General features: G+C 38.8%; 1 long non-coding RNA gene across 1 annotated transcript; it reads left to right on the top strand.

The window, feature by feature from the left end:
* Nucleotides 1-57,142: 57,142 nt before the first annotated feature.
* LOC133534005 (uncharacterized) lies at nt 57,143-61,564 on the top strand. Its single transcript, XR_009801959.1, has 2 exons — nt 57,143-57,396; nt 58,323-61,564. It is a non-coding gene; the product is annotated as an uncharacterized LOC133534005 (long non-coding RNA).
* The last annotated feature ends 10,525 nt before the right edge of the window (nt 61,565-72,089 follow it).

Here is a 72,089-nt window from a genome sequence, read left to right as displayed (position 1 = left end):
TATGCGGTCGCTCATGGTCTGAGGTACAATACCAGTAAGAGCGAGCTGTTAGTTTTTAAAGCAGGTAACAAGGCAATTTACGTTACATTGCCGACTACTAAGGTAAACTGTACCCCTAGTGTAAATAAATTCGATTTCCAAACGTGACGTACGCGTTTGCGTTTAGTCTCATTTTGTATTGGATCTAGAAAGAGCGCGCCAAGCGGGACGTTTTGGAACCTCGAAATCCTATACAAAATGAGACTAAACGCAAACGCGTTCGTCACGTTATGATGTCGATCAAAGTTACACTAGGGGTACAGAATTCAGAAGTTTGATCAGATACCGATATGTAATGAAACTGCATGCAAGTTCTTGCTAGTCTAAACTTCGCATTCGAGGCAAATGCGCAGCAAACGTTGGGAATCTTCATGGAGGCCAAATAAATTTTCTCAGCGGGCGGAAATATAAGAAAATGCGGAGGCCCGGAGGAATAACCGCGTTATAGTACATCCCTAGTTCACAACGAAAAATAATGTAAAATATCTAATTTTCGATGTGTTTATAGCCTGCTGACCCAAAATAAGGTCAAAAGTATCTAAAGCAATACTTACCAGTCTTCATCCAAGGGAAATTTCGCCATAAAATCCCTTTTTTCGTGATTTTCTCGAGTGGCTCGCTTGCCACATATTTCACACTTAGTAAACCGTTTTCTCGCTGGCATTGTAACAAACTCGCTCTTTACTCTGATCACGGTTGACTATTTTCGATTTTTGCACTAAATAATAAAGAAATTACACGAAATACCCGAACAAAACATTGAAGCCTTCAAAACAAACAAAGCAATTAGGCTGACAGTAGACTTGATGTAAACTTGACAGAATAAATAGCACTGACGTTTTCTTTTTCTTCGTTGGCAATGATTTGCGAAACAAATTCCATACAAAACTTTTTTCTTCCTAGTTGCGTCAGCCTGATCGGAATTTGGCAGCTAACTCCATCTTGCGTCCAGTAGAAGAATCAAAATGGCGGAAACTGGCTTAAATCTTTTAAGCGCCCGTAGGGTCCATGGCACTTAAGACTATTGTTAGTTCGCTGTTAAAATGACGCAACTAAGTATTTTTAGAAGCTTACCGCGAGGTCAAAGAAAACATGAGTCCATCTGCACGGTCGAAGAGTATCTAAATGATGAGATATGATAACTGATAACATAACAGGTAAGTCAAGGCAGTAATTTGGAGCCGTTGGGATTTATACTAATGATTAACGATCTTCCTGACGTAGTGATGGATTCTACCTGCCTCTTATTTGCTGACGACTTAAAACTGGTCCGAGTGGTTAGGGATATCTCGGATTGTCGTAAATTGCAGGAGGACATTGACAATGTTGTCCACTGGAGTGTAGACAATAAATTATACTTTAATGAAGACAAGTGCACGGTAATTTCATTTAGTCGTTGCACATAATCGGTGGAAAGCCAATGCAGCGAGTGTCGGAGGTGCGCGATCTCGGGGTCCGCTTAGCTGCCGATTTGTCAATTCGTGATCACGTTATTGGTGTCTGCAAGAAAGCATTTCGTAACCTCGGTTTCTTGATGCGACAAGCAAAGGACTTCACGAACATCACAGCGATCCGAGCAGTGTATGATGCCCTCGTGAGAAGTCACCTTGAATGTAACGCGGTAATTTGGAGTCCACACGAAGCTAAATACAAAGTCATGATGCAACGCATTCAAAATAAATATGTTAGGCTCCTTTACTTAAAGCTATATGGCGTATATCCGGGGTATCCCTAAACTAGATACTCAGATAAAGATTTGCACAAGGCCTTTTGTCGAAGGAAGATATGTTCGCAAGGTTAGTAACATTAGAATTAAAGTTTTAGATTGTTCTAACCTGTTTTACTTTGTATTCCAACTATGTACTGGTCTCCTATACAAATACAGTACCGGAATTTTACGTTATTACCTATGATTGTAACGCTAAGGGCCGATTGCACTAAGCCGCCTATCACATTGAAATTAGCACGACACGCCGATATATTAACGTATGTGCGTATATTTATTTATTTAATCCTTATTGCACAATACATGAAGGTACAAATGGCGGACTTAATGCCTTAAGGCATTCTCTACCAGTCAACCAATGGGTTAAACCAGAAAGATAAAGTAGGTGCAGTGTCTTTTAAAGTAAATGAATTTGTAACTGAGACTGTATATGAATATAAACTATATATTGTGATGTCCATGCTCACACACCAGAGCGATGTGCCAATTCGCATCCTTCACATTGGACCACCTAAGTCTTTTGATAGTTTACTCGTACACCGTTCAAATTCAATAAATAATAAATGTGGTGCTAATGAAAAACATGGGCTTTAACACAAAATAATAGGAAATCCCTAGAAATATGCCAATACAATACAGAGAGAAGTATTCTCAACGTCAAAAAGAAAGACAACATAAGACTAAGCAGCATAAGAAAAAACACAAAATTAATGGATGTATACTATGTAACAAATACGAGTAAACTTAAATGGTAATGGACTGGACACAATGTCATGTTAAGAGAACCAGGACAGAAATGGTCAAAAAGAGCAACCAACAGAGAGGATTGGAAGGTCTTAGGGGAGGCCTGTGTCTGTAGCCAGGTCCACCGATGTCAATAATAATATGAAATTATGTCATTTCAAATTTTTAAACCTGTAAAGAATGTAATATTTTAAAATGACGTCGAAATAAATTGTTATTTTAATTTATTTTATTTAATGCAAAGCAAATGTCGTGGCTTACAGGAACTTGGCCAGCTTATTATAATTACTAATGGCTCACACCAAAATGACAAAAACTCTAAAGTAACCAACAATATATTTGATAAAATTGGTTATGTATCTGAAATAAAGATAGTTTATTTTCCAAGTAGGCATATTACAATGCACTTATAAACGTTAAATAAAGAAACGCCGGCTCTAACCCTACACCTCTGACCCGAGAAGATTTAAATCCCTCCTAAATTCTAAGGAGGGTATCTCAATATGGGACCGGCAGGAAACTCGGCAAATAAATTATAAGTTACCTACCAGTTCATGACAGAGACGCCGTCGGCCTCTCGCTCGGACAAGTAGTTTGGGAGATCATTGCGGATCCTGGGAACAGAAAAAAAAAATAAGCCTATACGGTGTCCCACTGCTGGGCAAAGGCCTCCCTCGATTTCCACTCGTCTCGGTATTGAGCAATCTCCGGCCAGTCGTTGAGATATGCGTCCAGATCGTCCCGCCATCTTGGTCTGGGCCTACCAGATCCTTGCTCGTCTTGCGGCACCCATACCGTGGTTATTTTGGCCCACCTCTGTGTGTGCATGCAGACATGACCGGCCCAGTCCCATATATAAATCAAAGAAAAATACCTCTTGTCTAATAAGATGTGTCAGTTATCAGACAAGGCTATTTACTCAGTACTCCTGAGCTTACCTAGTCCACAGCAGTGGTGGGATCCTCCGAACCGGCGGCAGATGGTATTGGTACACGTCATCCAGCACCCTGTCGTCCAAGGAGATAAGGTCTTCAAGCTCCGTCTCTGAGAGGCCACTGCGGGCGGCTGTGATGTATGCCAGGGCGTGGAAGACTAGGAGACGGCCATGCTGTAGATAAATAGTAGATTATACTATTAGGGCATAAAGCGACCCATTTCATCCGAGGCAATTTACAATCCAATATTTTAAGCATAGTCATATATCTGAGGGCTCCTCTACACGATGGCCCAGCGTAGGCCAGTCTAAGGGACGCAGCTATGCGGTGAAATGAGATAGCAATATCACTTGCTCCCTCTAACGTATAAATGCGTCCCTAGGAGACTGGCCTACGCTGGGCTGACGAGTTCGACCCACGCGCGCGATTGGTCGCAACTGGTTGCGTTAGACTGCACGATTGGTTCGAATTCGTGAGTGACACCACTGAACTAGCACCTTTCTTAGTGCCCGTAAGGCCCGTCCTTAGATATTATGTCAATGATTTTAGATTATTTTACTGAATTTATAGGTAGAATTGTCTGGATGAATATTTGTTGCTAAAGACTCATAAAGACGTTCATAAGCGCGTCTAATAAAGACGTTTATAAGCGCATTGTAAGGCCGAGATCTCGGTCTCGGCTCTCGGCCAAAATGGGCCGAGATTCTTGCCGAGACCGAGACTAGACAATAAGTTATCATTGGTGGATTTGAATTTACCGCGCACGAGCGCCCGCTTCTAAGAGTTCTAGGCCACCCGTTGGTTGCATCGCCCGCGTGGTGTGACGTTTTTTGTGATTTTGATTGGTTTCGTACCCACATTTTAAGCCAATTACTTATCAAATACGGTGTTGGGTTGGGATCGGATAGGCTCGGTTGCCAGTAAAGACTTGTTCTTTAGTTCTTTTCGTTTTGTGGTTGTTGTTATTGCGGAAGAGTTAATAAATGAGTGTATATTGTTATTGAGATGTAACTTAAATTAACTTGATGTGGGTGTAAGATGACATTGAGTATTTTGCTACCTAATATATTTTTATTTCCGGGAAAAAGTAAAGCAGTAGGTATGTACAAAACAATACCTGTGGCGGATTACTGTTGTAGAATATTGGACATAACTATAATTTTGATTATTGTTATTGTACCTCTTTTTGTGCACATCTGTACTAGAAAAACCGGCCAAGTGCGTGTCGGGCAACGCATAATGGAGGGTTCCGTACCTTATTCATACAATACAAAAAGCCAGACAAGCAAAAGAGAGAATGTTTGTGGCACTTGCTTCGTTTTAATAAGAATATATTCAAAATAATTTTCCTGAAAAAGTATTTATCACAGCTTAATTATTTACCTTACTAAGATGCGACTTACATTACATAATAGACCTTCGTTCCATATATCGTTATAAAATATATCGAATAGTTATCGAGTAAAATGGTTGTGACATACGGACAGACGCAGACAGACGGCAATGGCGAAACTATAAGTTGCCATTCTGGCTACGGAACCCTAAAAATACCATTTAATAGCGCTATGAATTGATCATGATAACTTTTTCTGATAAATCGTCGAATTTCGACTATTAAAACATTTTGATTGCAAAAATAGTTTTTTTTCTTTTATTTTATAAATTCTCGGTCTCGGTCTCGGTCTCGGCCGAGAATCCCATTGAATCTCGGTCTCGGTCTCGTTCTCGGCCGAGACAGAAAAAGCATTCTCGGTCGGACCTTAGTAACAGGATGGAAAGGAAGAAGTCTCCTTTTGTTCTTGACAGATATTTCATCGTAGGTATACCTAGAGTTCAATAAAAATTGCAAAAAATGTAAACATACCGATTTACCTTCATTTCTTCGTAATATCACACTTTTGTGGACATCCATGATTTTATCAACAGTTTATATTCTTTTTTTTTACAATTTAAAATAAATCTAATTCTGGTTAAAGAATAATAATGTCTTAACAACTAAAGTTTGACTTATATAATAAATTACAAATAAATAAAAACTAACTTAAAACTAACAAAAAAAGTCCCCCAAATCTGTTCCCTGCGAAAGGGTGCCCATAATGCTGGCTACATTCCCCCGCTGAATCGCAATGCCGATTCTTTGGCCAAGGAATGAGCCAGCCCTAGGGTCTCGAGTGGTGTCGAGGAGCATCTTTTTTATTTCCTTAAATAAACTATATGGGCATCCTGACACCAAGGTCCCAAAGTCTCAACTGCAAACGCCGCAAATATGTGGTTGCTTGATAGAACCGCATATTCTTAAATTTCTATTTTTATCAATTACTAGTTAATATATATATTATGTTAATTTATTAATATTTCAATGAAAACAACCAAAACAAACTCCATAAACAAGAAAATTCAGGTGTAGCATTCAGTGCGCTTCCTCCTTAACTGTGTTGATTAAAGTTTTAATGTAATTTTATAATGCACATTAATTAATATTTCAAAATTAAAACACATATTAAATAAATAATTTCTTATAAATGAGATGTCGACATGGTACTATATTTGCCCCACTTTAATAGTGAAGAGGCTATCATTACTCCACAATCATTGTGTCGAGGGCTCCGCTTTCACAGCGTCGAGGTTATATTTGCCCCACTTTAATAGTGAAGAGGCTATCATTACTCCACAACCATTGTGTCGAGGGCTCCGCTTTCACAGCGTCGAAGCTATATTTGCCCCACTTTAATAGTGATGAGGCTATCATTACTCCACAATCATTGTTTCGAGGGCTCCGCTTTAACAGCGTTGAAGCTATATTTGCCCCACTTTAATAGTGATGAGGCTATCATTACTCCACAATCATTGTGTCGAGGGCTCCGCTTTAACAGCGTCGAAGCTATATTTGCCCCACTTTAATAGTGCAGAGGCTATCATTTCTCCACAATCATTGTGTCGAGGGCTCCGCTTTAACAGCGTTGAAGCTATATTTGCCCCACTTTAATAGTGATGAGGCTATCATTACTCCACAACCATTGTGTCGAGGGCTCCGCTTTAACAGCGTCGAAGCTATATTTGCCCCACTTTAATAGTGCAGAGGCTATCATTTCTCCACAATCATTGTGTCGAGGGCTCCGCTTTAACAGCGTTGAAGCTATATTTGCCCCACTTTAATAGTGATGAGGCTATCATTACTCCACAACCATTGTGTCGAGGGCTCCGCTTTAACAGCGTCGAAGCTATATTTGCCCCACTTTAATAGTGCAGAGGCTATCATTTCTCCACAATCATTGTGTCGAGGGCTCCGCTTTAACAGCGTTGAAGCTATATTTGCCCCACTTTAATAGTGATGAGGCTATCATTACTCCACAACCATTGTGTCGAGGGCTCCGCTTTAACAGCGTCGAAGCTATATTTGCCCCACTTTAATAGTGATGAGGCTATCATTACTCCACAATCACTGTGTCGAGGGCTCCGCTTTAACAGCGTTGAAGATATATTTGCCCCACTTTAATAGTGATGAGGCTATCATTACTCCACAACCATTGTGTCGAGTGCTCCGCTTTCACAGCGTCGAAGCTATATTTGCCCCACTTTAATAGTGAAGAGGCTATCATTACTCCACAGTCATTGTGTCGAGGGCTCCGCTTTCACAGCGTTGAAGCCATATTTGCCCCACTTTAATAGTGAAGAGGCTATCATTACTCCACAATATTGTGTCGAGGGCTCCGCTTTCACAGCGTCGAGGCTATATGTACCCCACTTTAATAGTGAGGAGGCTATCATTACTCCACATTCATTGTGTCGAGGGCTCTGCTGTCGTAGTGTTGAGGCTAAGTTTGCCCCACGTCATAGTGAGGATGCTATCATTACTCCACAATAATTGTGTCAAGGGGTCCGCTGTCGCAGCTGTCGCAATGACGAAGATATATGCCGCACTTTAAGTTATATGTACTATACAATTCCACAATAATCGTATCGAGGCCTCCATTTCCGCAGCGTCGAGGCTATATGTGCTTCATTTTAAGTGTCGAGGTTATAATGCTTCGGTCATTTGGTTCTTCGGTTGCTTTGCTCCTTTTGGTGGCTTCGCTCTTCGGTCGCTTCGCACTTCGGTCGCTACGCTCTTCGGTTACTTCGCTCTTCGGTCTACAGTCGGTCATTATACATATCTCAAAATGATATCGTCAAAGACATATAACGTTGCTCTACTATAACAGTGTTGATGCCAATGTAATGATTGAAGACTTTAATAGTATTGGAAGTAGCTTTACGCATGTAAATATAAGGGACTAAAGAGCAAAAATATTTAAGGTTGAGCTAAAGTTTACAGGACTTGTAAAAATAATGAAATATAAAGGAAAATATTAATATAGGCGACAAAACAGTCTTGTGTCAGATTCAGCAGTTTGCTCTGGAACCTCCGAAAGATGACACCCTTTGGCCCGAAGTCGGCGCACTCGACGAGCCCCTGCAGCGGTTGCAGCGCGCTCACCAAGCTCACCACAAAAGGGTTGAAGTGCACGTAGTGGTATAGTGGCGCGATCGAAGCTGGAACACCCTCAGCGTACCTGGACTCAGAAACGGGGATTAACAGCGTCTCCTTCCATCATGTGTCACCGCACATAGGATGTAACAGTGTCTCGAAGGTTGTCTTGTCACATAGTCGGTTCCCTAACATAAGTATACACTTTTCTATACAACTATTGTGGCCACCAGGTTACTTAAGTTGGGGCACCGACCGTACACATACAGAGTGTAATTTAAAAGGTTGTCTTTTCTCAATTACAGGTCACAAAGACAGGATGTGACGGTATTCGTTAGGTTGTGGCAAAGTATACAAATAGGGTGTAAAAAAAACATTTGTACTATTATCATTATATATACCACAATACACATACAGGACCATATATAGGTATATACATATATTGTTGGCAACATCAAGTCTACCCTACCACGCATAGGGTATAAAAACCGGTGCAAACCGTTGCTCGGAATATTTTGCCATCGGCCGCCTTCGTGTTTGCGTGAGCTACTTTGATATCGTTCCATGCTGTTATTTTATATTTCGTTATGTGATATAAAATGTGCAATTTGTTCCTTTAATTTTTAAGAGATTTATTAGAACTTTGAATAAAATAATTGTGATTTGTTATTCCGCCGTTTTTGTTCTAAAATCCACCCTGAGACCTTAAAATATACTTACGTCCGCGTCCCACTGCACGTGGCAACAGGCAACCTCGTTAGCACAATGAGGATTGTGGACTTTACACACACCAATAATGTATGTTATATAAATATTGAATTCTTATTTGATAACACTCAAAAGGGAATCTTACCAAATAATAAAATCTAGATGGATCGATGTTTCGCACTCGCTAGCCTCTGGTTTGAAAATCAAATCGAATCATAACTTTACAATTTAATACCCACCGGGCTACCGCGAAAATTTGGGCCAAATAATTCTTTTAAAAATGTACCCTAAAATAAATTGATCGACTTGTCGTTTTCATGCGTCCCTATATTGTAAATTTCATCGAAATCGTTAAAGTCGTTTTTGAGAAATTACCAAAAAACTTATGAAAATGAATCTGAAAAAATATGATAGATTATTTGCCGCTAAATACTGTATAAATGTTAATGAACTTTGAAACGTAGGTACAGTCACGTCTGAAAACTTCGACACGATCGAAGTGCCAAAAATATGTGTACACGTCTTTATGGCCCATTTATTAGGGTAGTGTATAAATATTTTTGGCACTTTGTCCGCATCGATATTTTCAGACGTGACCGTACCTCTATATTGTGAGCCGATATTTAGTTTACAAGTTTTTTTTTTTTTTTTATACCTAGCAGTCACTCCTTAAAATACAATACAAATACTCTTTATTACTCACCTCAATACAGAACACAATACAAAAGAATACAGAAAATCAAGAAGAGGTAAACAACAGGCGGTTAAAACTTCTATGCATAGCTAGCAGGACAGGAGTCACATATTTATTTAACACATAGAACCGCTCTAGTACGGAGAATGGTTATGTAACGACACAAGGTTTAAAAAAAAGCGGCCAAGTGCGAGTCGGACTCGCGCATGAAGGGTTCCGTACAATTTAAGACGTATTAAAAAAAATCTTCTTATTAGATCTTGTTCAACATTTTCCCACTTTGGACACACATTTTACCACTTTGGAAGTGTCTCTCGCGCAAACTATTCAGTTTAGAAAAAAATGATATTAGGAACCTAAATATCATTTTTGAAGACCTATTCATAGATACCCCACACGTATATGTTTAATGAAAAAAATTTTTTTTTAAATTTTATGACGTTTTAAAAAAAAACTACTTACTAGATCTCGTTCAAACCAATTTTCGGTGGAAGTTTGCATGGTAATGTATCTTATATATTTTTTTTAGATTTTTCATTCTGTTATTTTAGAAGTTACAGGGGGGGGGACACACTTTTTTTCACTTTGGAAGGTTCTCTCGCGCAAACTATTCAGTTTAGAAAAAAATGATATTAGAAACCTTAATATCATTTTTGAAGACCTATCCATAGATACCCCACACGTATGGGTATGATGAAATATATTTTTTTTTTTTAATTTCATGACGTATTAAAAAAAAACTACTTACTAGATCTCGTTCAAACCAATTTTCGGTGGAAGTTTACATGGCAATGTATATCATATATTTTTTTTAGATTTTTCATTCTGTTATTTTAGAAGTTACAGGGGGGGGGACACACTTTTTTTCACTTTGGAAGGTTCTCTCGCGCAAACTATTTAGTTTAGAAAAAAATGATATTAGAAACCTTAATATCATTTTTGAAGACCTATCCATAGATACCCCACACGTATGGGTATGATGAAAAAAAAAATTTTTTTTTAAATTTCATGACGTATTAAAAAAAAACTACTTACTAGATCTCGTTCAAACCAATTTTCGGTGGAAGTTTACATGGCAATGTATATCATATATTTTTTTTAGATTTTTCATTCTGTTATTTTAGAAGTTACGGGGGGGGGGACACACATTTTACCACTTTGGAAGTGTCTCTCGCGCAAACTATTCATTTTAGAAAAAAATGATATTAGAAACCTCAATATCATTTTTGAAGACCTATCCATAGATACCCCACACGTATGGGTTTGATGAAAAAAGATTTTTTGAGTTTCAGTTCTAAGTATGAGGAACCCCCAAAATTTATTGTTTTTTTTCTATTTTTGTGTGAAAATCTTAATGCGGTTCGTAGAATACATCCACTTACTAAGTTTGAACAGTACAGCTCTTATAGTTTCGGAAAAAAGTGGCTGTGACAGAATCGGACAGACAGACGGACATGACGAATCTATAAGGGTTCCGTTTTTTGCCATTTGGCTACGGAACCCTAAAAAGCGGCCAAGTGCGAGTCGGACTCGCCCATGAAGGGTTCCGTACATTTATGACGTATTAAAAAAAAACTACTTACTAGATCTCGTTCAAACCAATTTTCGGTGGAAGTTTGCATGGTAATGTATATTATATATTTTTTTTAGATTTTTCATTCTGTTATTTTAGAAGTTACAGGGGGGGGGGGGACACACATTTTTTCACTTTGGAAGTGTCTCTCGCGCAAACTATTCAGTAAAGAAAAAAATGATATTAGGGACCTAAATATCATTTTTGAAGACCTATCCATAGATATCCCACACGTATGGGTTTGACGAAAAAAATTTTTTTTTTTTAATTTTATGACGTATTAAAAAAAAACTACTAACTAGATCTCGTTCAAACCAATTTTCGGTGGAAGTTTGCATGGTAATGTATATCATATATTTTACAGTACATATGGGGCTACTTTATAGCACTAGTGCGAGAAGTAGCATATTACGTTACTGTGTCGAACATTTAAAGGGCCATATGTACTGTAAAACGTTGTACGATACATGTGCGAATAGGTAATTCGCAACTCGTGTCGATTTAAAACACTCCCTTCGGTCGTGTTTTAATTTATCGCCACTCGTTTCGAATTTCCTATTTTTCGCACTTGTATCGTAATGTACTATTTTTTAGATTTTTCATTCTGTTATTTTAGAAGTTACAGGTGGGGGGGACACATATTTTTTCACTTTGGAAGCGTCTCTCACGCAAACTATTCAGTTTAGGAAAAAATTATATTAGAAACCTAAATATCATTTTTGAAGACCTATCCATAGATACCCCACACGTATGGCTTTGATGAAAAATTTTTTTTTTTAATTTTATGACGTTTTAAAAAAACTACTTACTTGATCTCGTTCAAACTAATTTTCGGTAGAAGTTTGCATGGCAATGTATATCATATATTTTATTTAGATTTTTCATTCTGTTATTTTAGAAGTTACGGGGGGGGGGGACACATTTTGCCACTTTGGAAGTGTCTCTCGCGCAAACTTATCAGCTTAGAAAAAAATGATATTAGAAACCTCAATATCATTTTTAAAGACCTATCCATAGATACCCCACACGTATGGGTTTGATGAAAAAAGTTTTTTTGAGGCAATTATCCTTATTTTCTATATTGGGAAGTTTGTACTTGTGCAATAAAGTTTAAAATAATAAATAATAAAATAATAAATGTAACGTTATTTTGTATAGTTGTTTGTTATCCCTAAAATAAAATAATAATAATTCAGCCTATATACGTCCCACTGCTGGGCACAGGCCTCCTCTCATGCGCGAGAGGGCTCGGGCTATAGTCCCCACGCTAGCCCAATGCGGATTGGGGACTTGACATACACCTTTGAATATCTTCGCAGATGTATGCAGGTTTCCTCACGATGTTTTCCTTCACCGAAAAGCTAGTGGTAAATATCAAATGATATTTCGTACATAAGTTCCGAAAAACTCATTGGTACGAGCCAGGATTTGAACCCACGACCTCCGGATTGAAAGTCGGACGTCTCGCCCTTATGCCCAGTGAGGACCGAGCCTGCGGGTTACTCGTCGAGCAAGCCCGCCACGTACCCGTCCAGGATGACCTCCCGGTTGGCCGGGTTGTAGTTGGACCCGAAGCGCTGCACGACCAGGATGTTGCCGGTCTGGAACACCTGCTCCAGCCCCGCGCGCAGCAGCGCCGCCTGCGCCGCGTTGTAATTGTAATTACGGCCTAGAAATAATAAATCAAGTATAAGTAAGATCAATAAGTTGGATCAAGGGTCAGATGCAGAAGGCGGTGATCTTGGACACGGCGCGGATAGTCCGGCGGTTCCTCTCTCTGCGGCCCTGACCCGCTGCTGGCGGCACACTAGGTTAGGTTTTTTACAATGTGTTTATATGTGTTTTGTATAGTATTTTTTAATGTATTTTTATATTTTCTGATCTGGAAGAGATCGCTGTTTAGCGATAAGTCCGCCTGTTTATCTCTGGATGACTGCGCGAAACGCCAGGTACGCTAAACTTATTAAAAATAAAAAAGCTTAAAATAATCGTTTTGCCAATTAAACATGTTTCTACAAATTTAATAACAATATATAGTATAGACAAAATTGTTAGCTTAAATTCTATATTCATAACTTTCAAGTACTCAACAAGTATACAATATTTGAAGTGCCTTGTGTCCATAATTACCCAAAGGCGTGGGGGGAAATACGGACATCAAATGGGATAATTATGGACACAAACAATACTATACAATAAAAATCCTCTTTATTGCACAGCCTCAGAATAAATATACACGGAAACACATATAATACATGAAGATAGAGGTAAACAAGCGGCCTTATCGCTAGAGAGCGATTTCTGCCAGACAACCTTTAGGTAGTGGAGGAATGAAGCTCATAAATTAACTAATTAGGAGGTGCAAAAAACTAAATTAAATCTAAATAACAGTGGAAAAAATACCTTTAAAATGAAAGTTTAAGACAGTAAGTACATATACATACATACTACTTACATAATGATATGCCTACATATATACAATACTATATAATTCTTTCCAAATGGAATAACTATAACTCTGTATCTTTAGGTATTTAAATAAAAGTAAACAAACAATTTGTACATTTTCGGGTAGTTTAAATATTTATTGGTTAACCAACTAAATACAGAACCACCTAGATCTGTCACTGAACGACCTGAATTTAAACCTACATTACTTGATCATGAAGCGGTGGTGGCCTAGCGGTAAGAGCGTGCGACTCGCAACCCGGCTCGTACCAATGAGTTTTTCGGAACTTATGTACGAAATATCATTTGATGTTTACCAGTCGCTGTACAGTGAAGGAAAACATCGTGAGGAAACCAGACTAATCCCAACAAGGCCTAGTTTTCCCACTGGATAACACTTACGAGCAAATAAGAAATCTTTAAATCTGTGTCAATGACACCCACAACCATGTCTCAAACGGAACCACGATAATAGTTCACTTGGACCAAACACAAATAGTCCTTACAATGAACAGTTACGGTTGTTTGCGCATTCTGGACATCGTGGTTTTGCTATATGTACAAGGATGGACTTATGTAATGTCGTCTTGTGTCATACAAATCGCGTACAGAAAAAAAAAGCAAGCACAGTGAACCCACATGCAAATAAAATATACGCCAATTGTTTTGTAGTTATGGATATATGTGAGAGGGAGTCGCTTTCTCTTGCTTACAAACGTCGAGGTAGTCAATTTTTTTTAATGTACTTTAAAGGCCAGAGCGCTAAAATTTTGGAGCAGAGCACGCATACATCACGCACAGGGTTCGAAATTATCCAGATAATTATAGTCTTTGATAATTATTCCAGGTGTGGATGGTGCTTTTATTGAACTATATTTATTTATTTATCAACGTTATAATTCACGCGTGATTTGTTTTTAAATATACCGCATTTTATAAATTTTAGGTTGTTATCAAATCTATAATTATCAGGCATAAAACTGTTCTATTATTGTCTTTTTCAGGCGAAACAGAATAACAACAAGAAATGCTTTATACACCAAGATACTCAATCAAGATTTTGGTTTGGGAGGGGTTTGAAACCAATGATAGCAGGTTTAGGCCTGTACCTAAACCTACTCTCATTTTCGAGTTCCTAGGCCCTAACATTTTTCATGAAGGAATTCAAATACTTTGTTTGGGGGTTCGCTATTCTCTAGTCTAGTCATTGAAGATACTTACAGAATAGGTCGACTGACTCTAAAATTGATAAATAAGACCAAGTGCAATTAAATTAATTTTTAACAAGGAAAAGCGTCTGCGAACGATGCTATTAAGCTTAGAATAAATTTAGAAGTGGAAAAAATTACTGTCTTGGGTGAGACTTGAACTCACGGTCACTAGGGTCCCCTAGACCTACCTATACTCTTCCTATCTATTCCTACCTAGGAATGATAAATATTATAATATCGTTAACTTTAATACAAATAATAGTGTTTTTTATTTCATTGTTATTAATAGTTTATAAAGGCTGAGTACTGGGTACACAAAGGCTGCTTACTGGATTTTAGAGGCTGACTACTGGAGAAAAGTGCTATTTTTTGTTTAATCTTAATTATAGGTATTATAAAGAGGATTGTTATTTTTTGACAAACTTTATTTCAAAACTATAATAAACACTTGATCTAACCATGTCATGCGTTTATTTATCCGACTAATCCTGTAGAAACGTCGAGAGTACAAACTTTAAAAATGCGTTTTAAGGCTGACTACTGGTGCCTTTACCCTAAGTACTTACAGTTCGGTAGGAGTGGACAGGTTTCCAATATCATCCATTAAATTGAATACTAAAAAGAGTATTTGCTAACGGAATTACACTTTAAAAAATTACGAAACCTACCTAGCATTAGATTTAAACCAACGGCCTTCTGTCAAACCAGTGATCCGGAAGAATACGATTTACCTAAGCTTGCGGAAGATTAAGCGATTTAAGTAGGTAGTAAGTAAACACTTTATTCTATGAGAAAAAAGAAATATTGTTTACATCAGATAGAACATAATTGTGTAGTACAAAGACGAACTTATTCCAGTTAACCTATACATATAGGAGTAATAAAAAAACTATACAATCTCGAATCTAAGTTAATATAATAGTCCGTTTACTGTTTAGTACAGGCTGTTCATACATATGTTATACCTTTAAAAGAGCAATTCTTGTATATATATTCTCGGAAACGGCTCTAACGATTTCGATGAAATTTGCTATATGGGGGGTTTTCGGGGGCGAAAAATCAATCTAGCTAGGTCTTATCTCTGAGAAAACGCGCATTTTTGAGTTTCAATATGTTTTCCGAACAAAGCTCGATCTCCCAGATATTACTGTTTATATAACAATTGAATTTTCAAGTAATTATGTGTAGTTACCCTATACAATAACAGTAGTCATTATTGGTTCACTATAGAACAGTAGTCACTATTGGTAAACCATATTGGTTACTAACAGGTATTTTCAAAAGGATAATAGTACCTGCCTACGTTAGCTAGGACAACGTATAGTGGTTCAGTAGGTACGGTCGCGTGCATAAATTTGTGACCCACTTAAGGTGCTTGAGGTTTTTAAAAATCGCAGCGCTTTTTTAGATCATCGCTTGCCAAAAAATATGGATAGCACCAGTAACTTATCGATATGAAACCCGATGAAACAACTTTCGCTCTATAGAAAAACATCACGAACAATGAACATTAGCGCACCATTAAAAAATTGTAACAATTTTTGCACACAGGCTATTAAGTTTAAGTTAAGATTACCGCCGCCCGTGGACACCTGCAATACTAGAGAGATTGAAAGTGCGTTGCCGGCATTTAAAATGGGAACTGAAGGTAACAATTTAATAATAATGATATCCGCGATCCTTGGCACGTACTTCCGTCCGCTCATTGCTCAGCGAACTGCTTTTGGGGAAAGACCTGAACTCACTACGCCTTAAATTATTCATCTTTTACATGTATTGTTACATACATATACATATAGCTTTGTTCAACGAAGTGAAACTATTGAGCTGGTTATTTCTATAGTTTAAGCGAAGGTTACGATTACGACATAACTATTTTGTGAAAAATATTCAAGAGAACATAGAAGTGCTATTAACTAGGGCTCCTGATATCCGTGATACACGCCGATCCGTAGCTACGGGTTCTTAAGCCCGGCGGTACTAAGATCACGAATTTCACGAACACGGCAAGGTACGTACCTCGTACCTGCGTTCGCGCGCGGCCGCCGGCTCCGCGCCCCGTCCGCGGCGCTCCTCGAGCGCCCCGAGTAAAATGCAGGCCCTCGCCCGCCTCGCTGCCTGTCGCCGCTAGCCCTGCTTTCGTGGTGCCGCTTACTTCCGCATGTTTTTCAGCGGCCTCCAGAGCCAATGCCAATTCCACCGCCTCTTTATACTTGATATCTTTCTCCGCGAAGATTCTCGATCGCATCACATCGCTGGCTAGACCGGAAACGAACTGATCGCGAAGATTCTCTTCGAGGGTTGCACTTCCGAAATTGCATGTCGCCGCCAAATGCTTTAAATCCTGTAGGTAGTCCGTGAGCGACTCGCCCGCGCGCTGCCTACGTTGCCGAAATATATGTCGCTCGGCGATATCCGACCTTTGCGGCTCCAGATGATCCGTTAACAGTTTCACCAGTTGTTCGTATGTTTTTTCCTCCGGGAAATTGGGCGAGCACAAATCACACATGAGCGAATAAGTCGCTTCTCCAACAACCGTTATTAACATCGGCACTTTAAGGTCGTCGGAAATTTCGTTTAACAAAATATACTGATTTACGCGACGTATATACGCGGGCCACTGTTTAGATGCTAAATTAAAAGGTTCAATCTTGCCGATAGGCATTTTACCACTTTTTGCACTATAACACACGCGAATATAGAAAAATAAACCGTTATCCCGTCCTCAGCGCCAGTGAGACGTCAATGAAAGGCGTGGGCTAGCAACCGACTGATTTATTATAAAAAAGGTATCTACCCGCCACCATACACATAATGACAAGATCGTCACACTTTGTAACCTCTGTCTTTAAAAATCGGCCAAGTGCTAGGTGGACTCGCTAACCAGCGGCGTCGCTAACGAAATACTACTTAAGTTCATAATCTATTAAAGTACCGAAAAATAGAGCTAACTTAACACTTCTCAATAAAAAAAAACGTGTCGCGCACACGTATTTGAGCCCATCATGCAATCTAATGCCACAACGCGATTGGTTGATGAGTTCGCATCACGCGCGATTGGTCGCATCTAGTTGGGTTAGACTGCACGATTGGCTCGAATTCGTGAGTAACACCTCTGAACTAGTATAGTAAGAAGGCCCGTTAACTACATTAAGAATGCACTTGAAAAAAACACTAATTACGAGCGTACAGGCGCGACTGAGCGGTCTGGACTTCCCCTTTCTAACTACATTTTAGACACAATAGAACTTGCGAACTGGCTCAAAGCAGGAAGTTCTCTAAGAAATACTTACCACTTAATATGACTGCCAACTATCCTATAGCAAATTACGCCAGGATGCAAGTGATAAGCGTAAAACTTTCTTATTCGTATTAAGCTTGATAGTTAAGAGGCCTAAATAATTTTAACTAATCGAATTAAGGACAAATTTATTTTATTCTCCTTCTGTAGCATAATGTGTTGTGTGCTTACCTAATATTATTCAATGTCTTTTATTCTTCGTAGTTTCTTTCTCTTTTAGTTTTATTTAACTTTATATCATTGTTATTAATCTATATTGTAATTGTAACCTGTTATTTATGATTCTACGATGCCTTTGTTTTTGCATTTCTTATTGCTGCCTGGCGATTTTCTTGACATGTACTAAATAACTGACGTTTTGAAATTCGTGATTTAATTATAGCTATACCGCACATTTAAGTTTATCTTGAATTATGAATATTGTATTTTTATTTGACGTATAAAAAAATATGTATTTTTTTCCAATAAAAAATCTGAATCTGAATCGTTGCAGGTTTTTCTATTCAGAATTAAATAATTGCTGACAACAAATGAATGCCGCTAAAATTCTTAATGAATAAATATATATATATATATATATACGTACGTATATATGGTCTGTTCTCCTGTAGGAGGCTGCGACAAGGAACTTGAAGGCTTTTTCCGAATACATAAACATCCCGGACCGACAGAATAACAAACATCAGATCAGAGTACAGAAGTTAACGGACAAAAAGTATGAATTATCTTAAAACCATCGAGAAACAAACTTAAATACCTCGGTCATATCATGCGGAGTCCCAAGAATTAAATCTTACGACTGATAATTCAAGGAAAATTTTGCAATGACATGAGTTGTTGAAAAATTTTTGAGTTGAGTTTTAGTACTCAGTGTTCCGTAGCGCAGTTAGGAATAGATATAAGTATTATCATAATATTGTCATCTCTTCGATAGGTAAAATAAGAACTAAAAAAAATAGGTACAGAATATCTGATTTATATTTACTGTATTTTCTAGACGAGAAAAGTTTAGAGATCATAATTATGGAAATCAATAATTTATCTAAGGGTCCCAATGCATTTAAGTACCCCTGCATACTTGAATACTTTTTATTACACTCTTGGTTAGCATCGGTTAGCTTCACTGCAAAAATCGACATTACTACTCGTAAAATGTCCCTTTTCGTAGGCCTTTCATTCCCGTTGATTATATTTTCAGATAACTTTTTCAGCGAGACATCGAACCTGAGCGTATCTTCATTGGGATCCCACAACAATCCAAGTGTTCGCTCGCCCTCATACTGTTGTCCAACTTTGAACCTTACTGCGCTGTTACCGAGAGTCTCTTTTGGAATGCTATTAATGACGGTTTGACTGTTGCTATTCCAATTGCGTATATGAAAATCGCCTCGCGCATGTATATAGGTGACGTCACGGACTAGCTTTATTGCAGTTTCTTCATCAGGTAAGCTGTCGATGTAGTCGTCGACGTAGTGTTGCGTGTATATGTTACTGTAAAAGCCCGAAGTACGGTAAAACCTAGGATATACCGGTAAGACCTAGGTTTTACCGATGCCGATCGGTAAAAGCCCGAAATGTGAAATAATTATTGTTCACTTCGGGCTTTTACCGACATGGATATGGTAAATCCTAGGTCTTACCACGTCGACCGGTAAAGGTTGAATCATCCACTAGTTCTTGTCATTATTTGATGAAAATCTTGTATCAGTGTAAGGGGCGTTACATGTAGCGCCATTTAGAGTGATGCTTCGTATTGTTTCGGCTATTTTACTAGTCATATAGATCTAGGTCTTTCGGTTTTGCTGAAGGTGAGAGTGAACTCTATTCACTGCAGATTCGAACGCCGTGAGCAGGTATGTAGAAGTCCTGAGAGCAGAGTAATGTACAGTGTGTCACATACCCTCTGTAAGCAATATGCCCAGTTGGTGGGAATTTTCGGGCTGTAGCTGTAGCTAGCCGCTGTAATGGGTAACAGAAACGCGTTCCGTATGTGCTTCGCTTTCCAGATGACTAGGGTGCACTGCATAATGCAGAGATTATCATATCGCGAGCGATTGGCATCTTAACTAGGTACCAAGATTTAGGTATAGTTTACAGTAAAAACAAATTAGGTATCTATTAATAGTTCTCGCTTGTTGAAGCGATCAAATGTCACCCAGACGCTTTCAATTAAATCAATCTATTTTGAGGATGCTGTTGCGGCTGCGGAAGCACTGCAGCGCATCCGGCATGTTCGCTGAGACGCGAGTAGATGACTTTTTTCCTCTTGCGAAATATGATGCCAAGTTTTTAAATGTACTTCCCTCGCCAAAATACCTAAAACAAAACCATGGTTTAATTACAGGTGCTGAATGTAAAGAAAAATGGCGAAATATTCGCAATGTTTATGTACGAAATATGAAATCCGGTAAAAGCGGAGCTGGAGCAAAAAAGAAGAAACCATATTACTTAAATGAGGTGATGCAGTTCACGTTGCCATTTATTAAATTATCAACAGAGTCGGTTTCTGGGAACCTAGTCAGCCCACCAATCAACGAAACGAATCAACCTGACGTTTATGATGATATCACCGATGATAAAGATGGATCGCAATCAATACTGGCCAATTTTAACAATTCACATACATCTATTAATCAGATAATAGCCTAAGAAAATTAGCATCGAAATCTTTGATCAGACCAAATAATTCGTGTAGTTTTGAAAGTTGGTACAATTATTCCTAAAGATGTCCAGATGAATATACTAAAAATCCCCGATGGTGGGACCGGAGCCGCAGGGGGGAGGGGGGGAGAAAGGTCTCTTTTTCACCTTATTTTATTATAACTCCAAAACTATTTAAAATATCTCTTTAGTGACTTCTACATTAATTATCTATATTAAATTTCCTATAACTTATGTTTACACCATATTACTCTACGGTCAATACTTTAGGAGATACAGAGTGTTGAAAGTGATAAAAATCGTTAAAATTTGACAAAGACGATTAGTCGCGCCACAGAGACCGTCATAATTCGTTGTTTGCCTCGCGGCCGCATAGCAACTGGCAGGCCCGACGCTTGTGCGCTAAGCCCCTCCCGCGTCTCGTACCGCACACCGCCTGCGCACCCCCCGAATCTCACGCGGCCTCGCTCGACACTCGCCAGTACGCTCACAACGCTTACGGAATGCGCACCCTGCTTTTGTTCGCAAATGTGTCGCGTTAATAGTTAATATTTCGTTGGTTTATTTGTTAAAAAATGCAACCATCATGACTGATAAGTGTACAATCTGTGAACGTTCTTGAAGTTCGTATCAAAATGAGATAAAAACCTTATCAAATATTAAAATCTGAATCAGGCTCCGTATTTGGAATTCATTAAAAGCGACGGAATGAGAATTCGTTTCGAGAATGTAAAAATTGAGGATTTATTAAGATGACATAGAATTAAGTTGTCAGGAGTCTTTCAGATATAGGGTATGGGGCTGAGGTTTTAATATATTACCTATTTAAGATCCTGAGGTTTTTGTGGGATTTAAGCTTATGTTTGATATGGAAAATATCGTCTATCAGATAAGACCGTTTACAAGCTCTTTTGCCGCTTCTAACTCTTGTGTTTACAGACGGCCAGTAGAGTAGAACGAGCATAGCTCTTTCTTTGTGACTGTGTCTGAGCGTATTACGTAGAATACGACTATTTTTTACCCCATGACGCTCTTTCCAACCAAAAATTGTATATGCCCGTCTGTGCCATACTGACCTTATATAATTTATTTACTTACTGATCCAAGGCACCATATGTTTACGCAGGTACTTCGTACATACCTGAAAATGAAAACAAATTTTCCTTTTGTATTAATTATTATCTTATTATTAGATAAGAATTTATCAAAATAAAAACAACAAAATAATGAGATGTATTGTTACCTGCCTACTTCTAATATTTGTATCGATGTGTAATATTATATATTTGTTTACACATACAGACGTATACTGATTTTAATTATAGGTTATGAATATTCTAAATTATTTACTAATATAATGAAATATTAACACACAATTGAAGAAAAACTTATAATGAACTGTATAAATTGGCTTTTTACACTTTTTATGCTGTTAAAATATCGTTACGAAAATTTCGCTGGGAATATCATAATTACCTGTGAAATGAGTATTTTCCTGGGGTATTTGGCCCTGAAACACTATAATCCGGTACACAACATGACCCCATCTTCACTAAATTACTTAATTAATAGTTTTCTTTCTGATCTGCCTCCAGGTTTGTAAGGGTTTTTTATTCTCAACAATAATTATTGTGTCGAACATAATTACTTAATAATTTAAATTATGTGTATGTATTTAATATAGGTCCAATACCTATTCAAAATTAAAATAAACAGGTTATGAATTAGATCTGGAGTGGATATGATCTTACTTATAACTTGTTATCAAAATCTGAATACGTCTGACAGGCAATATTGATTTTGATGTCAATACCTACATTATTTTGATACGATCGAGTTGATCTTGATTGAAAGTGGTGAATGCCCTTACCAGGATTTGAACCCAGGACCATCAGCTTCGTAGGCAGGGTCACTACCCACTAGGCCAAACACACTATTCACAGTATTAACAGTTGTGTGACGTACCGTTGTTCAGAATTCAGAATACTCAGATCAGTGAGTGAGGTGATAAATATTGAACATGTATTTATTGAAGTGAAAAATTCTTTAGGCGCGTTGAGCATTTTTTGAGATGAGAAAAAATCATTAAACTCCCGACACTGTTACCGTCACCGTAACCGACACTTCTGTATATAAGTATTTACATATATTGTGTATGTACGTACATAAATACACATGGTAGTACGCCTAAATGGTCGCGTACTGTGCGGTTTAAGAGGAATTTCCGATATCATCCATCACGGGATGACGTATTGACTGGTGTCACTTTGGGATTATCTGCATCAAATGTAATTTAAGCTATGTTTGGCGTGTATAACACGGGTACATTTTTAACGTACAAATATGATTAGTATGAAAAGTTATATCAATCGGTAGCCACTCGTACGTACCCATATTGACGAGTCAAGTTGCCTTTCCGAAATAGCACAAGTTTAGCGCCAATAATATGCTTCTCGTTATTATTGTGTATGGATAGAGTTTATCATGGGTAGGTTTTATTTAAAAATGTTTTCTGTCTCCACAATATCTGTCAGCTTCAATAACATCGTGACCACAAACAAAGTGACCTTATGGTTGTCATGTCCCTTGTCTCCTGTAACGGGCTGTTAGTCAAAAGGAGAAGCTATATGTATCCGGACGTCATTACGGCTCCACTTGTTAGCGAAGAGGCGCCTCCTCCTTGTTACATAAAGTTATCCTTACTTTGTAACAATGACGCGATAATTATTACAAAAACTACTGTTTAGCGTTCACGTGTTCTATTGTAGGATCAAACGCTTTTGGAGTTCCGTGCCTTAAAAGCCCTCGTAGGATCACTTATGTGAATTGCTGTTGTTAATGCCTCAAAAAAACTCTTTAATAAGGTATAAGTGAAACTACTTAAGGATTGGATTTCGACGGAGGCGATTTGATAAATTATTCGTAATGGTCGTGTAGGTATATAATTAACAGATAAATGGACAGTACAAAAGTGATAACAAACATTAACGAAGCCACATATGACAATTGGACCGACTTCCTCGACTTAAGTATAAACGGGAGGAACAACCTCATTCTACTACATGTAAACATACGATCCATTATCAAAAACTTTTCGCAACTCGAACAAATAGTACTTAGCAGCCAACATATTACACACGTAATAGCAATCACAGAAGCCAACATCTCAGAAAATTGTAAACAGATGTTCGAACTGCAAGACTACGACATGTACACTCAGCTCCGCACTAACAAGAAAGGGGGAGGCATCATCTTATACGTGCACAATAGCGTACATTTCCACAGAAACCCAACGAAAACCGCAAGTTTCGAATGCATTACAGGAGAACTGGAAACTAATCATGGTATGAAATTGAACCTAGTCATCACGTATAGACCACCTCAGCTTCATAAAATTACATTCACTCAAGAATTATCACAGCTACTGTTACAATATCAACCTCGAAGTACTTGCGTATTATTAGGTGATATGAATATCGACCTAAAGTCCAGTTCTCCCGCAACCACAGAATACCTCAATAAATTGTACGAAGCAGGACTGGAAAGCGGAATCAACCAATATACCAGGATAGAACAACGAGGCGAGTTAGTAACGAAATCATGTATCGACCATGTGTTCGTGCGCAGCGTAAACTGCAGCGAAGTGTACACCGCGGTTATCAACAACGCTCTCGCCGACTACCTGATAACCGGTTGCGTAATCACCTGCGACGCCGACACCGACCACAAAAAGGACCCGCCACAGTTAGTAAAAAAATTAGACAATAAAAAAGTGCACTATGAACTTAAAAAAATTGACTGGAGTGTCGCCCTTGCATTCAACAACCCCGACGACATTATGAACTTTATTTCAGACAAATTTACGCAAACATACGATAAATGTAGTTATGTAACAAAAATTAAGTTAAGTAAACGAGCAACCTGCAAATGGATAAATAATAAAATAATTTATATGTGTAATAAAAGGCAGGAACTTTATAACATATGGCGTAAAGATGTAAACGATAAACAAAAACGGCTATTATATAATAAGTATAGAAACAAAACTAATAAATATATAGAGAATACTAGAAATAATTATATAAAAAATGAAATATGTGTTAATTTCAAAAACCCACGGAAAGTTTGGGATATTATTAACAGATTGAGCGGTAGGATAAGTCAAAGCATCGATAGAATAATTATGAAACACTTCAAAAAAAAATGTTAGAATTCTATCCACCAATTTTGCAAATGAATTTAAAAAAAATGTTAAGAATATATGCGATCTGTGTGATTCACCCCTTTTGAACCCTAAATCATATATCAACATTCCTAAGGTAACAATGAGATTGAAACAAGCAAATGACCACACCGTATTTAATATAATTAAAAAACTTAATAATAACAAAAGCCCTGGCATCGATAAAATTCGTGTTTCAGATTTAAAATACATCATAACCGAAATCACACCCCTAATTACCCACCTAATAAACACCTGTATCAAAACGTCATCCTTGCCCAACAGGTTAAAGGTCGGAATCATACGTCCTATCCACAAAAAAGGTCCGTACACCGACTACAATAATTATAGGCCTATAACGATCCTTCCATGTATAGACAAAGTAATTGAGAGATACATTGGGAATGAATTGAACAAATTTTTAAATAGTAATAACATAATTAATAACAAACAATATGGTTTCCAACAAAACCGGAGTACCTCTCAATTACTAACTAAATTTACAAATGAAGTCAATGGCTATTTAAATGAGCATAAACATGTAATTACCACCTTTATTGACTTCAGCAAAGCATTTGATACTTTGAATTACAACATCTTATTTTCCAAACTGCAGCAAAATGGTATACAAGGACCCTTACTGCACTGGTTCCAAAATTACCACAGCAACCGTTATACACGGGTGAAGATCGCCGACGCACTCAGCGACCCGCTACTCACGGAGGAAGGCACGGCGCAGGGGTCCATAGTCAGTCCTACCGAATACTTGATCTACGTTAACGACATGTGCAACATATTTAGTGAGGGTTCGGTATACCAATTTGCGGACGACACATGCCTGCTTACTGCTAGTCATGATTTACTCGAAGCTCAAAAAGCCATGCAACACAACTTCGACTTACTATGCAAATGGGCTCATGACGTAGGTCTTACAATAAACGCTAAAAAAACTAAAATTATCCACATTCGATCACCGTACAATAAAGAAATACGGACCCCTAACATCATAGCACACGAACACCATTGCTTACATAACCCTAGCAATAATTGTAAATGCGAAACGCTTGAACTCGTCAAACAGCACACTTACTTAGGCCTAATTATAGATAATAACTTTAATTGGAGACCACACATAGATCACATATGCTCAAAACTTAGATCTGTCATGGCTAACTTAACATTGCTTAAATATAAACTCCCATTCAATACACTACGGATGCTTTACCTATCACTCGCCGACTCGATTATATGTTATGGTATCACAAGCTACGGGCGGACATACAAAACCTACTTAGAACAAATCTATAACCTACAATTAGCACTTATAAAAACAATCGTACCGAATAAAATCAGAGAAAAGTATAAAAATGATAAAAAGGGTCTATTTAAACACTGCAATGTTATTAACGTCTTCAATAGGTTTTGCCTGTCCTTAGTATTAGAGGAGTGTGAAATTTTACCCTCATTAGATAAAAAAACTCGCTCCAGTAAGTTACGTACTTTAAGTTATTTACCTTCATATCCAATACCAAAAAGTAACAATGTATATGGTAAAAGAGCAACCGACTTTCTACTCCCACATATACTAAACACCTTACCTAAGAACTTACTGTATAATCTCATTAACACTGAAGGAAACCATGTCAAATGTATGTCATTACTAAAAAAATACTACCTAAGCCCAGAGTAATGTATATTAGATATAAGTACAGAGATAATGTTTAAAGATAAATTAACTTTACTGATCACCTGTAAGAGCTGTCGTTGTAAATTGATTCTACTGTCTCGTACATAAGGCCGATATTTAAACGATAGATACAATAACAGCTTCGACAGGAAAATATAACTAAGTATGTAATAATGGTATTAAGCATACGCGGATCGGTCCGCGCGATCTCGCCAACTATTACATAAACCCTAGAGGTTTTCAATAGTGGCTTTTGAATTAAAAAAAAAAAAAATTAAAAAAAAAAAAATAAAAAAAAAAAAAAAAAAAAAGGTGAAATGATGCATCGCTCCCGTGGACCGTCCGTGCCCATTCACTTCGTATTTGAATTGAATTGCGATTGAATCTTTATAGAAGCACTTAACCCTTAATAAGTGTCAATAAGATGAATGAATATGAAAAAGTATTCGATTAAAAATTGCAGAAAATAATTCCCGCGCCTTGAAGCTTTGTCGACGGATGCTCATTTTTTCTTGTATATCTAATTTCATCTTGTTTTGATATCACCACGAAATGCACTTAGGAATACGGCTATCTATTTATTTGGTGAACCATGCTCTCTCACGTATTGGTATTCTGTTGAAAAACTTAAATTATCAATAATTAACAATAACGTCAAACCAAGTCAGCTAGTGAGAAATTGCTAGTCCAAATATAATTCTTTCAAATTCGTGAAGTCCAATTAGCGCAACGAAGGCCGTGTCAAGCTAAGGTTAGGTTACGTTTTTTCTCGATATCACCACGAAAGGTACTTACGAATACGCACGGCTACGACACGATATTCCATCATGGAATGCCAGTGCCTATCTTCCGGCTTCATCATCAGACCTTGAAACCTAATCGTGGTCAAAGTTCATTACAAGACTTTTCTAACAAATCCAAACACAGCTATGATACGATGTTCCATCATGAAGTTCCAGTTCCAGATCAGTTCGACAGTACCATATTATTGTATTGACATCAGAACTACATACAGCTGCCAATTTTCATGACGCTACGATCGATCCTTGGAAGATGGTTAAATTAGTTACCTTAGATTCCATTACATAGTTACATACAGATCGACCTAATAAAAGCGTGTTAAAAATTTGGTTCATTCATTCCTATTCTTCACGGCGTTCGGCGTTTATTCTGATATTTACTCATTCGAAACAAAAGACAAAAGATATTCATAATTCATAACACAAGCTTTCATGAAACAACTTAGACGATAAAACTGTGTGTCATGAGAGCGACATTCGAACACAAACTTTGGGGCCGTTTTTGAATTTCGAGCGCTCGATTTCGTAAAGCCAAGAAGTTTCTGGAGGAATGCATAGTTGAGGATCACCATGTGTCCATGGGCGACGGTAATTACTTACCATGCCAACGATTCGTCTCCATTATTCATCAAAATCACCTCACTACTCAGTAGGTAGGTACTTACACAGTTTGGCAAAAGTCGGTTGTTAGTGGAGAACAGACAGTGAGAATCATACTGTCTTTTTCTTATTTCTTATTTTCACATAAAAAAGGGTGAATATAAACAGGTTTAAAAAACTAAATTTAGTAGTTTCTAGGATATCTAAGTACATAACTAAAGGCAATATCCGCCGAGATTCGTCCGGGTGGCTTTCCGCAACGCGCCAGGCATACCATACATCGCATGTTCTATGGAATCTGTAGCTCGGATCCAAGGAAGCTCGAATGGACATCGTTTCGATCTCAAAAACCGAATTACGGGGTCTGCTTTTCAGATAAGATTGAGTGAGGAATAATTTGGACATGGATCAGACCGTTCATTTCACTAGAATGTAATTAGAGGACTTATTAGAGTTATTTGTTCATCCCAAAATATTTCGATTCTTCGATGTTTATTTCATGCTGTATCTCGAGGAAGTCTAGGAGTACCTAATAAGATCTTAAGTTCCAATTTTGGGGACAAACGTTGCAAAAGGTCTTCTTCTACATGTCCCATCTCCATCCCGGAGGTCGGCGACCTTATGTCAGTATGTCACTATATCTGATGCCATACGAATTAGTTTTTACGTGCTGCTATCTTCCAGTCACTCTTTTTTCTTGTTCATGACATTATTCTTCTGCTGCGCCATCGTTTACCTTCAATTATACCTAACCTAGAAAACCATCTGTAACGTACTACAAGATGCAATCAAATATCAAAAGTGTGACCAAAATCGGAATGATATCAAATGTCATTGGAAGTATATTGAACTTAGAAATAATAAACATAAATCGTGTCATTCACGAAGACGCGTGGCTTGAATCATAATATCTTGTTATTAAAGGTTAGATTTGACAAATCCGCGCGTCATCGTGGATGACATGAACTATAGGAATGTAACAGTATGATCCGTGTTTCGAGCTTTCCAGTTCGCTAACCTTACGTGTTGGTACGTTCAAGCGTTAGCGGCCGCTATGAGGCTCAAAAGTGGTCACGTCTTTTCATTTGTTCTTTTTCTTTCGTACACATGAAATGTTCATATACGTGATAGCTTCCCTTTTACATAGGTACTTCAGTATCTTTAGTAGTATGTTTCGGATGCGATTCGCACGACGCACCAATATGCAAGCGGGATGTCGCTTTAATACGTGCATAGCGTTGTCTCGCTCAAACATATAAATATAAACATATGTGTCGAAGTCAAGTCAAAGGTCCCATTTTTGTCGCTTACCATAAGGACGAGATTTGCTTGTATCTTTTACAAATAATCTGTCAAAGGGTTCTTATGGCGAGCATTGCGGCGCCAGCGGCCACGTGCAGTGCGTGCGCGCCGCGCGCCCCTCCTCCCCTCCCGCCTGCCCCGCCGCCAGCCGCACCTGCGCGCCACACATCCCGTCCCAGCTCAGTACTCACTATAGCGAGTGAGGCTTGCGGCGCCAGCGGCCACGTGCAGTGCGTGCGCGCCGCGCGCCCCTCCTCCCCTCCCGCCTGCCCCGCCGCCAGCCGCACCTGCGCGCCACACATCCCGTCACAGCCACTTTTTTCCGAAACTATAAGAGCTATACTGTTCAATAGGGATTGCAAACCGGATTGGTTTTCAATCCGGCCGGATCCGGTCCGACACTGTACAGTTTTATTGTAGGTAACGTTAAAAAATGTTACTCCTTAAAATGAATTACAAGTTACAAGTCATGCCAGATATTTTGTTCACAAATATATCATAACTCAACACATAATCTACCTAAGTTCCTTGCCACTTGTTAGCGTAGTAGCCATCATCGTTCAGATACGCATAAGCAGATGAGATTAGCTATTTAGTTATAAATAATATCATATTACTATTTCTTAATCTGTGGTAATAACTAAAATTAGTCCATCTATATTTTCAAAGTGATAAGTTTCAAATACTTAATACCTACAGGATACTCTACTAGTAATTGTCCAGACTTAGTTTTAAAGTACTTACATATAGCCTTGATATTTATGGTAGCTTTACAATGAAGAAAATTCTCCTTTATCTACCTCACTCAAAGGCTATTTAGCGAGGAAAGTATTGATTGCTGTATTCAAAATTAACTTTAAAGTGTCGTAACATAAAATTAGATTATATTTTAGGGTCAGTAACGCGCATGTAATATACCTCTGCAGTAGCGGGCATTCATAGGCTACGGTGATTGTTTACCATCAGGCGGGCCGTATGCTTGTTTGTCTCCGTTGTAATTACATCCAGAGAATGGTTGGTAAATTCTAAATTATACAAAATGGTTTGTTTATATGGTTACAGACAGAAAATGCCCATCTAAAACTTATTTAGAGCCAACTAAAGCTTGAAAACACATTTACACTTAATGGCGTCCTGGCTTGTAAATGACATAAAAATAGTTGTACCTTGTGAATATTTAGATATATAAAACTTTTCAATATACTACAGTGAAATCAAAGAAAGTTTTATACTTTTTTAATATTAACAAAATGAAATACCAAGAGCAATTTCACTCCTTAATGCATGACGCTTATCATTATAATATTTTATTATGCTATACATACATTTTACATTTATACTATGTAGATACATAAATAATTATTTAAATTGGATATAAATTAATAACTTCTAGGTGGTACGTTGTTCTCTTTAGTCAAAATCAATAATATCAGTATGTTCGTAACATACTGATTTGATATCGATATTTTATTTTATTTTCGCATTCAGGATTTTAAATTGGCTAAAAATAACAAACGAAATAATAACGAACTTACAAATCGGAACGCCATTGCTCATTCACAGACATAATTGCCGCCGGACCCACAAACGTAACTAACCTCCGACCGAAATACCTATGCGTAATCAATGAAAATTGACTGAATCGTGGAAATATCATTGGCGGTACGCCAGTCCGGGATGCTCATATTCAAAAAGCTTTGAATACATTGTTAAAAGTAGACAAATCGAATGAGGACCTCCAATATTACATATAATCTATTTACTGAGTGCCACCGAGTCCAACCACTGGCTGTGCCATGTACGTGGTTCATACCGCGACACCAAGTAGATGTGAGGATCATATAACGCAACTCTTCATTTTGATTAGTTATTTTTAGTTATCTTATAACTTTTATAAGGTTATGTTATTGTGCTAAAATAATATTTATCTTCGTTATTTCTTCTTTAATAATAAATTTTCTCTTGACTCAGAGTGTGTTTAAGGGTGGAAAAAGTAGCAACTTATCTGTAATCATAATTTTAAATAATAAAGTGACGTTTCTTGGAGCGAATATGTGATCCATATCGTATCGAAAATGCAATAAATGTTCGTCTCTTTAAGATATAATTGGTTAAATATAATAAACGCAAAGAAAAAAAGAAGGCGTGTAAAGCTTCGGTAACACGCATGTGTCATCTATGAGGCTGCAGGCGACCATAGAGATCGAGATAGACGAGCCGTATGTTTGTCACCAATGCGGTGAACGTGAAAAATGTCCAAACCGATGTTTGATTCAGGTTTAATGTTTTTTACAGTTTTTACCTTATTTTGATTCGACCTTGATGATCGCTCACGCTGGTTGGTGCATGCGAAATGAAGTGAAAGTCATGCCTAAGATGAACGCCAAGCACCCAGACTATCAGCCAAAGTAGTACCGAAACCAGTTCAAACAAAGGTCAACTAAACTATAAACCTTAGAAGCTAAATTTAAAAATAAATAATACTAAACATAAAATAAAATACTAAAAAAATATCCCCCTTCGGCCTGGTGCCGTAGATGCTGGCAGCATGTCCTCGCTGTATTGCAAGACTTTTCTTTGAGCGAGGAAGCTGCCAGCTTTGCGGTGGTCGGTGACCTCTGCTAACCTTTAGGAAAGTTCCTTAATGAGCTTAAGGACACTTGGGCCCCACGGGCCAAGGGTCTCGACGCCAAATGATACGCGTAATGGTATATTTGGTCATTTTTAATTTTTCGGCCTCTTCTGCCGCGCCGACCTTAGCAGATGTGTCGTGGATGAGACAGAGTTAGGTCAACTTATACTGGACATATCGTCTTCTTCGTGTAGATGTTGTTGTGAATCAACTCTTTCACACTGTGCGCTTCGGGGTGTGGCGTCATCGTCATAATGATACATATAGGCGTTTGAAAAATGATTCCCGGTCGTCTTTTTGACATATATTTACAATCGAGGTCATAAATAGCTACACCGGCTCTAACCCCACACCTCTGACCCGAGAAGATTTAAATATAGAACATTGCAGCTTAATCTATGTATTATGTTATGTAAGTAATTTAAACAAAAGCTATAATTCCTTAGGGAACAAAATAGGCCTTCGTCCTTCAGCACACCTGCATGAAATAAGATCTTTTTCGAGCAAGTGTGATGAAAAATATATTATGTTTATACAATGCCTGCTTGGTTACTGAAAATGGCCTGAACTGCTTCGAGAAAAGGATGGCATGGCAGTGCCGCTCGACTTGGCGCGGGCACTGCCGTGTCCATAGATTTACTACGCTAAGTTCTTGACTCTAAATAGGAGTTAAAGTTTTTGCTAAAAAAGCAGTTCTAAGGAAATGCGAGCTTTGCCATTAAAGTCCCGTTATTGGCGACTGTTATTTGCTTGATAATGGTAAATTAACATTTCTAAACCTTTTACGAGAAACTGATAAAAAGTCAGCGTCTAACATCTACATCAGTAGCCATTTAAAAATGACTTTGTATCATTCATACGTATAAATAACGTAGTTGTAATACAACCTAATTAAAATCTGCAACTTCTTTGGGAACTATGCAGTTGCAATACAAGTTGTAGTTCAGATACAATTGACCTGTCACCGCCGTGACCTTCTTTCGAGTCCGAGAAAGAAGGAACACTTACAAGAAGGAAAACTTTACTCCCTAAGTAAGTAGTTAAGGAAGTCGTGATTATATATCGTGTTTTCATTTTGATTACAGGGTATCGCAGCCATAGACAACGATTTCTCACATGCCAGCGCCAATATTACGGAAGGCGGAGTAGGGAAGAACTTCGTCACAGTAAGAATGAAGAGTCAGAGGCACCATCCACTCAATTTCGAAGTTGAAATATATGTGTAGTACCTACTTAGGTAACTAACATATAGGTATAGAAAGACTTAATTATACTCGATTGATTAGACAAACAAAATGGTCAGCTGAAAGTAAAGGTGAAGGTTCTTCTGGTTAGTTATTAAGTAGGTACCTATGTTATCGGCTGAAATGGGACATTAAATAAAATAAAGATAAAATGCTTTAGTAAAAAAATATATTGCCCTACCTACTAGAAAGTCTTAACATTGTAACCTTTGTGTAGAAAACATCTGATAAGTTTCCAAAAAGGGCACAATAGCTAAGTAAGCTGCCAAGTTATTGCAGTGACAATGAATAAAACCTTGACGTAAACGCCCGGTCGTGTGAGTTGAGGCCATCGAATATAAAATTATTGCATGATAATAACCAAATTTATATTTGTTGTTATTGTAAATAATCCTCAAAACTATTTAACCTCCCGTGAACTTCCCTCCCCCACATAGCCTCACATGTATCTGTTTTTATTTTTTTCGTTCGACCTAATTTTAAGATAAATAGTATTGTATAGAGTAAATCTTGTTTAGACTCGCTATTTTGAAGTCCCAAGTGAAGATTTATGCATAACAAAACCGAGAAAAAGTATGTGGTAGATCATTTTTCTTACTTTCGTTCACCATAGAAAAATACACGTGAGGTTTTCCTAAAGACCCTCCCCCCCCCCCTCCCCCAACGTGATCTCCCCTGGGGTTTTTTCGTGACCCCCTCGAACCTCGCGTGATTTGTGCACAAGCCCAAACTTATCTTGTTCTAACTCAGAGTGTTGCTGTTAATTCGAGACACAAAATGATACGGATCTCTAAACTTTGTTATATTTAAAACTGTACTGTACTTGTCCTATTTTAACCAGAAAACAAGCAACGTGGTACAATTATACGAGTATACTTAATGTCACATGGAAATACACGGGACTGGTGTGTTATTAAAAGAGGTAGATATTAAACAGGTTTTATAATTCAATTCTAATAATAAATTCCCAATATTGGAATGTCGCTGTTAATCGAAAAAAGCGGCCAAGTGCGAGTCGGACTCGCGCATGAAGGGTTCCGTACCATTTAAGACGTATTAAAAAAAAATCTACTTGCTAGATCTTGTTCAACATTTTACCACTTTGGACACACATTTTACCACTTTGGGACTGTCTCTCGCGCAAACTATTCAGTTTAGAAAAAAATGATGTTAGAAACCTAAATATCATTTTTGAAGACCTATCCATAGATACCCCACACGTATGGGTTTGATGAAAAATTTTTTTTTTAATTTATTGACGTATTAAAAAAAAACTATTCACTAGATCTCGTTCAAACCAATTTTCGGTGGAAGTTTGCATGGTAATGTATATCATATATTTTTTTTAGATTTTTCATTCTGTTTCTGGTCTGTGGTCGCTACTGCGCGAACGACAGTGTCGAATCTTTCTCCCGTCGTTTTATTCGTTTAAAAAATGTTTAAAGTATTTGTTACGTACAGTGCTACACACCGTTTTGTAGCTGTGAAAGTGAGCTTTAAAATGGTGTTTAATTTATAAATTAACTCTAAGTGGTTTGGACGCTATAGCGAAAATCATTTAAAAAAATATAAACCAACCGTCGAGGAACTGACCTACGACAACTCGCAGCGCGCCAGCGGTGCGTGAGTCATCGTGCGCGGACGCGGACCGGTTACAACGTTGCGGCTGGACGCTTTACACTGCTGCTTCGAGGTACATTGCTTGCTGCGTCTCATATTTTGAATCATATTAATCAAGAAGACATATTTCTTTGAAAATGGCACCAAAACTAGCATGCGCTCATTGTAAGAAAATTATTTTAGATAAACATTTTTTGACGTGTTCGCTATGTGGACGATCTTATGACCTTAATTGTACGCATTCAGAAAAACTTTACGACTTGATGGATAAGGAACGCAGAGCGTCATGGTCTTGTTCTAGATGTCGTAAGCAGAAAGACCAACCAAAGAAAGCGAGTACACCTATCATTACGAAAAAGAAGGTCACCAAACCTATTTCGTCAAAACAAGGCATAAAAAAACAAGAAGTTAAACCAAAAGAAACATCTCCAGCACCCCTACCTCAAAGCTCAACTGAGCCCCAACCGCTCAACTGTTCTGTAGACAACGTTACGGTAAGAAAATATAATTTACCTGTGCATAATTCATTTGATTCTTTGACCGACGAAGAATTCGATAGCTCGATACTTCGAAATGACACGCTCAACAGAAGTTGCCCAGATTTGACAATAAATTATAAAAATGAAGTTGAAGAGTTAAGGGTAAAAATACTGCAACTGCAAGAGAAACTTGAATTTGCCGATAGTTATAGTACTAAACTTTTAGTCGAAAACGATAAACTAAACCAACAGCTATCGGAATGCAACCGGCAAATCCAACAGCTGAAGGAAATCTGTAAATCTACGTCTAAAGTCACAAAACAAGCAAAAACCACAAGTGAGAACAAACAGCAATCTTCGCAAACGAGTTTTAACAATGAAAATTTATGGCTTGGAGGAGAAAAGTCTGTTCAAACATCACAAAGTCCTCCAACTTTAACGCCCATTCCCGCATCTAGCGCTGAATATGGACAAGAAATAACGGAAAACTGCCAAAAGTTCCCTGGTAAAATATATATCCTAGGTGGTGGGCAAAGCAAAGGACTTGCGATCACACTATTGAAGTCAAGGCAGAACACACCATACCAGAAATACGAGGTAACATCCACTATAAAACCTGACGCACCTTGTGAAGAGATACTGAAATCACCAGAAACTTTAAGTGCTAGCTGTAATGATGTCATAATTATAAATATAGGTGAATGTGATTGTAACCCACTAGCATTACTTGCAGAGCTCAGCGGGTTCATAAAAATGCGCCCTAATGCTTTTATTATTGTTATTGGTGTGAAAAAGAGTTTACACTTAAATGAATGCACACTTAATGACACGGTAAAATCACTTTGCAAGCATTTTAAAAACTGCACGTTTTTGGACATCTCAAACCTAACCTATAATACAAACTTTAAGTATAAGGTATGTTCAAGGATTAATTTCCTCGTTGACTTTCGGGACTATTCGAATAAATATTTGAGTTACAACAATATAAAACAAACTAGGAACTGTAATCCGAATACACAGTCTTATACATCACGTGCTGAGGAGAGATGTAATAAAGGTACTATTCCTTATTATTTTAAATACTCGTCGCACAATGTTAGTGACAACAACGGGACACGGTTAACACAAAAATATATTACTGATTACTTCCCAAAAAGCTGTAATTGGACTAATACACCACAACCAACACAACAAAAAAGTACAAGGTTAACACAAAAATACATCACTGATCACTTCCCGAGATACTGTGAAAGGGCTAATACACCACAAACAACAAAACAAAAAAATATCTCTTTTTTTCGTTCCTCAAAGTAACTCATTTTCAATCCTTCACCAAAATATAGCAGGCTTTACGAGCAAAAGAGATTTACTAGAATTGACACTAGACGAATTGGTTGAAGATAATAAGAAGTTTGACGTGTTATGCCTTACTGAAACATTTATTAGACAAGGTACTGAAGGAGATTTGCGCGTGCCTGGATACCGGCTGGCAGCGTCCTACTCTAGGTCACACCAAAAGCGAGGTGGCGTTGGCATACTTTGCGCAAGTCACATTGAATCGCGAGAGCTGTCGCTTGTAAAAGAGTTTGCTGAAAACTACGTGTTTGAAGGCTGTGGCATAGAAATACCATCAATAAAGTGCATGGTGATTTGTATTTATAAAACCCCTACTGCTTTCTCGGCATCTTTTCTGCATAAATTGGAAACTCTCATGAGTAAGTTAAAACATAAATTAAAATATAAAATAGTTATTGCTGGGGACTTTAACATAGACCTGCTCAAGGTCACAGTGAATTCAACTGAACTTAAAAGAATCGCTCATAACAATAATTTTGTAATACATATACTTCGCCCCACTCGTAAAGATTCATGCCTGGATCAAATATTATCAAATATTTCCGAGGCTCGAGGTGAAATCCTTGATTTAGGCTTGTCGGATCATGAAACTGCCCAGACCTTAACATTCAGTGTTCGTAATATACAAAAACCGCGCTTGAGTTTGTATCGCTATAAAAGAGACTACAGCTTAGATAACATTGCAAAATTTAACGAATGCCTTAGTAGTTTGTCATGGTCAGATGTGTACGCTGAAGGTGATGCGTCAGTTGCATTCAATAGCTTTTATGACACGTTTATATTATTTTATAAATTATGTTTCCCAATTAACAAAGTAAAATTCATATTCAAACCTAAAAATAGTGCGTGGTTTACAAGAGGTATTAAAAATTCTGTTAAAACAAAAAGAAAACTGCGCTTCAGCTATTACGGAACACCGAAAAACCATGCTAGCTCTTTGTTAAATAAAATAAAATTTAATAATTACTCGAAGCTTCTCAAGCGTTGCATAAACCAAGCTCAAAAACTTACTAATATTAATCATATACACCGATCCAAGAACATATGTAAGGCAACATGGGATGTAATTAAAAACATAACCACTAACAACGTAGGTGGGACAAACATAGAGAAACTGGTCGTCGAAGGTGATTCTATATCAAATCCTACTGACATTGCTAATACTTTTAATGACTTTTATATAAATTTGACTAATGTAAATAATAATCCTGAACCGAAGCCTGACATCTCACTAATCAATTGTAATAATGCTAATATGTTCTTATCACCGACAGATGAAAATGAAATTCGCAAATTTATTGACACTTTAAAATCTACTAACTCAGCAGGCTATGACGAAGTCCAAACTAACATATTAAAAGTGTGTAAACAAAGTATTGCTGCAGTCCTGAGCTACCTAGTAAATCTGTCTTTCACTAGTGGAGTCTTCCCGGAGCCTTTAAAACTCTCTCTGGTTAAGCCACTTTACAAAAAAGGTAGCAAGGAATGCGTAGAAAACTACCGACCAATTTCGCTGGTACCTCTTATCTCGAAAATATTTGAGAAGGCGTTTCACGAACGTCTATTGTCATTTTTAAATAAGTTTAATGTATTGAAATCTGAACAATATGGATTTCAAAAAGGCAAATCAACATCACTAGCTGCCTTTACGCTGACAAATAAGATTTTAGGTTACTTGAACCAGAGTTTACCAGTAACGACAGTTTTTTTTGACATGACTCGTGCTTTTGATTTTGTGTGCCACGAGACACTCCTGGCTAAATGCGAGCTCTACGGAATCAGAGGTATAGTTAACGAATGGCTTCGTGATTATTTACACTCTAGGACTCAATTTGTAGAAATATCTCAAATTGACTCGGTCAACACCATTGAGGCTTACAGGTCTTTCACGAGAGTAAACAAGGTCGGCGTACCACAGGGGAGTATCCTGGGTCCCCTGCTTTTTTTACTGTACATTAACGACCTACCGAATGCGATAAAATTTGAGTGTATTCTTTTTGCGGATGACCTATCGGTCGTCATACCATGTAATGATGACAGAACGTATAATAATGACATAAATAAGACAATCGCTGATGTAATAAATTGGTTACATAGGAACAATCTTAAAGTAAATATAGCAAAAACCACATTTGTCCAGTTTGTAAATAGAAATGGCAAAAAGAAACAACTGACTGTAACTTTTGCAGACCAGGTGATAACAGAATCAAGTCAGACAATGTTTTTAGGTATCTGCTTGGATGACAAATGTTCTTGGGGTGAGCATATTAACAAATTATGCAGTAAAATTAACTCATTTGCTTATGCTCTTTGGAAATTGGCTAAGATTAGCACCAAGCAGACCGCAATACAGGCCTATCATGGCTACGTTTGCTCACTGCTCAGATACGCCGTTATCCTCTGGGGAAATTCAAGCCATGCAAGGCGCGCACTTTTATCACAAAAGCAGTGCGTCAGGGCGATCTGTAATGTAGACGTCTTAACATCTTGTCGGCCGCTATTCAAAGACCTGAATTTATTGACTGTGCCATGTATTTATATATATGAAGTTTGTTTATTCGTCAAGGGTCATCCAGAACTCTTCAAAACATTCAAAGATATATGCAACTTTCATACAAGGTATCCAAATCGTCTCGCTGGCCCTGGCCGTAAGACACAATTGTACAGCAATAATGCATACTGTAAGTCCATTGACATTTTTAATCGTTTGCATGATGACATAAAAAATTTGCCTATTAGTTTATTCAAGCGTAAACTTAAGAACTGGCTAATTCAAGAATGTTTTTATTCTGTTGACGAATATTTTGATTACTATGGACAGCAAATCTGACATTTTATATATAATTGATTAGTTATTGCATCTGTATATTGTGGCTATGACATACTAGTAGGTAATGTATCTGTAATTGTGATATTTTAGTAATACTTTAGATTTAAGTACTCTAAATGCGTACCAATGCATGATTCTTTATATTTAGGTACTTACTGTAATAATTTTGCATGCCAGTTTCTGGAGGAATGTGTGTGACCACGATATATTCTTATACCATCTTTTGTACCACATTTTTAAGCAAAATAAAGAAATTTGTATTTGTATTTGTATTTGTATTTGTATTTGTTATTTTAGAAGTTACAGGGGGGGGGGGACACACATTTTTTCACTTTGGAAGTGTCTCTCGCGCAAACTATTCAGTTTAGAAAAAAATGATATTAGAAACCTAAATATCATTTTTGAAGACCTATCCATAGATACCCCACACGTATGGGTTTGATGAAAAAAATTTTTTTTTTAAATTTTTATGACGTATTAAAAAAAAACTACTTACTAGATCTCGTTCGAACCAATTTTCGGTGGAAGTTTGCATGGCAATGTATATCATATATTTTTTTTAGATTTTTCATTCTGTTATTTTAGAAGTTACGGGGGGGGGACACACTTTTTACCACTTTGGAAGTGTCTCTCGCGCAAACTTTTCAGTTTAGAAAAAAATGATATTAGAAACCTCAATATCATTTTTAAAGACCTATCCATAGATACCCCACACGTATGAGTTTGATGAAAAAAGATTTTTTGAGTTTCAGTTCTAAGTATGGGGAACCCCCAAAATTTATTGTTTTTTTTCTATTTTTGTGTGAACATCATAATGCGGTTCATAGAATACATCTACTTACCAAGTTTGAACAGTATAGCTTTTATAGTTTCGGAAAAAAGTGGCTGTGACAGAATCGGACAGACAGACGGACATGACGAATCTATAAGGGTTCCGTTTTTTGCCATTTGGCTACGGAACCCTAAAAAGACGAGCAATCGCCATTATCGTATTGTTGAATCATGAATATGTTTATATTTAAAGTTTAAAGTGAATCAAAATAGTGTTATTGATTATTTACTTTTGTTGGCGACGCGACGATAACAAAACATTTACACAGTGGCGTTGAACTGATTAGTTAATTAATTAGTATTTATTAACAACAAACTGGGTTCGGTAAACGTCGCCCAAGATATCTAGCTGGGAACATTCCAGGCATTCTGGACGCGACTTCTATCAGGAATACAACTAGGCACATACATAATCAGTATAAGCACCTACTTGTAAAGTAAGCAGCATCAGTGATATAATGATGTTATTGCTGGTCTGTACAGTGAAGATAATTTTCCAGTTGGTCTGCTTAGTAGCAGATCGCTGTGATCTTTCTCTTCTGTGAATGTCGTTTTATTTAAATGTCGTATAGACCAATAGTGGGACCGGATTTTTGCCCTATAAGTTTCGATAATTCTAAAGAGTGAAAAGTGATGTTTATCTGGTATGGGACATATTTTTAAGCATATTTGTAATATATGAAGAAAATTTAGAACGAGCGTTAGATATAAATAAGGTATTTATGTATTTTTATTGATGAATTTTGAATATTGAATTAAAGTACAAAATTTAAGCATCGTCTTTTATAATATGTATGAAGCTTTATGCTATCAAATTTTTAGAAAAAAAATCAACGTGCTACTTTGTCAAACTCAAATTAGCTTATTATTTTGTCAATATTGAATTAAAGTTTGAAAAATCCACAATATCATATCTAAATTCTTAAGTTAATAGGCAAGGCAAAAAATTAGAAGAATAGGATATGTGCTTTACAATTAATATGCGTTTTTTGTCCTGTAAGATCTAATATTGAATTAAAGTCCGTAGAGATAAGTCTATTACTATAAAATAATATATGCAGCCATTTTATGGAAAGGTAGAAATATCTGTGTGTAGCTTGCATTGTAATAGTAAAATCAACTTAAAAAGGCGCGAAATTCATAACCACGCCGCGCTGGTCCGTCAACATGTCGGCTCGGCGCGCGGGAGCCTATCGTAGCCGACCTAGTGAGCGATAGATACCTCGCCCCGCCCGCGCCCCCCGCTCAGCTTCGCAAGCGCTGTTTGTCTTTTCTTTCAAATCATTCATTTGTTTATTTATCGTGCACATCAATTAAATGCGGACATTACATGAATTTAATTATAGAATAAAAGTTATTATGACGTCAAAATGAGTGAAAAATGTTTGATATGTGTACTGTACTGACTTAGTAACAGAGAAAAAACGAGGAATTGAGCAGTTAATAACTGCGAGCAAATAATCTTTCTTGGTGATGGGAAAGTTAAATATTTCTACGGGAAGGAGGAACTACGTTTCCATAAAAAGTGTAGATTATACATTGAGTCGAAGGCTATACCGGCGTACAAAAGACTAATGGAGGTGGCATCAGAGGGCTTACCGCGAACCACGTTCGACGTGTTGCCTCCCTGTCATACTTACGTACGAATTTACAAGTGCGACAGAGAGGTAACACTTCGAACGTGGTTCGCGATAGGCCCTCAAATGTACAGCCAAGTGACGATGATGAAAATTACATTTTCAAAACTTTTGTCTTTTGTTACCATTGTGTTAGCCGCCTGTACTTACTTTCAACATATATTAGTAGTTTATGTTACTGCTACATAATAAAAGGCATTAAAATACACGAGTGTGGGCTTAGGAAACGAACGAAGTGAGTTTCTTAAAAAGATCACACGAGTGTTTTAATGCCTAATTATCTTATACCTTTAAACGAGCAATTCTTGTATATATATATATATTTCCGGGATCTCGGAAACGGCTCTAACGATTTTGCTGAAATTTGGTATATGGGGGTTTTTGGGGGTAAACAATCGATCTAGATTAGTCTTATGTTTGGGAAAACGCGTGTTTTCGAGTTTTCATGCGTTTTTCTTTCGACGCAGAATATGGTCGCTAATTTCGTGTTGCCGGCCACTGTCCGTCTGGTCCAGCGGGTTAAGACGCGGACTGCTAAACGAGTGTTACGGGTTCGAATCCCGCCTGGTGACTAACTTTTTTTTTTTTTTATGTTCAATTTTATATATAATTTTTTAATTTTTATTGTTTCAGACAAGTTTAATTTAGTAAAAGAATGTAGTTAAGATTATCACCTATACACCACCATATTACAATAAATAGTTAGTTATAACCGAGCAAAGCTCGGTCGCCCAGGTACTGTATAGTTATTGCAGGTAGTTCGCAATCACATTTTTAGCACAGGCATTATAAGAGAGGTATGGGCATTGTAAATGTCATCTGGCTCTGTGTCTGGCACAGCACAGCGGATGTCATTCCAGATCTAGAGCAGAACCCAACTGGGGAAGTACCTCCACCTTACAGAAAATCGCAGCCAAATAACACTAGACCCTACTCATAGTGTTGTGTTCCTGTCGGTGAGTAAGGTTGCCAGAGCTCAACGAGAGGTGGGAGGGTGTTAGGGTCGGCAACGCGCATGTAACTCCTCTGGAGTTGCAGGCGTACATAGGCTACGGATGCTGCTTACCACCAGGCAGGCCGTATGCTTGTTTGCCACCGACGTAGTATAAAAAAAAAAAACACACACATTTAAAATATTTCATACGACATGTGCTAATTATTTGTCTCAGTGTAAACAAAAATATATCATTATTATGATATCAATTTTCAAATTCAAAATGGCGGACATGTTTTATAACTTATTTTAAGAAATTATGAGTAGTTTAAGACTTTAAAAAGCAAGAAATTGTTTCTTGCTTCTGTTTGTATATGTATCATGTAGTATTTGATGTTTTCATTATTTTTGAAAGTCCTCAGGGTGCCGATTACGAAAATGACATCCATTATGGAACCCAAGATGGCGGACATTCATTTTTCTTAAAAATCGGTATGGGTGTCATCTCCGAGGTTCCTCGGGATTCCGATTACGAAAATGACGTCTATTTTGAAATCCAAGATGGCGGACATTAATTTTTCTTAAAAATCGATATGAGTGTCATCTCCGAGGTTCCTCGGGGTTCCGATTACGAAAATGACGTTCATTTTGAAATCCAAGATGGCGGACATTAATTTTTCTTAAAAATCGATATGGGTGTCATCTCCGAGGTTCCTCGGGGATCCGATTACGAAAATGACGTTCATTTTGAAATCCAAGATGGCGGAAATTATTTTTTCTTAAAAGTCGATATGGGTGTCATATCCGAGGTTCCTCGGGATTCCGATTACGAAAATGACGTCTATTTTGAAATCCAAGATGGCGGACATTAATTTTTCTTAAAAATCGATATGGGTGTCATCTCCGAGGTTCCTCGGGGTTCCAATTACAAAAATGACGTCAATTTTGGCGGTTCTTGTTGGTGCAGATTTCAAAAATAGAGACCATTTTAGAATTAAAGGTGGTTGATATGACGGCTACACACATCGACACCCATTTCAAAAAGTAGCGTCCGCCATATTTATTTTCAAAATAGATGTCATTTTTGAAATCCACACCCCTAAAAACCCAGAAAACAACACCCATGACGACTTTTTCAAAAAAGTGACGTCCGCCATCTTTATTTCCAAAATGGACGTCATTTGTAAAATTAGTACACATACATCATACAACATGAAAACTAAAAACATTTCCATCCTCTTTTGGGCAGTTGTGTAAGTCTGTGATAACCCTAGGTAGGTACGGAGACCTTGAGCGGTGTCGGCATTTACGCAAACATCAAAGGCGTCGGCCCACTGTTACTTTTTACACTGTGCTTTTAGTGTGTAAACGAAAACGTCACATGATATATCAAAAGAAAAGTTATTTTATCTTATACCTTTAAACGAGCAATTCTTGTATATATATATAATAATATTTCTGTGATCTCGGAAACGGCTCTAACGATTTCGCTGAAATTTGGTATATAGGGGTTTTTGGGGGTATACAATCTATCTAGATTAGTCTTATGTTTGGGAAAACGCGTGTTTTCGAGTTTTCATGCGTTTTTCTTTCGACGCAGAATATAGTCACTAATTTCGTATTGCCGGCCACTGTCCGTCTGGTCCAGCGGGTTAAGACGCGGACTGCTAAACGAGTGTTACGGGTTCGTATCTCGCCCGGTGACTAACTTTTTTTTTTTATATGTTCAAGTTTATATATAATTTTTTAATTTTTATTGTTTTACACAAGTTTAATTTAGTAAAAAAAAATGACCTATGTAATAAGAGAAATCGACAATAGATGGCGTTACTCTGTGACAAGTGCTGTAAGGTTAAAATCGATTGTAAATAATAATAATTGTCAGTTCACATTTTACTTTTTAAGTTTATGTAGATTATCACCACCATATTACAATAAATAGTTATAACCGAGCAAAGCTCGGTCGTCCAGGTACTATATTACTAACTGTACTAGGTTGCCTTTTTAACAAGTTGGTCCAGTCCATGGTTGCCTACATTTTATTTAAAAATCGGTTAATCTAGGCGACCATTAACTGGACCAACTTTTTTAATACGGCAACTTTCAAATAAGCTTTCATTTGATATATCATACGATGAAATAACAAACAAAAAAACTATCCGTACGCAATCTTACAAGGCAACCTACTTGAAATGTATCACTGTGAATTTTGTCTTACATTTATTTCTTATCAGAAATAAATAACATGAGGGTGCATATACCTTATAACGTATCTCTATATAACTATCGGTTATCAATATTAGCATTAGCGGTTAACAACAACATTCCCCTTAAAACAAATAACTATCGCGAGGAAAATACCAAGTCCAAACATCTGAAAAAAATCGGGATAGAAAAGCTGCAACTGGCTTTTAAAATGGTACAAGGAAGGGTGGTCATCTGTATGAGAATGTGTTTTTTATGTCTCTATTTGACCCAATGGTTGACTGGTAGAGAATGCCTTTTGGCATTAAGTCCGCCATTTGTGTTTTTTTTTTTGTTTGTGCAATAAAGTTTAAATAAATAAATAATATTCATGTAACGCGATAACGAATTCTACGTGAACGAAACCGCGGGCAATACCTATTATAGTAACAACAAAATAACAATTTTCTATTGCTATTAATTTAAAACACGCTTTAGGAATTTTTTTGATGGACCGTAGACGCAGTCAAGGGCACCCCGCTCCCCACTACCGTTGTTCGCTGCCTCCTGCCACAGCGCGCGGCGCGCGCAAACTTGCCGCGCATTTGAAACGTAACGTATTTATATAAGCAAGGAATGCATACATATCAGTAATGAGTGTCGCCGTGATTTTATATTTCTAAATTTTTGTTTAGTAACTGAGATCATTGTTGATGATCGATTATTATTAACTCTACAAACTTTAATTCAATATTAGCTATACTGCTTAACCTGAAATCAATATCTAGACAAGCACATTGTCTACATGTCTAACTTTTTACTAGAATACTAAGTTGATCGATAATATCGTAATTTTGCAATATCAGCAACTCTAATTCTATATTGACAAAATAACTCGTGTTTTTACGTTTACCAGAAAGCAGCTGTTCCAGATTTCTAAAAACTGAAAATTGTACATAAATTGAAGTGTTATTCGATATGCTAAAGTTTTCTGTAACTTTAATTCTATATTTACTTAGTTATTAGCAAAAATTAAAATATTCAAATATACCCGAAAGCTCAACCTTAAAATTTCTAACTTTTTACCAAAGTATTATTTAACATACTCCCAATGACATATCAAAAAAGAAAAAACTTTAATATTATCGAAACCCATTTTTGTTCAACCGCTGGTCTAGTAATATTTCATGGCTCCTCTTCACGATGGCCCAGCGCTGGCCCAGCGAGATGGCCATGCGATGGCCATGCGATGGCTGACACGCCACTACACGATGGCGACATTCAGTTGCGATCTATTCGCTTTCCAAGATGGACGTGGAACCATTAGCCGCTGCAGCAATTTATTTATACGCCACGTACCAACCTTTTCTTAATCTGCACAATAATAAAGTAATTAAAAAGAAATGACGTAGAAGATTATGGTGGATGTTATCTATCCATCGCAATAAATAAATAAATAAACTACTTATTATAGGACAGTATTACACAAATTGACTAAGTCCCACGGAAAGCTCAATAAGGCTTGTGTTGAGGGTACTTAGACAACGATATATATAATATATAAATATTTAAATACATAGAAAACACCCATGACTCAGGAACAAATATTCATGCTTATCACACGAATAAATGCCCTTGACCAGGATTTGAACCCGGGACCATCAGCTTCGTAGGCAGGGTCACTAGGCCAAACCGGTCGCCAGGTATCTATATCTTGAGGTTTATTTTTGAACGTTATATTGATGATCCGGTACCGGATTATGCATGGCAGGGAATTAATTCGGATAAAAAAAATAAAGCATAATTATGAGGATTTGAGACTTGAGAGTAATTTATACTCTTAAGTTATCTCTGGCGCAGGATAGGGCAGAGTGGCGCTCTCTTGTGTCAGAGGCCAAGATCCTGTTTGGGTCACTGAGCCAGTGAGGAAGGAAGTTATCTCTCAATATTATTTGATTTGAGAGTATATTACATGATCGTCCATGCAAAAAGAGAAAACGTTTTTCCACTTCTAAATATTGTCCATTCTCCATGATTTTTTGGTACGTTATTGACACAATGAAAAACTAGCATTATTTTAAACATTCGCATCGATATTCGCATTCCCATCAAATGAAGCTAATGTTTTGCGAATGCATGTGCGCAAGTCGTGTCCTGTCTCGTCGACTCGCGTATAGACAGTGTTCGCAAACTGTTTTCAAGTAATGCATTTAGAACAGTAGACATCATTTCTCAACACTATAACATCCCGTTCTAAGGGAATATATGGTTTATGTACTAACAGATTTTTTTCTAATTAGGAATGATAATAACAACTACATATTCCCTAACATTTGGATTCGCATTCATATTCGCGAATGTAAAAAATGCGGCATTCGTGACATCCCTGATCCTCACCAATCAGTAAAAAATCTGCGTATAAAAAAGTAATACCAAAGAAAATTTGAAATAGTGTTGGATTTTCAAAGAAAACTTTGTAGCCATGTCGAGCGAAATCCGGCAACGTCGCACCACGTCGCTGGCGACAAGTGTCGCGCGCTGTTGCCAGATGTGTCAAGTCTGTGGGACATTTGGCTCCTACCCAAGTAGCACACGGGGTGGGAAATAGCTCGTATATCATATCTATTTAGATACTTAAGTGAAATATATAGCCATGACTAAGTTCTATATAGGTGGACAGAACCCATATAGACCCAATATAGACCAAAAAGGAGAAAAATTGCAGCCTATTTTTGGTTCTAAATTGAATCCATAAGAGATCTCTCGATTACCTTAAGTGGCAATTAGAACTATGGGTGACAGTTATGCGCAGTGAACGATTTATATTGAACGAATGAATGTATTACAATTTCAGTTCGGTCAAGGAGTGATAAATGAGACGCCCAATTTCCTTTGAGTGGCGTGGCAACAATTAAGACAATAAGTTGTGTTTTTTAAAAGTGAATGTGATCTGCCATTTTAATTTTGGATGTACATATCTATTTGGTAAAGTGATGAAAACTTCACGTTATACAGGAATTGAAATAAGCACAAAATCCTTGCGAATGATTTTTTACTGTGAAACTATAGTATGGTTTCTTTGTAAATTTCGATGCGCCTTTGATTTGATCCCGGAATATTTAAAAGGAGAGTGCTAAATCAAATGAGGAATTGATACTGATAAGAAATAAAACTGTTAAAAACTTGACCTAATGATTGTAGGTTACGTACAATGTTAAAGTAACATCGTCACAACTATCAAAGGTCTGTGATTATGCGTCAGTGTGATAAAATTCTGTTTAAAATAATTCATTTTCAAGGACTCCATTTGTAAACATGGCGGAACAAAAAATATTTTACAGTGTTTATTTTTACTTATTTGTTCTCTATTTAGAACTATCCGGTCTGAAAATCACTTATTTGTCTCTTGCGAGTGGCAAAGCAGTGAATGCTATTGACAGAGGAGGCGCCACAATAGGAAAAATAAATCTGGGGGCAGGGTAGTGCCCCCGCCAAGACGAGCAAAGCGAAGCGCATCGCCTACCTTTTCTAAAAGCGCTTCGTCGTTTTTTTCAACCCTCATAACTTGGGTTTGGATTATACCAGATAAACCAAATTCTCGGGATATAATGTCAATAGTGGACTTATTAAGTAAAACAATTCAGATGCATAGCTCTCATACTTAAGATTTTGTTCGTATCGGAAAAACCCCGTTTTCGTCACTGACTCACTGATGATCACCAAAACCCTTGGGGTACTTCCTGAAGTCCTAGGAAGCAAAAATTTGGTATGTAGCATTGTATTAGTATACAAACAACAAAAGAAATTGTATGGGGAATCAATAACCGCTGAACCGATTTAGATGAAATTTAGTGTATAGATAGTTTTTCCTATAGGGAAGGATATAGAATAGTTATCAACCCCAAAATCACCCGTAAAGGTGAAAAGGGAAGGAAAAGGCCATTAGGGGGAATAGAGGAAAGTTTGTAGGGGGATCAGTAAAAAAAGAAGATTGTATAAAAGATGCCCCCAGATACGTATTTCGGGATTTTTAATAGTAAATTTCCCCCAACCATTATATATGTATGTGATAAATATTTAACTATTTGGTTGTACCCATTGGTATGTATTTCATTGTAATGTGTAATCTTCTTATTCCTGTAATGTATTCGTGCACTACCTGTCACTAAAGCTTCTTGTTCTTTTTATCCTGCTACCCTAAGGTTGTCTGGAAGAGATCGCTCACAGCGATAAGAACGCTGTTGCTACCTTTATTTACATTGTAAATCTGTTACTGAATTTTTCTTCTGACGTCCAATAAAGTGTATTTACTCTACTTACTTTACCATTTATATTAGGGGATGGAAGATTGGCATGCTTATGACAATACACAAAGAAGACACTTACATACTTAGTGAATAAATTTTGCACCTTACGCCCATGTGACGGTAGTGAAACGGCCATGCCACATATTTTGACTCTTGTTGTAGAGTTTCTGAAGTTAGGGCTTGTAAAGTTAGAAGCTTGTCTCTACGAGAAATCTGATAACATTTTGACAGTGCGAGCCTTATGGTTTCGTCTTGGCAACATTTTCATGAAAATGTTTTTGATAGGATATTATGTATATGACCTAATTTTGGAACTGTTAGATCGTTAGTGGTTTGAAATAAGTGAAAATAACTGCTTTTGGTTTTCAAGAACCTCCTATTGAGACTTAATTATGCGTTGGAGTGGCAATAAGAGTATTTCTAGCCCTTAAAGTTGCAATCACTTTAGGTGCCAAAAGGGCCGTAAAATTATCTCTTTAGCCACTATTGGTGATATACTACTCTATTATACTAGTCATTTGGAATTAAAAGTTCCAAATAAGGGTATGTTCCCACTTATATGTAGAAGTTGCTTATAAGTGACTTTAGGGCCTTATATAGCACTATTGCTTCTTATTCAGTGACAATTAAAACCTGCATGCAACTTTCAGTAGCAAAATCGACTTTACCCAACCATAAGTAATAAAGAAGAAACAATAAACGTTCCTAAGCAACTACAAGTGACAGGATGAACTCATATACAATTTTGAGTTGTATTTAAAGGTATAAGTTTTATCAAACACTGTTAAACCACTCATTTAGAACATAAAGCTATAAGATAAGCTGCAAAATTCACTAATGTGCTGCTTGGGTAGTGTATCCCTGGCTTTATTGGTAGGAGTGTGATGATTAAACGACCTCTTTAGCCTCATTGGTAGTGACCCCGCCTACAACACAACCTGTCTGGGACAAATGGAATACACCAAATTTTGCCCTCCAAAATCCAATGTCTACCCATAATATTTGTTTTATATCAAATAAAAAACTACAAGATAAGAATGCCGCTCTAGGCGAGGACAAAGTGGCGAAGTTTGCCAGTTTAAGTTGGCGATATTATATCTATAGTGTGAAGGACGAGGGAGAAGCTTTTAGAGGATTTTAAGTCTCAGTTTGCAGATCGATAACGTTATGAATTCATCGTTGTTAAGAATTCATCGATGAAGCGCTGGTGGCCCAGCGGTAAGAGCGTGTGGCTTGCAATCCAAAGGTCGAACCCCGAGTCGTACCAATGAGTTTTTCGGAACCTATGTACGAAATATCATTTAATATTCATCAATCGCTTTTCGGTGAAGGCAAACATCGTAAGGAAACCGGATTAATCCGAATAAGGCCTAGTTTACCCTTCTAGGTCAGATGGCAGTCGCTTTCGTAAAAACTATAGTGTCTACGCCAAGTGTTGGGAATACTTGCCAAGCGGACCCCAGGCGCCTATGAGCCGTGGCAAAATGTCGGGACAACGCGAGGCAGATGAAGAAGTTCAGAAAGCTGAAACGTAGAAGTAAGATGCATTGGAGTAACTTCGAAAACAGGGCTCGATTATTTCGAATTGCCACAGTAAGCTCAATGATGATAAATATAATATATAAAATACATATTTATATAAATACTTAAATACATAGTTAACACCCATGACTCAGGAACAAATATTCGTGCTCAATTGCTCATCACACAAATAAATGACCTTACCAGGATTTGAACCCGGGACCATTGGCTTCATAGGCAGGATCACTATCCACTAGACCAGACAGGTCGTCACATTGGTAATATTCATATTGGTTGTTTTTATGTTCTTAGAAAAAAAATTACTCATATTTAATTTTCAATGTATGTATGTATGTGACTATGTTTGTACAGGTCAAATCTTGCAAGTTAAAAAAATCTAATTGATAAATAAGATATTTTAACCTAAACCGCTATCGCTTGTGACCACCCGCTTGTTGCTAATGACTTGTCGTTCTCCACGGAAAACAGAAAGGGGAGCTAAAGTTGTACACGTGAGTAGTTTCGAAGATAACCGCTCAACCTAAGGCAGTTGTCCGACTTGAGGTAAAACGAGCGTTTGACTATTATTCGCGCTGGAAACGTACGTGTTGATAAGGAATAAATAAAAGTGACAGTCATGTATATATGTGTATACATGACTGTCACATTGTACATATGTGTTACAACCATAAACTATTAACAATCCTTATCGGAGCTATAATTTTATTTCATTAGTATTGTTATTATTTTCATTTTTATTTTATTTTGACGATCATGATAGAATTTTTTATATTTTTGACATCAATGCAAATGTATTATGTAATTGTCTTTCATGAAATAAATCATCTAATCTAATCTAATCTACAATATAGATATCCATGTTTCTATTGTTAAACGACGTTTTATAGAGCAGGTGTTACACACAAAAAATAAGACATCAAGATTAGCGTTCGCTCTTCGTCACAAATCGTGGACAAGTAGTGAATGGTCAAAAACACTATGGAGTGACGAGTGCAAATTTTATTTGATGTCATCGGATGGCATTAAGTATGTGCGACGTCCCCACAATAAACGTCACGATGTGCGATACCAGGTATCCTCAGTAAAGCATGGTGGTGGTAATGTTATGGTTTGTGGATGTTTTTCATACCACGGGGTCGGCCCTCTCGTTAGAATTGACGGGGTAATGGATCGCTTTGTGTACGAAAACATACTTAATACTTTATGCCAGAGAGAATATGCCACCTCGCTGGGTTTTTCAGCACGATAACGACCCTAAGCACAAATCCACACATATCCAGGCTATCCTGAAACGGAAAAAAAGTGAAGGTTTTTGAATGGCCGAGTCAAAGGGCCGATCCTAACAACCGACTAGCGTATTCGACGGGATGTTCTTGATCCCCCTCCCCCTGCACTAAAACTGCACCGATGGCATAGCTACTAGCATCTGATTTTATTGTATAAGGCTTAGAATCATCAGCCTGTGCCAAAACTGGAGCTGAAACTAGGAGTTTTCGCAAGGTCACAAACGCAGTCTGCTGTTCGCTCTTCCAATTCCACTCTGTGTTCTTCTTTGTTAAGCGTGTGAGAGGCTCAGCAACTTTAGCAAAGTTTGGCACGAATCTTCGGTACCATGAGCACGTTTGTATAAATGACAATAAATGTTTAAGATTAGAAGGCGCGGGCATCTTCAAAATTGAACTGATCTTGTCTGGATCGAGTTCCAGTCCATCCGCTGTGATGTAATGGCCAAGATACTTAATCTTTGCGACGCAAAAGTTACACTTCTCCCTATTCGCTGTTAGGTTATACTCCTTCAAACGAGCGAATACATCTTGAAGATCTTTTAAATGTTGCTCAAACGATGTAGACATAATGATGAGATCATCGAGATAAACCAGGAGTTTTATATGACTCAAAGATATGCGGAAACCATCCATGAGTCTCTGGAATGTGGCTGGTGCATTTCGGAGTCCGAATGGCATGCGGAGAAACATATACATGCCAAATGGCGTGACGAAGCTAGTTTTGGCTTGATCTTCATCTTTGACTTTGATTTGCCAATAGCCAGCACGCAGGTCTATGGTAGACATGAAAGGCGTTCGTTTAGCATTGTGCAATAGATCATCAATGCGAGGTAAGGGATACACGTCAGGTGTTGTAATAGCGTTCAGTTGTCTATAATCGACGCAAACTCTTGTTCCTCCATCCTTCTTAGGAACCATAACAACAGGTGCGGACCATGGTGACTGGCATGGTTTGATTATCCCCTCTTCAAGCATTTTACTGACTTCTGCTTTCAGTATTTCAGTTTTTGCAGGCGGTAAACGATACGGTGGCACAGAGATGGGTCGATGACTTCCAGTGTCGATCACATGCTCTGTCTGTGTAGTTGGTTTTCCGTTTGGAATAAAAATGTCTTCATGTTAACTTATCAATTCGTTCAACTGCTTATCTTCCTCAGAGCTGAGAACTCGTTCAGCTATGTCAATAGAAGCAATATCTGTGCTCGGAGATCCAAAAAGATTCCTGGAAACAGGTGATAACTTTATGTCATCTTCCTGAAAAGCTCTCATCGCATCCTGCTTTAGGGCATCTATAATAGGAGAGTAACCATCGAGCAGAACATTACGTTGACGTTTAGGTGGAGTGCGCAGTTCAATCGGTATTAGAGGTCCATAACTCTTACGAATCTCTTCAGGTGGTAGCTGGCTAGTACTCATGCTTTGTGCAGAGGTAGAAGGGGCTTCATCAGCTAGTTGCGGCTCAAGCTGTCGCTTAACGGCCATCTTTGGGGACACGGTTAACCCAATACTGAAGGAAGGTCCATATGGACGCTCAAGACTCATTTCAGTCATTGATGTAGATTGTTTTGGAGTCATGCATTTCTCTGGAATCGACAAAGTTGGAGAGAGTAGTTCTGGCAATGCAACATCAGATACTATTTGACTAATAAGCGTTTCTCCTATGTCTTCCTGGATCAAATCGAAAACTTTGGAAGGCTCATCTAAAAATCGACATGTGAGCTGAGGAATATTGACGACCATCAGAGAGTCGGTTATATAGTCCACTCCTAAGTAAGTTTTCGTATTGCTGGGTCCTGGTAGCACGACAAGTAGTGTAGGTACAGTTTTACCATACACACAGATAGGTACGGTGATGGTGTGGACGTCTTAAATTAAATATATTTATTTGCATTAAGTGTGGTAAACATTAATGGTCATCTTTACATATGTAAAATTAGATCACACACTTAGCTAATAATAAGCATGCAAAAATTTTTTTATACACACTAACAACTATATTTAGTATAAGTACTTACAAACATGAAATAATTTAAAAATTAATACAACATTATACTACAAATTTCAATCATATTGTTCATTTTAAATATCATAAGTAAATAAGGATTACATTTTATTCTTCGTTATCAGATTCTAAAAATTCATTCATTGTATAAAAACATTTTTCTTTTAACCATGTAAATAGATGCCGCCTAAACTGGGTTATCGATGGTTGTTGTCTTATTACGAGAGGTAAATTGTTAAATATTTTTATTGACATAGAGTGACAATTTTTCCTCTGTAACGCGCTTCTACATCTCGGCATAACTAATTTTGTAGGATCTCTTGGTCGGAGCTTAGGGTGTGTACTAACCGTTGTATATATGTGAGAATTTGTGTATACAAATATTGCGATTTCAAAAATGTATAGTCCACTGAGGGTCAAAAGGTTAAATTTTTTAAACAATGGCCTACATGGTTCCAGACGTCCTTTCCCACTTATGGCTCTCACACATTTCTTTTGAACTAAGAACACTTGCCCTATATAACTCGCATTGCCCCAAATTATTAGACCATACCGTAATTGAGATGCAACATAACCATGGTATGCTGTTAGGGCTACTTTTTCACCAGCAACCCGGTTTCGTTGTCTTAAGGCATATGTAAATTTTTCTAATTTGGTGCAAATGTTGTCTATATGGTACCTCCAATTACAATGACTGTCTACCAAAATACCTAAGAATTTGGTGACATTAACCTCTTCAATAATTTCATCTCTACATTTAATATTTAACTTCGGAGTTTGTGTTCGTATATTGCAGAACTGAATGTATTTCGTTTTATTTATGTTTACTAACAAATTATTGTGTCCCAACCAATTACATATAGAATCAATAGCAAGATTTATATTATTCATAAAAGCAATATCATTAATGTCATTAGAAATTACGATTGAAATGTCATCTGCAAATAAGACTGTCTTATGATTACATACTCTTGGAAGGTCATTTATATATAGTAAAAATAGCAGCGGGCCTAATACACTGCCTTGTGGCACACCTGACTCATTAATTTTTTGTGATGACCTGTATTGAATTACTTCATTATTGTCGTCTATTCTGCTTAACTCTACACACTGTTCTCGTTGTGAAAGATAACTTTTAAGCCATTCTAAGGCATTTCCTCTTAGTCCATATTTTTCACACTTAGCCAACAAGATATGATGATTCACAAAATCAAACGCTTTGCTCATGTCGAAGAAAACACCTGTTAAGTGTTTACCCTTATCTATCTCTTCAGTTATATTTCTTATTAATGAATAGCAAGCTAAAGCGGTTGATTTTCCTTTTTGAAAGCCGTTTTGCTCTTCAGAGATAAGTTTATGCTTATTACAAAATTCAGTAATTCTGTGATGCATTGCTTTTTCATAGATTTTGGAAAAGATCGAAATAAGTGTTATAGGCCGATAATTATTCATATTCTCTTTGTCATCTTTTTTATATAACGGTTTTACTATTGACTGTTTTAATTTTGTGGGAAATTTCCCCTGACTAAAAGACTCATTTATCATATGCGCTAGTATAGGAGCTATATGATTTGCACTTAATTTTATGATTTGAGTTGATATGCCATCAAAACCTACGGCTTTTGTATTATTAAGTGATTTTATGTGTTTAATTACTTCATCCGCGGTACAAGGAGCGATGAAAATACTAGCGCTTACAGGTATTATGTTACCTGTATTCGGCTTTTTAGCTGTTTTAACTGAAGTCACATTCAGAAAATGGGAGCTGAATGCTTCTGCTATTTCTTCGGGGTTATTTATTAATCTGTTATTCACGTTAACCGACTCAATACTTTCAAAGGTTGAACAGTCTCTTTTATCCTTGATCATATTCCATGTTGTTTTGCTCTTGTTTTTGGAGTTAAACATAGCTTCATAATTAATGTTTCTTTGCGATTGAGTAATACAAGCTTTAAGTAATTTGCTGTACTTTTTGTAATTTAATTTGTATTCGGATGTTTTATGTTTATAGTATAAGAATCTGAAATGTCTTTTATTTAAACATGATTTCTTAATACCCTTTGTGATCCAATTAGGTTTTTTATATTTTGAATTCATTTTTATTCTTTGGACAGGGAAACATAGACCATAAAAAAGACCAAATAGATCGTGAAAATAGTTAAAAGCTAGATCACCATCTGGCTCATTAAATACTTCATGCCATGTTAAGCTAGCAATACATTTCAGGAACTTATTTATATTTTCGACGCTGTAGTCTCTTTTTTTAATATACCAAAACCTATTATACGATTCTAGTGGTTCGGAAGTTTCGAATTCAAGCACTTGGCACGTTTCATGATCGGATAGGTGTAGTTTATAGACATAGCCTAAGGCATTTTTTATGTTACTTGCTATGTGGTCGATACATGATAGTCCACGTGTAGGAACAGTAATGTGTAAATCACAGTTATAATTTAGTAGCAAGTTTTTTAAATGTTGTGACGTGTTATCTGATATTTCAGTATTTATATTTAAGTCACCTGTGACTATTACTTTTATTTTACGACTCCTCATTACTGTATGCAAAAGCGCATCAAGTTTATCGAAAAATAAGTTAAGGTTTTTTTTATCTGGAATTCTGTATACACAGAAAATGACTAGTTTTTGGTCAGGTAACTCAACTCCACAACATTCGAATACTTTTTCGGCAGATAGTTTGTTACACCATGTTATCGATTTATATTTGATGTGATTTCGAAGTAAGATGCATGACCCTCCTCGTTTTTTATCTTTTCTTGAAAATGTTGCAGCTAAATTGTAACCATGTAAGCGTATATTATTTTCACTTCCACACTTAACAAACGTTTCCGAGAAGCATAGAACATCAATAATCTTTCCCGAATCGATCATCTCTTCTCTCTGTCTGATCTGCGAGGGTTATATATCTCCTTTCTTGTTTAAACTTGTATCCCTCGTCTGAAAGTCTTCGGTACAATTGGTATGAACAGACACTGGATCATTGTGTCGACATGGCCAATTGATTCTATGTTATCGATCTTGATGGGAACTGTAGGCCTTCGGTGTGTTCCAGATAAGTTAATTGAGCAAATTTCTTGAATCTTTCATTAAGGAAATGGAAAATGTATAGGTAATATGCGATATGAAATACAAAAAAATGAGAATATTCCAAAATTTTTCGATGTGCAATTTACGCAATTTTGAAAACTTTCGAACGTCACAGTACCTAGATTTCATAGTCAGTAGATAATAAGAATGAAAACATTATTTTGCAGCCCATATCATCAAAGGCTCTGTCACCAGCGGACGAGAAGCAACTCAAAGAATCGCTGGCGAAGAAACTCGCAGAACTAAACGCCGCAGTTGCTGGCCTGATAAACGCTACATATGCACGCGGTAACTATATCCAGTTCAATATTGTTGTTTCCAATAATTCTTTTAGTTTTTACTCGTATGGGTTGGCACATTGTTAATGGTGAATTCTCAATATAATTTGGGACTGCGGTCCCGTTAAGACAGAACGTTCTTACGGTAGATGTCGCTATGCGCCTTACTAAGGCGTGTAAACAAAATGGAAGGAATAGCAAGATTCGCACGCTTCTGGTAAGCTTCTGTAGCTCAGTTGGTTAAGAGCAGTATTCTGAAAGATCACAAATTCGAGTCTTGCCCGATGCAGTGAATTTTTCAATTTTCCTTTTTTAGTACGGCTCGCAGACATATCTGCTTGATAAAATAATATTTTGGACAATCGTGATATAATAGAGAGCTTTTCAGTCGAGTAACGTGGTTAGGCAACGAAACTTGCTGAGTTACCTAAGTAAGGTATAAGATTGAAAAGCTTGATTATATCACTATTGTATACAATACTTTTTCTACGAGTCATCTAAAAGAATACTTTTTTTTTTGCTATAAAACCTAAATAATTAATGACAATTGGTAAGTGTCTCAGTAGACAAAAATGTACAAAATACATAAACGAGCGACTCCGCCCGACCCCGCGCCCCGCGTGTCTAACCTCTTCAGTCCTTTCTATGGGAGAGTGGCGACACGTGAGTGGTCAGCGTATCGAAATGAATAGTTGAGTGGGAGCCCCTACATGAAAAGTACGTAGTCATTATCGTTTGGTATACGAAATCTTAATTCAACCATTACAGTCGACGACTAGAAAAAATAATATTATATCAAAGATCCAGAGGTACTACGTAGTTGAATATTGTGATGAATAAAATCAGAAAACCCCATTGAATCGCTGGATACATATACAGAGCTAAAAGTCTAAGATTAGTGTCCCAGTATTCCTAAGCTAAATTTACATCTTCCAGATTCATCGAACATTGACCATGGCGAGGCTGAGTTATCTATGGGCGTTATAGAGCGCTTACTGCCAGAAGTTGTTCAAGGTAAAGTTGTCACAAGATTAGGATTGAGACTAGTCTGCTTAAAACATATTAAATGTTAAAACGGGTCACTCACGTATTTTAAGTCGAAAATTGGTCGACATGTTTCGTTCCATAAGGAGCAACTTAATCGGAAGCACGCATTGGCGGACCGATGCAGACTGCAGGCTGCAGCTCTCCACGACCGATGGCTTGGCGTTTTAATATAATATTTAACATGCTATCGCATCTATCGCAAAGGCTTTCGATAGGGTTTGGCACAAGGCGCTTCTTTCCAAGCTTCCCTCGTACGGGCTTCCTGAAGGGCTATGCACATGGGTCGCCAGCTTTCTATCTGGGCGTAGCATTGCAGTTGTCATCGACGGACAATGCTCAGATCTCCGGCCCATTAACGCCGGCGTACCCCAAGGATCTGTACTGTCACCTACACTGTTCATCCTTCATATCAATGATATGCTATTGACTAGCAATATCCATTGCTATGCGGATGACAGCGGCCGCATACCACTTACTACATACTTATATGTTTCCACTTGAATTGCATAACTTATAAACAGGTTGGCATAAATGCCACAGTCATGCGCGCAATATACACAGCTGTTCACATATAGACACATTTGTAAGCAGGGCTTTCAATGAATTAATTACGTATTTCCAACTATACAATTTTACATAGCTTGAATGTGTCAATAATCGGCTAATTACCTACCAACCTTGTCTATAACAATTTAGAAGATCTATTGGCGGCTAAAGGATAAGTGGGATTTAATACAAACACAAGATGCATGAGCCGGGTAGACAGGCCCAAGATGACCCTTTCTGACTCATCTATAACCTTGGGGAGAACCGATTATAAAACGCTGGTATGAAATATATGACAATTATTATGTTGTTTCTAGTTTTTTTATAGCCAATACCAGAAACTGTAAATTCCTTTTTTCCCAAACAGCATTACACCGACCAATAAACGGGTATATTTAAATTTATTTATTCCATAATACAAATTACATTATAAATTGCAGGCATGTCAATCCACATGAATTCATATATTAACATTCTAAGAATAAGCATTTTGTACCTACCTATGTATAGTATGTACATACGTGCACCGAGTCCTCAAGTAGACCAATTGTTTTAACAAGCCAAGTATCCAATTAGTGAACTTAGTCGTCGCAATAAATTCTCAAGGCTTACCAAGATAACATCAAAGTTTATTAAAAAGGGTCGATAGATAGTCAATGTACAAATATAACAGGGTTTTCCAATTACCTTTTTATAGTTATAAATACTTGTGTCCTTAGTAGTCGCTACTCGTTTAACTTTTCGGTCATCTGAAAATTTCTAAGTATATAAAGAAATTCAACGTTGACTAAGCTTCCAGTGAGGGGGTTAGTGACCTGCCAGCTGCACTGGAAGGCGGTCCATGCGGGCTCTGACTCTGACTACTGCCTCACCATCCACCTGTCCTGTCCATGCGCAGCCACATCCGCCCGTTTGCTACCTGTAATAACTCAAACGTGTCATTGATTTTAAAACGCTCTAAAATTCGAACTTTAAGATACCTTTCTTCAAACAAAAAGGTCACTTTTGACACTGACATATCTAATCCATATCATATCTTTAGGAAATTTTTGACTTATTTTTAAGTTCGAATCGGACCGGAACATGATGTTATCATGATGGTATCACGAAAGTCTTGCCATCATTCTCGAAAATCTTATCTATGTGTAACTGAAATATTTTCAGTAAGAAATACCTTAATTGATAACTAATTGAAACATACTTATATCGATTCCATAGTGTAATGAGTGAGTGAGTTTAATCCCTTGCCACCAGTTCAAGGCCCAACTGGCGAGGTTACTATTCACGAAGTTAAGCAAGCCATTAGTAAAATGAAAAATCGAAAAGCGCTAGGTCCTGATGAAATTCCTGCCGATCTTTGGAAGGCTCTGGGACCATTGGCAGTAGAGTGGCTCACTAAACTTTTTAACATAATACTGGTAAGCAAATCTATTCCTGAGGCCTGGCGGCAAAGCTACCTTGTTCCATTTTACAAGAACAAAGGGGATTCGGTTCCGCGCCGATGTAATTTAAGGCCTAGAACTAAAAGGGTTAATTATAAATAGTTATAAGTATAATAATGTACCCTTACTATTCAATACCATCATGAATTCCCTCACCGAGAGAATCCAGAAACCCTTACCGTGGAACTTATTGTATGCTGACGACGTGGCTCTGATATCAGACAATGAACAAGAAGTACAGGATAGTTTAGATCATTGGAGGCGATCTCTGGAGCCAAACGGATTGCGCATAAGTAGAACCAAGACCGAGTATATGGTGCTCAACTTCAGCGCTAACAAATCTAGCACGACACACACTGAGCTGAAGCTTGATGGAGAAATCCTACCAAGAGTAAACAAGTTCAAATACCTAGGTTCTGTTATTGCTGAGGATGGCACGATTACAGCCGACATAACGCATCGAATAACATCTGGATGGAATAAATGGCGCGAACTAACAGGGGTCTTGTGTGACCCAAAAATGCCAATGAAAACTAAAGGCAAGGTATATAAAACTGCCGTTAGGCCAGTTCTACTATACGGTAGTGGCTACGAAGCAAATACACGAGCAAAAACTACACACTACTGAAATGCGTATGCTTCGTTGGGCAGGAGGAGTTACCCTTAAAGATAAAGTCCGAAATGAATACATTCGGGGCACCTTCAAAGTGGCACCAGTTACCGAGAAGCTAAAGGAATCCAGACTAAGATGGTTCGGACATGTGATGCGTAGACCCGAAAATCACGTAGTGAAGAAGCGCCTCTTCGTGGCTGCAGCAAAGGGAGGAAGGGGCAGGCCAGTAACTACCTGGCTGACGAATGTCCGAAGAGATATGAAGGAGTTGGGCCTGTCCAGTGACGACGCTTATCAGCGATCAAAGTGGCGCCTCAAGATTAGGAAAGCCGACCCCGCGTAACAGGATGAGGCGAGGATAAAGAAGAAAGAAGAAGTATAATAATGTACCTATCTCTTTGAAGATACTTGTGTCTAAAATATTGTCTGTTTTGTTGTCAGGTTCCCAGAATAATGTGGGAGGAGTGATATGTATTGACTGTTGACGCTGTACCTGCATGTTCCAGTAATAAACCAGTCATTGGTCCGAACGGTTGTTTTACTAAATACCTCACATGCGCGTTGCCGACCCTTAAAAAACCTGTACACTTCTTTTTTGAACAACCCCATATTGTTGCCTGTGGCGACAGATATGTGAACTATCTACCAGTTTTTGGTTACACAATAAAGGAATGAAATAGTCGTAAACACCTAGTAGGTTCCAAATTCGGTCAAATATGTGCAGGTACTTAGCATATTCAAAACTCGTTCAAAAGTATTAATCTCGTCAATTATACAGTACATCATTCCAAGTCGGTACTGTCTTATAATTATCTACTTATATATTGCTCGAGTAAATAAAAAAAGCGATATATAAGGTTATCGCTGTTAACAATAACAGTAATAAATAATGATTGTGCATTTTGCAAGAGGAAATCCTATTCAAAGTTAACGATTCAATGATGTTCGGAATTTTTACCACAGCAAAGTAAATTTCTAGGAATCAAGGATCATAACAGAAAAAGAACCAGGATAAACATGGTCCTGACACCGACACAACCTGAATATGAGCGGTGAGCCTACGAATAGCTTCTCTCTACCTTTCTCCCATTCCCTATTGAGTTCCTCATCGGAACTCGTTTGGATGGCTACATTTTTCTTCCTTTTCCGCGACGGTGCGGCATCACTGGAATCTGATCTTCTTTTATTTGACTGTGAACTCTCTTTTGGCAAATCTTCCTCAGACCCAAAAACCTCCATAAATCTAGCAAGAAAATGTGTTTTTTTTTACTGTTGTCTTCCACACTCGTTTTGTCTTGAATAGAAGTGTTGATGCCCTTGGAGCCAGAGGATACATCTTCAAGTTTATTTGCACCTGCACAAAATACAACATAAAATAAAATCATTCTAGAACAAAATAACTTATGTTCTGCGTATGCTGGGTCCTTAAGTATAATAATACTTAAGAAAAAAATAACATCTATCTATCTACCATACGCATTACATGATAAAAGTAAAGCGTGCGCTAGTGTCCTTGGGCGCAACCTTTTGCAGTTAGTGTATAGCCACCTTATATATAGTGTATTATATACACAAAATTTCAATGGTTTAGAAACTTTAGAAAGAAATGTATACATAGTAATTATTATTATTATTTGTATGTCTCTTACAAATTCTCGGGACCATTTTGAAGGCGTGCGTGAGGCCGAAGCCAACACGTAATAAGACAATGTTAAAAGTAATGTGACACCAACCGACGATTATCCCTGTTCACACTATAGTAGTGCACCCAAGGACAAGCCCCGGTTAGTGTAGGACTATTGTAAGAAAAAGGTACATAAAGAAACCGGGCTATTGCGTTGAGTTGCTAGTGGACTGGTAACCGAGACTATGGAGGTGACTATGGCACCTGCCCTGATCATATGTTAAAAAACACGAAAAAATGGACAGGTGGTGACTCGCCAGCTCACAATATGGGTCCCCGAAAACGGCCGCTCGCACAGAGCGACAAGGGGACAACATTGCGTGAGCGGCTCAGGGTGTGGAGAGGTGTGCGCCGCTTTCTACCCAGTGGCTGTCAGCAGCCACTGTGCCAACTCGCGTATTATGCATATTTCACTTCCACCCTGCGAGGATATAGCTCTGACTCCCCACTATGGACGGCCGGTAAAGGCAAGCCAGAGGTGAGAGTCCTGCGGCCCCTGATCAGTGTTCACTCCAGCCGGCCAATCAAGGCAAGCCGGAGAGAGGGGCCTGTCCGACTCTCGGGGATATGGGACCCAAGGGACGTCACTTCCCATTCAGCTCGCCACAAGCTGCCCTGGGGGCTTATTATTATTATTATAATCAGCCTATATATATATATATATATATATATATACTCTCCCGGCCGGTTTCGACCACGGCGACTGTTTCAGCTCCGTCGAATACGTTGGTGTGCTCGCAAGTGGCTCGCGTAGCCGATTTTATTTGCGAAGACCCGTGCACACGACGGGCAAGAAAGCACACCATTCACGTACTTGTACGTAATAGCCGCTGGTGGGCGGGCTTTCAGCTCATCCCGTCTGACATCGAGTTCCACAAGTCGACGGGATTCAAAATCACTTGTTTGCTTAACTACGAAAGATCTCCACACAGGGCGGTCGGCCGCCTGCTTCTCCCACAGAAACGGGTCAATGTTGCAGCTCTTCATGTGGCGCTTAAGCACATCTTTATACCTGAGAAGTTGCCCGCCGTGCTTTCGCTTGCCCTCCTCCAGCTCCGAGTAAAAGATGCGCTTAGCCACCCGTCTCTCAGCCATCCTTGAAACGTGGCCGCCCCAACGAAGTTGTCGTCGCATAATATAGACTTCGATCCCATTCACTTTGGCTCTTCGCAAAACTTCGGTGTTCCGTATGCGATCGGACCAGCTGATCTTCAAGATTTTGCGAAGACATTTTAGGTGGAATCGGTCTAATGTGCGGATGTGACGACGGTATGCGGTCCACGTTTCAGAGGAGTACAAGATGTTAGGAAGCACCACAGCCATATATATAGAGATCTTTGTCGCCAATGTCAAGTCATGTGAGCGGAAGACCTTTGCATCCAGCTTACCAAATGCCGCAGCAGCGGCACCGATTCTGCTGTTCAGATAAGATAAGATAAGATAAGATAAGATAAGATAATCATTTATTTGATAAAACATGAGTTGATAAGCTGTTAGTATACAAATTCAGTTCTTTACATGTTCGGCTGGAATTTCAGCATTCAAATATTAATCACAAAAATAAATTACAAATATAAAAGAAGCCGTACTGAAAAATATTGGGAAAAAAAATGACAATGTGTGTCAATGTCAAATTACTAAACTAAATTATCTAAAAAGTATGAATTTTAAAATGTTGTATTGATTCACTAATGTCATAAAAACAATGTTCCCATAGTTAACTGTACAGTTCTTTACATGTCTGGCTGGCATTTCAGCATTCGAATATTAAGCACGAAAATAAATTACAAACAAAACAAGCATTCCATTAAAATGTCAAAAAATTAAATCAAATATTAATATGTGTCGATGTCAAATTACTTAATTAAATAATCTAAACATTATTATTTTTAAAATATTGTATTAAATCATTTATGTTATAAAAACAATGTTCCATCAGTAAACTGTACAGTTTTTTTCCAAAAGCCTTTCTTTCTAGTGTTCTTATACCAATCAAGCCAAACCAATCAGCTCAACGTCAAGGTCACACGTAGAAGTTACTGTGCTCCCCAGGTAGCGGAACTTATCTACCTGTTTCAGTATGTCCTCCCCAAGCCTGACAGTTAGTGTCTCACGACCATGGATGTCTAGTGACATTACTTCGGTCTTTTTGACACTGATTTTCAGTCCAAACTTGCAGCAGGATTCGTGAAAGTCGGTCACAAGTTGCTGTAGGTTACCAGGGGATTCCGCAATGAAACACAAGTCATCCGCATACATGATCTCGGTGATCACAGCGTACTAGACTTTAGTGCGAGCCTTAAATCTGGCCAAGTTGAAGAGACTCCCGTCGGTGCGGAAACGGATGCGAATTCCATTCGACGAGCTCTGCCTCTGCAAGACGTCACGGACAGCCACAGCAAAGTAGAGCGCAAAGAGTGTCGGCGCTAGGACGCAGCCTTGCTTCACCCCACAGGTAACGGAGAAGAAGCTAGACTCTTCGCCATCCACAGCGACGCAACACTCCATATCGTCATGCAGGAGCCTCAGGAGCCGAACGAATTTATCCGTGCACCCTAACTTTCTTAGCACCACCCACAAAGCTTCACGGGGGACACTGTCGAACGCCTTCTCAAGGTCAACAAAGCAAAAGTACAGCCTTTGTCCCTGTTCTCTGCTTTTTTCCTGTAGTTGACGCAATGAGAAGATGGCTTCACAGGTACCCCGATTAGGACGGAAGCCAAATTGGGTTTCCGGGAGGATCTCTTCAGAAAGCTTTATAAGGCGGTTCAAGAGAACTCTGGCAAAGACTTTTCCAGGAACTGAAAGAAGCGAAATACCACGGTAAGAGTCGCAATCCGCACGGTCACCTTTGTTCTTGTAGAGGGCCGTAATGCGTGAAAGTTTAAAAGTAGAGGGAACATGCTCATCCTCCCACATACGAACAAAAAGTGCCCAAACTGACGAGTGCAACTTCTCACCTCCGTACTTCAGCAACTCACCCGGTATAGAGTCACTGCCGACCGCACGCTTATTCTGCTGCTGTTTGATGGCAAGAACTACCTCGTTACGCGATAAAGGCTCATCCAGCTCTATAAGCGTGGAGAGCTGAGGTATTAAGCTAATGTGCGTTAGATCTGCTGTACGATCTACATTGAGCAAAGCATTAAAATGTTCAGCCCATCTGTTCAGGACATCCTCCCTAGTTTTTAGAAGACACTCACCATCGACTGACTTTAGCGGTATCTTAGCATGGGAGTTAGTACCGATTAGCTTTCTGACCTCCCCATAAAACTCTCCGAGCTGGTTTGAGTCAGCGAGCCACTGCATATAACGAGCCTTGTTCTGCCACCACCTTTCCTTGGTTTCCCGGCATAATCTTCTCAACTCCAGTTCACTTCGTCTTGTCTCCATCTAGACGCTCTCCTCGGTGCTCTCGCAAGAGACGACGGTGTTTGTGCAATGCCTCCGTCAAAACACTGTCATTTCTGTCAAACCAGTCCTCATTTTTACGGACCGCTAGACCGAGCGTGGTTTCGGCTGTGACAAGAATATGAGAGGATAGAGATTTCCAGAGAGCGTCGACATTCAGACTCTCATCCATAGACGATGGAAGCGCACAAGATAAGAATTCGGCATATTTCTTCCTTACCTCTTGATCTTCTAGTCTGTCAATATTAAAACACATAGGTTTCTCTTTGCCGGATCTTCGAGGACGACGAAGGCAGAGAGATAGCTTGATGACAACAAGCCGATGATCCGTCCAACAGTGCGCACCACGCATGACACGAGTGACCTGGACCTGGGAAACATCCCTATGCCTCACAATCGCATAGTCAATTAAGTGCCAATGCTTGGATCTCGGGTGCATCCATGTCGTCTTGTGCTTGGCAGGTAGCCTGAACATAGTGTTCGTGATTGCGAGATCATATTGTGCACACAAGCTAAGCAGCAGCTGACCATTGCTGTTCATATTGCCGACTCCGTGTCTGCCCAGTACATTAGGCCAAGCCTCAAAGTCACATCCAACTCTGGCATTAAAATCGCCTAGTAGAAGGATCTGCTCCCTAGCACTTATGCGGTCAAGACATTGTGTCACTTCCTCATAAAATCTATCCTTAATCTCATCAGATTTGTCTAGCGTCGGAGCATAGACACTGATGACGTTTAGGTAGTTGTCATTGTCGAGGTGGAGGCGCAGTGTGGTAACGCGATCCGAAATATGGACGGGGTATTCCCGTAGCGTAGTAACAAGACTATTCTTGACTGCAAATCCGACCCCCGACCTTCGGGGCTCGGAAGAATCTGTACCTTTCCAAAAGAAAGTATAACCTCCTTCGCTTTCTACCAGCTCTCCTTCGTCGGCAAGGTGTGTCTCGCTGATAGCAGCCACATCTACATTGTATCGGCCGAGTTCCCGAGCTACTATCGCGGTCTTTCTCTCCGGACAGGCATTCTCTTTGCAGTCAAGAAGCGTTCGCACGTTCCACGCGCCGAATGTCATTTTTTGCTTTTGGACAGTCTTGTTTCTTATGTTGCGTCGACCGCGATTCAAAAGATGCGGAGGCAGCCGCGGTTACTACCATCCCTTGTTGGGGGGGTGAGCTTTCTTTAGGGCACCTTTTCTAGCCCCCTCCCCGGCTAAGCGGGGAAAGCAGTGCCTCCCTAAATAGGGCTGCTTTGTCACCCTGGGTGCTGCCGGATCCTCTCTGTCACCTCATTGCAGAGCGAAAGCGACCACGGCGCATACTGCGCCCCCAGGGTCGCCAGTGTGCAGGCATCAGACAAAGCCCGGCTTGCATCTAACCGGACCTCTCTACCTCAACCCATCGCCACTGGACTTTGTGTATGATCGGAGTCCTTCAGAAACAGTCAAGTGCGCAGGAAATATTAAGGTGCACAAGCGTACGCGCAAACGCAGATGCACACTCTCGTCGTCACCCATCTTGACCCAGTGGAACGGAGAACCGATACGACCGGAGATGGGGTCTGATGCTGTGTCTGGCCGATGACAACTACGCCCTCTATCATCGCCCTAGGCCATCCACCTTGCCTTGTTATCCCGCCGGGTCCACCAAACTCGACTGTATATCTACTTTGAGCTGCCTTTCCCGCCGGAATAAACTTATGCACTTAGAGCGAGAGGTTTTCGCTGTAAGACCTACCATGGGCAGGTTCCCCTCACCAGTTTAGCCCGCGAACCGACGCAGTTTACCGGGGTGTGGCCGCTGCATGCACTACAGCTTCTTGGAGCCACTGGCGAGAGTGTGGGAACACCTGCAGTCAGTGAGGCACCAACGTCTTCAGTAGACCGGTTGGTGATGCCCCAAATAATGAGGCTAGGTGACCCACTACACCCCTGACCCACTACACCCCTATTATAATCAGCCTATATTGTAGCCAAAGGCCTACATAAAACTAAGTAAAATCATATAAAAACATTGAAAACTGAAAACTTCGTGGTAGCAGGTCAAGCTTGTATGGAATCAGATCGGTTTGCGATGATTTGCCGTTTTCAAAGGTAGTTTTAAATACTCAGCAACAAAATGCTGGAATAACTTACCGCCACCTATCAAAAACTTAAATACAATTAGTACTTTTAAATTAAAACTCAAACAACAACTTCTAGAATATCGAAGCATGTTACCTCCTGGTACTAGAGTAAAACCGTCGTATCTGTAGTAGTCGAAATCGTTCTTATGCGCCGTTCAACTTTGTTAATCTCGGTACCTACTTATAGTAAAATTATTACATTCATGTTATTTATTTCGGCCTGAAAACCAGCGTTGTAGTAGGTAAGCCTGCTGCAACACATGCTGAGGTTCGCTCCTTTTTAGCATCATAATTTTAAAAGTTTTTTTATATCTACATGTAAACATAAATTTGTGCCTAATTAAGTTTCATTTTAAGGCTTGTAATGTTTTGTAGCATTGCCTGTAAACATTTTTCAATGTGGTGTTAAATAAAAAAAATCTATGTCTATGTCTAACTCTAATAATAACAACATTAACGCCTTGGTAACAACCAGGACGGGAGAGTTATCATAACATTATTCCATTTTCACCCACGAATTCTAGAACCTATTACTACAAATCTACAAATAGTACTTTTTTTAAACGCACGTTATCAAATTATTAAGCTTGAAATTACATAATAATCTTGGATTTTGTATTAAAATTTATATATTTTTTTAAAAGGTTTTTACTAAATTTGGTACTAACAATAACAAAATACAATATAATTTTACCCATTTATTCAATTCAATGTTTTTATATAGCAATATTAACCATACGCGCGGCAAACGCCACTCGATTCAAAATTGTGAAACATTACACTCCAATATAAATCTTACCCTTTTGTATTTAAGGTTTAAATTCAAATGAAGCAGCATGTTGCCGTGTGCCTCTGTACCACGAACGCCGAAGTTCGCAAAATACGAGCATCTTTCTCTGTCACCCTAATTAAGTCATGATTGGAGTAAAAGAGAAAGTTGCCCGCAATTTGCGTACTTCGGTGTTCGTGGTAGGCCCCTTAGTACTCGAGGACTTTATGAATATGTGCGTGCATTTTTCCAATATAAACCTTATATGGTTCCACTTAAGGTTTTTATTTAAATGAATATAACTCGATGCAAGACCGAGTTGCTTTGAAGCTAATTCGCACGGACTCTCTATAGCAAAATGTATGAGAGTGTGCGTCGTGAGTTGACGTATCTGTGTTAGACGTGTGCGCCGCGCCGGCGTGCCGCCGCCGCCGGGCTTTTTTGCCACGTCGCCGCTGCCGATAAATGATCGGCGTGAAATCGGCGTGACATTGAGTGTTGTTAATTAGCTATTCCAAATTGGTACTTGAATTACAATATGTTTTTTTTTTGTATTATATATGTTACAGTTGTCAAATATACATCAATTGTTAATTCAATGCAACAGAATAGCCAGTTGCACAAACTATTTGACACACCGATTAAAGTATCTGAGTAATCCTCAGTATTCACCGTCAAGAGAGATGAGAGAGCGATATATGAAGTAGGATTTTTTCCTGTTAATTGTGAATAAGACAATTAAATAAGCAACAAAAATACAGGGTCTATGTACCATGGGACCTCAAGGCGGGACAGAAAGGAAAATTAACTGGCTAATGTTGTGTCCATCATCCTTGCTTATTTGCTTCCGTCTTAAACTGTTGTGGAGTCCAGCACAAAAAAAGAACATTGATGTGCGAAAACTCTCGAAACGCTTAATAGGTTCCTAAAAAAGTCGTGAGTCAAAAATGTTGAGATATAGAAGAGAGAGACAGAGTTTAACTGTCAATCTTGCGAACCGCGCAAACGCTTGCCCTGCTTTCTTGTCATTCGATGGTTACCCAGGTTACAGTCACCTGACCTGGGTCACTGGGCTTGGGGTGCTACGGACAGGAAACCTCCCAGTGTGCCGAGTCCCTTCTCATTCCTCTTGATCCGAGTGATCTGGGGGTAAGGGAAGGGATCTTGGACGGTGTGCCCCGGGGGCAACGGTAAGTAATCTCTTGGGTTCCAAGTTATTGCTTACCGGTGCTGCCAATGTCCTGTCAGGAGGGGAGGGGTGTTCCTGTGGTTGGCTGCTCTCGTCTTGCCTCAGCTAATCTGAGGTGTCAGAGAGCAGTAACCATTGGGTGGAGGTGGTGCGTATGCCCAGTTTGTTTGGGGGCCCCTTCTGTGGGGCCAGCGGCCGCTTGGCGGCGTGGGATGGCGGGCCTTCAAGGCCTGCGGCGCGGCGGGTCTGGCGGTCACCGTCAGGTGGCTGCTGGGTGGGTTTCGGCCTCCCGTCGGGCAACCCGTAACCCGCACTGAGCGGGCCGGGAGCGCTGCTCATTGAGAGTAGCGCTGGGTGGAGAAAACCACTATAATAAATCCCTAATCCCAAGGTGAGCGGATCGTGCCGATGGGATGCATGGCTGGAGGGAGTCCAGTGCCTAGCGTGCGGGGGAGCTCACCCCCGAAAAAAGAGATCGATGACAGGAAAAAATGAAAGACGATTGCGAAAAAATTCCCCTGGCGGGTCTCCGAAAGGAGGAAGCCCGCCCGCTCACTTCGGTGGGCGGCTGCCCTCCGTATGCAGGGGTGGGCAACAATCGCCTCGTAGGCCGGCACGGTGCCGGTCTTCGTGAACACAACCATGGCGCAACGAATACGGACATCGATGCAATCAGGAATAAGGTTTTTGTTGATCGAGAGGTGAAGGACTGCGACCCGATGTCGCACTCCAACGCTAACGACCTGGACTTAAACGTGGAGGAGTGCTCAGAGTCGGGCACTTTGAGATTGAGGGGTGGAGGTTCGCCCCAGAGGGACTCTAAGGGTCGGTTCGTCCGTAAGAGTGGACCGGCTTCTAAGAACTCCAAAGAATCCGAGAAAACCACGGTGGTTCCGACAAGGACAGTGTCTCCCTCACAGAGCGAGGTACCGGAAGCCTCAAATGGGGCAGGGTCACAGAGTCGACCGGGGAGCCAGAGTTCGCTTTCGGACTTAAGAGTGACTCTCACTCGCTGCGATCAGGAGCATGAGTCCCAATCTCCAGCTCCGACCAGCAGCACAAAAAGAAAAGAGGTGGAAGCCCACACGGGCGACAAAGAGGTGGATAGTGAATCCAATGCAGTGAGCATGCTCAGTGTTTGTTCGGAGTTAGCTCCGAATGACAAGCATGGTAACGAGGCTGAGTCAGATTCTGCCATGAGTTGTTACTCGCTCGGTGATAACGACAGGCGGTTCTGGCGGAAGCGCGGTCTCAGCGGCTCGGGGTCAGACTCAGAGGAAGACACCGAGAAGAGGTCTCGGTCCGCTTCAAAGCGAGGCCGCGGTCGGCCTCCAACCACGGGACATTACGTAGGCCTTGCCAAAACCAAAGAAGATTACAACCGCGCCAAGCGAGAAGAGTTAAGGTTACGGGCAGAAGAAGAAGTGGCTGGCATACAGCTGCCATTTTTAACTCGCAGTCAGACAGGCGGCTTAAGCTCTGGCTCCGTCCTGCCCTGTGAAGAGGACAACCTCTCTGCGGCTGCGCTCTCCCAGCGCGTGCAGACAAGCCTGGATACAATTACACTGGTTGCCAAAAAGTCTGGAAATCTGAAAGGCACCTTTGTAAAGGCACTGAAGGACGCGGCAAAATCTATTAAAGAGACATTTGAGTGTCTCTTAGAGCGCACTACCTCAGAGGAGACGAGACGTCTGCAGGCTCAAAACGATAGCCTGCGAGCGCAACTTACTGAACTGAAAGCTGAGATGGCACAGCTGAGGGCAGACTTCCGGGACCAGTTCAAGAAGCCGTCCTCGGTCCCGGTTCCACCTCTGCCCACAGAACATTTGCAGCCATCTAGCAGCTCCCGAAAGGATACGGCAGGGTCTCCCAACATGGAAG

This window comes from Cydia pomonella, unplaced genomic scaffold (genome assembly GCF_033807575.1).
Source record: "Cydia pomonella isolate Wapato2018A unplaced genomic scaffold, ilCydPomo1 PGA_scaffold_31, whole genome shotgun sequence".
In the NCBI taxonomy this organism is placed as follows: domain Eukaryota; kingdom Metazoa; phylum Arthropoda; class Insecta; order Lepidoptera; family Tortricidae; genus Cydia; species Cydia pomonella.
This window is presented reverse-complemented; position numbering and strand designations above follow the sequence as displayed.